Below are 72089 nucleotides of genomic sequence, written 5' to 3'. Positions count from 1 at the left end.
CGCAGAACAAGAAGAAAATTTGACAGTGCTACAATACAAAGTGTGGACCGCACAATAATTGTGCGGCTGCAGAAGTCAAGGCTCAGAGAGTTGGGAATTCAAGACAATCAAGATATGCGGATCACACTATAATTGAGCGGCCGCAGAAATCAAATGTCGGCCGCACCCAGAATTGTGTGGTCCGCAGAACTCAAGATGTGCGGTCGCACCCAAAATTGTGCGGTCTGCAGAACTCAAGAAGTGCAGCCGCAGTTCAGAATTGTGCGGCCGTAGAAACCACTCCTGTCAAGAGCTGCAGAACCTCCTAAAGGGTAATTTTGTCCGAAAATTCCAGCTTTGTATAAATAGACTATTTTCACGAAATTAGGTCAAGTTTTGAATATCTGAAAGTTAGTAGCCATTTTTCATTACTGTTTTAGGAAACTTTATCATAGCTTGTAAATTTTACATTGGATTTTCATCTATTTATCATTAAATATGAGTTTAATCATATTTTCTTGTTTATTTTCTTCATCACCCACTATGAGTAGCTAAATTTCTAGCTAGGATTGTGACCCAACCCTAGTGTAGGTACCTAATGGGTGTTTGATTTAGGGATTGTTTATGGTTGAGTGTGTAATATTTTGCCTAGTTCTTACTATAATTGTAGAATTAATGGTTGCAAATATTGATTCAAGCCTATTTGACTTAGTCTCTACCTGAGAAAGAGGGACTTGGTCTAGGAAAACTTGGCTAACAAGAAATTGGGATGAACTCAAGAAATTGATAGTCCCAATTAAAGGGTTGAATCTAGAAATAATAAAACTTGACTTGAGCATCTATCAACTATTTTGTGCATTACCCATTTGGACTTGAGAAAGCCAAATTGGGTAAAACCACTCTATTACCGAGAGGTATTGAATGGGTAATTGTGTGTTGATTGCTATAATACACCCCGACCAACAAAATCCGCTCTAAAGCCCACAACCCGTTAGGAAAACACATGGGTGGAAGTCACAGCCCTTGATCTTTTACATACTTGAAGTAGAATCAAAACACAGTTTGTGGAAGTGCATCTTAGACACTTTACATGCTTAATCCGAATCTATACCTAATCCCATCTACGCTCCATGTGGATTCGACCCCTACTCCTAGTTGGGTATTATTATTGCAATCGATCGCTTCACAGCCTCAAACTGAGGTGTGATTTGGGCGAGATCAATTTTTGGCATCGTTGTCGAGGAGCATAAAAACCAGATTTAGCTATATACTTGGTATTGTGTGTGACTTATCTTCCTTTCCTTCCATGTTACTAATACTTTTGGTGAAACAATTGTAGGTACAAAAAAATGGCTCTCAACAACAATGATCCTCTCGGAAACTTGCCATTGGGGGAGGATGTGGATGATGACCAAGTTGATGAGGTTCCTCTTACTCAAGTAAATAGACGAGGCCGACTGCCTCAATAGAGACTAAGTCTAGGAAAACTTGGCTAACAAGAAACTGGGATGAACTCAAGAAATTGATAGTCCCAATTAAAGGGTTGAATCTAGAGATAGTAAAACTTGACTTGAGCATCTATCAACTGTTTTGTGCATTACCCATTTAGACTTATGAAAGACAAATTGGGCAAAACCACTCTATTACCGAGAGGTATTGAGTGGGTAATTATGTGTTGATTGCTATAATACACTCCGACCAACAAAACTCGCTCTAAAGCCCACAACCTGTAAGGCAAACACCTAGGTAGAAGTCACAGCCCTAGATCTTTTACATACTTGAAAAACAACACCAAAAATATTATTCTTTAGCTTTACATTTGCAAATCAGAGCATAATTTAGAAGTAGAATCAAAATACAGTTTGTGGAAGTGCATCTTAGACACTTTCCGTGCTTAATCCGAATATATACCTAATCCCATCTACGCTTCATGTGGATTCGATCCCGACTCCTAGTTGGGTATTATTATTGCAATCGACCGCTTCACAACCCCAAACTTGTAACGACCCGGCTGGTCGTTTTGAGAGTAATAGCCCCGATCCCCTATTAACTACTTTCCCCATATCTATTTCTTCTATTGTGACTTACCGGGATGATTGGTTTTGAGTTTCGGAGTGCTTTGGGACACTTAGTCCCTAAACGAGAGCTTAAGCCTTAGAATTTGGACTGTAATCAGAACTGTGTGAAGACGACTCCAGAATGAAATTTCGTCAATTCCGTTAGTTCTGTTAGGTGATTTTGGATTTAGAGGCGTGTCCGGATTGTATTTTGGAGGTCCGTAGCTCATTTAGGCTTGAAATGGCGAAAGTCAGATTTTTGGAGTTTTGGGTCGGTAGTGGAATTTTTGATATCGGGGTCAGAATCTGATTCCGAAAGTTGGAATAGGTCCGTAATATCGAATATGACTTGCGTGAAAAATTTGGAGTCAATGGGACGTAGTTTGATAGGTTTCGGCATCGATTGTAGAATTTTAAAGTTTCAAGTTCTTTAAGTTTGAATTAGAAGGTGATTCGTGATTTTTAGCATTTTTCGATGTGATATGAGAGCTCGACTAAGTTCTTATGGTGTTTTAGGAATTGTTGGTATATTTAGTTGAGGTCCCGGGGGCCTCGGGTGAGTTTCGGATGCTTAACGGATCATCTTTAGACTATGGAAGATAGCAGATTTCTGGTGTTCTGTTGCAGGCATTTTCTTCATTGCGTTTGTGAGGGAGTCCTCGCATTCGCGAGGGAGTCCTCGCATTCGCGAAGGTGTGGAACCTCGAAGCTACGCGTTCGCGACATGGTCCTCGCGTTCGCGAAGAAGAACTTGAGGCAAGCGAGATTTCGTACTTCGCATTCGCGATGGAGATCCCGCATTCGCGAAGGGTCAAGCTGAGTGGTCTTCGCATTCGCGACATGTGCATCGCGTTCGCGATGGAGGATTTTTGGGCCGAAGTAAATTGTACTTCGCGAACGCGAGGGTGTGGCCGCGTTCGCGAAGAAGGACGCGTCTGGGCAGTATTAAAGTTTCCAAAAATGGGGGTTATGCCATTTTTATCAAAAACTTGAGTTGGGAACTCGGATTTTGGACGAGGGATTGAGGGATTATCATAGATATCGATTGGGTAATGATTCTTAACTCCTTTATGGTTATATTCCACTAATCTATGCTTGAATTCATCGTTTAATTTCGGATTTGGGGTGAAAATTTGAGAAAAGTTCTTAGGCCGAATTTTGGGGTTTTGATCGAGATTTTGGTATCGGTTTTGAGCAATTTTGGTACGAGTAAACTCGGGAGTGAATGGGTGTTCGTATTTTGCGACTGTTACTCAATTCTGAGACGTAGGCCCCACGAGCAATATTTGAGTTAATTTCGGATTTTTTGTTAAAATGTTAATTTCATTAATTAGATGAGTCTATTATGGTTGTATTTATGATATGTAATTGCTTTTGGCTAGATTTGGGCCATTCAGAGCCGAATATTCGTGGGAAAGGCATTGTGACCGATTGATTGAGCTTGGTTCGAGGTAAGTGGCTTGCCTAACTTTGTGTTGGGGAAATCCCCCTTAAGATTTTGAACTATTGTGATATGTGAGCGCCGTGTACGTGAGGTGACGAGTACGTACACGGGCTAGTTGTGTAAACCCAATTTTTCTTCCTGAGCAGCAACATGTTTTCCTATTACTTTAAGTTATTCCAATATGTGTAGCTATCATGCTTAGTCTAATACAACATGTCTACGTGTCTCAATTGTTTATGTGAATTATGTGCAGCATGCTTAATGAATTTTCTGCTTCTTCCCTGACTGGTACTTAGTCTAAATTGTAAACATTTCGTGACGTAGTTGTATTTCTATCATTCGCGCTGCATATTTACTTTGGGACTACGGAATGGTATTCCGGGAGATCCCCCTATACTGCATATTTACTTTGGGACTACGGAACGGTATTCCGGGAGATCCCTTTGTACTGCACATTTACTTTGGGACTACGGAACGGTATTTCGAGAGATCCCCCCGTCTTGCATATTTACTTTGGGACTATGGAATGGTATTCTGGGAGATCCCCCTGCACATTTACGTTTGGGACTACGAGACGGTATCTCGGGAGATCCCCTGTTGTGATTTCTGTGTACTGAGCTGTTACCTTCTATGATTTAATTGTTGTTAAATTTCAGCCTTTATTTTATTTCGGTATTACACTCTGTATTGTATTTATTATATATTTGCCAGTAGGTCCCTGACCTGACCTCGTCACTACTAAACCGAGGTTAGGCTTGGCACTTACTGGGTACCGATTGTGGTGTACTCATGCTACTCTCTGCACATATTTTTCATGTGCAGATCCAGGTGCACCTTATCAGTCGCACTATCAATGAGCCGGGACAGCTTTGGAGACTTCAAGGTATATCTGTCGCGTCCGCAGACCTAGGAGTCCCCTTCTACTCAGGTTCTAATGGTTGTACCAATGCAGTCGGTAGCTCCAGCTCAGCCCGAGGTTAGGGCAGCAACTTCTGAGGTGGAGCAGCTCAGACTTGAGAGGTACAAGAAGTACCACCCACCTACTTTCAGCGGATTGGCTACAGATGATCTCAGGGTTTTCTGGAGTAGTGTCATCGTATTCTCCGTACTATGGGCGTAGCGGAGATGAGCGGGGTTTCTTTTACTACATTCCAGCTTAGAGGAGCAGCCTATCAGTGGTGGCGTGCTTATGAGTTGAGTAGTCCGGCTAGGCAGCTTCACTTACATGGACTCAGTTCTTGGACATGTTTTTGAGAGAGTATGTCCCTCAGAGCCTCAGGGACTCATGGCACGCGGAGTTTGAGCAGCTGCGCCAGGGTGCTATAACTGTGTCAGAGTATGTAGTCCGCTTCAGTGATTTGGCCCGACATGCACCAGCCTTGGTTGCCACAGTTCGAGAGAGGGTTCGACGATTTATTGAGGGACTCTATCCCAGTATCAGGATTAGTATGGCCAGGGAGTTGGAGATGGATATTTCTTATCAGCAGGTTGTGAGTATCGCCAGGAGATTGGAGGGCATGCTTGCCCGGCATAGAGAGGAGAGGGAGGCCAAGAAGTCTCGAAAAACTGGTTCTTATTCTGGTGCTCGTGTCCTAGCAGCTCGCCATGGTAGGGGTTATGTGAGTCGCCCCGTTCATTTAGCTCTTCTAGCCGCCAGCGGTGTTCTAGCTCCTTCTAGACCCCAGGAACCTTATTATGCACCGCCAGTATCTAGTGTGCCTCCTGCACGGGGTGTTCCTAGCGGCCAGTCCAGTAGACCTCGCCCAAGCCAGTCACTGCAGTCACGCCCTCCCAGAGATTGTTTTGAGTATGGCGACACTCTCCACATGGTGAGGGATTAGGAGGGGTGCACTTCCACATACATTTCAGCCACATCGTGCTCTACTGGGTCCTCAAACTATGATTACTGCACAAACTGCTTGCTCACCTACTCAACCAGCTCGAGGTGGAGGTCGGGGAGGTAGAGGTCGCCCTAGAGAGGGAGGCCAGGCCAGATATTATGCACTTCCTGCTCGTACAGAGGCAGTTTCTTTTGATTCTATGATTACAGTTATTATCCCGGTCTGTCATAGAGATGCGTCAGTATTATTTGACCCAGGCTCTATATATTCTTATGTGTCCTCTTATTTTACCCCGTATTTGGGCGTATCTCGGGATTCTTTGAGTTTCCCTATTTATGTGTCTACTCCTGTGGGAGATTCTCTTGTTGTGGACCGCGTGTATCGGTCGTGTTTGATTACTCTTAGTGGTTTTGAGACCAGAGCCGATTTATTATTGCTCAACATGGTGGACTTTGATATTATTTTGGGCATAGACTGGTTGTCGCCCCATTATGTTATTCTTGATTGTCATGCTAAAACCGTGACGCTGGCTATACCAGGTTTACCGCAGTTAGAGTGGAGAGGTACCTTAGAGTATACTCCCACCGGAGTTATTTCATTTCTTAAAGCTCAACGAATGGTTGAGAAGGGGTGTGGCGTGTATCTAGCTTATGTGAGAGACGTCAGTATTGATACCCCTACAGTGGAGTCAGTTCCAGTAGTGAGGGACTTTCCAGATGTGTTTCCAACTGATCTTACGGGCATGCCGTCTGACAGAGATATTGATTTTGGCATTGATTTGTTGTCGGGCACTCAACCCATCTCTATTCCTCCATATCGTATGGCTCCTCCTGAATTGAAGGAGTTGAAAGAGCAGTTACAAGAATTGCTTGATAAAGGCTTCATTCGGCTCAGTGTGTCACCTTGGGGTGCTCTTGTCTTATTTTTGAAGAAGAAGGATGGTTCTATGCGGATGTGTATTGATTACCACCAGTTGAACAAAGTCACAGTGAAGAACAAGTACCCATTGCCTCGTATTGATGACTCATTTAATCCCGAAGACCGCTTTCAGGACCAGATATGGTCACTATGAGTTTCTTGTGATGTCTTTTGGGCTGACCAATGCCCCAACAACTTTTATGCACTTGATGCACAGTGTGTTCCGGCCTTATCTTGACTCATTCGTCATTATGTTTATTGACGACATTCTGGTATACTCCCGGATTCGGAAAGATCATGAGCAGCACCTGAGGACTGCACTTCAGACCTTGAGAGAAAAGAAGTTATATGCAAAAATTTCAAAGTGTGAGTTTTGGCTGGACTCAGTGGCATTCTTGGGTCATATAGTATCTAGTGATGGGATCCATGTGGATCCAAAAAAGATTGAACCAGTGCAGAGTTGGCCCAGACCATCCTCAGCTACATAGATCCGGAGTTTTCTTGGTTTGGCGGGGTATTACCGCCGATTTGTAGAGGGTTTCTCATCTATTGCAGCACTTATGACCAGGTTGACCCAGAAGGGTGCTCCGTTCAAGTGGACAGAGGAGTGTGAGGAGAGCTTTCAGAAGCTCAAGACAGCTTTGACTACAGTCCCAGTATTGGTAATGCCTTCAGGTTCAGGGTCTTATACAGTTTATTGTGATGCGTCGCGAGTTGGCCTAGGCGCAACGTTGATGCAGGACCGTAGGGTGATTGCCTACGCGTCCAGACAGCTGAAGGTGCATGAAAAGAAATATCATGTCCACGACCTTGATCTAGCAGCTATTGTTTATACCTTGAAGATTTGGAGGCATTATTTATACGGAGTTCCTTCTGAGATTTACACTGATCACTGGAGTTTGCAGCACTTGTTCAGGCAGAAGGACCTTAATTTGCATCAGCGGAGGTGGTTGGAGCTACTTAAAGACTATGATATCACTATATTGTACCACCCGGGGAAGGCCAATGTAGTGGCCGATGCCTTGAGTCGCCGGGCAGAGAGTTTGGGGAGTTTGGCATATCTTCCAGTAGCCGAGAGGCCCTTAGCCTTGGATGTTCAGACCTTAGCCAGCCAGTTCATGAGATTGGATATTTCAGATCCTAGCCGGGTATTAGCTTGTGTGGTTTTTCGGTCTTCTCTTTATGACCGTATCAGGGAGCGCCAGTATGATGATCCTCATCTTCTAGTTCTTCAGGACAGGGTTCAGCGAGGTGATGCCAGCGATGTGAATGTTGGTGATGATGGTATGATGAGGATGCAGGGCCGGATCTGTGTGCCCAATGTAGATGGGCTTCGGGAGTTGATTCTCGAGAAGGCCCACCGCTCGCGGTACTCCATTCATCCTGGTGCCACGAAGATGTACCAGGATTTCAGACAGCACTATTGGTGGAGAAGAATGAAAAAGGATATAGTTGGGTTTGTGGCCAAGTGTCTCAACTGTCAGCAAGTTAAATATGAGCATCAAAGACCGGGTGGATTAATTTAGAGGTTAGAGATTACAGAATGGAAGTAGGAGCGGATCACCAAGGACTTTGTAGTTGGACTTCCACGGACTTTGAGAAAGTTCGATGCTATTTGGGTGATCATGGATCGGCTGACCAAGTCAGCTCATTTTATTCCAGTACTGACCACATATTCTTCTGAGAGGTTGGCTGAGATTTATATCAGAGAGATTGTCCGCCTCTATGATATTCCAGTATCCATCATTTCAGACAGAGGTACACAGTTCACATCGCGGTTATGGAGAGCAGTACAGCAGGAGTTGGGTACTAGGGTGGAGCTGAGCACAACCTTTCACCCTTAAATAGACGGGCAGTCCGAGCGCACGATTCAGATTCTTGAGGATATGCTTTGTGCCTGTGGGATGGAGTTCGGAGGGTCATGGGACTAATACTTGCCACTTGCGGAGTTTGCTTACAACAATAGTTATCAGTCCAGCATTCAGATGGCAACGTATGAGGCTCTGTATGGTAGGCGGTGTCGGTCCCCAGTGGGTTGGTTCGAATCCAGCGAGGCTAGATTATTGGGCACAGACTTGGTTTAGGATGCCTTGGAAAAAGTGAAGGTGATTCAGGATAGATTTCGCACAGCCCAGTCCAGACAGAAGAGTTATGCGGACCGGAAGGTTCGCAATGTGGCATTCACGGTTGGAGAGCGAGTCTTGCTCCGGGTTTCGCCTATGAAGGGCGTCATGAGGTTTGGAAAGAAGGGCAAGCTGACCCCAAGGTTAATTGGTCCATTTGAGGTGTTGCATCGAGTTGGGGAGGTTGCTTATGAGCTTGCCTTGCCTCCTAGTCTAGCAGGAGTTCATCCGATATTCCATGTTTCTATGCTCCGAAAGTATCACGGTGGTATGTCCCATGTGTTGGATTTCAGCTCAGTTCAATTGGACAAGGATCTATCTTATGTTGAGGAGCCAGTAGTCATTTTGGACAGGCAGATCAGAAAGCTCAAGTCAAAGAATATATTGCTTCACTAAAGGTCTAGTGGAGAGGTCAGCCGGTCGAGGAGGTGACTTCGGAGACCGAGCAGGATATGCGCAGCCAGTACCCTCATCTTTTCAAAGTTTCAGGTATGTCTTTATACTCGTTCAAGGATGAACGATTATTTTAAGAGGGGGAGGATGTAACGACCCGGCCGGTCGTTTTGAGAGTAATAGCCCCGATCCCTTATTAACCGCTTTCCCCATATCCATTTCTGCTATTGTGACTTGCCGGGATGATTGGTTTTGAGTTTCAGAGTTCTTTGGGACACTTAGTCCCTAAATGAGAGCTTAAGCCTTAGAATTTGGACCATAGTTGGAACTGTATGAAGATGACTCTGGAATGGAATTCTGTTAGTTTCGTTAGCTCCGTTAGGTGATTTTGGGTTTAGGGGCGTGTCCGGATTGTGTTTTGGAGGTCCGTAGCTCATTTAGGCTTGAAATGGCGAAAGTCGAATTTTTGGAGTTTTGGGCCGGTAGTGGAATTTTTGATATCGGGGTCGAAATCCGATTCCGGAAGTTGGAATAGGTCTGTAATATCGAATATGACTTGCGTGCAAAATTTGGGGTCAATCGGACGTGGTTTGATAGGTTTCGGCATAAGTTGTAGAATTTTAAAGTTTCAAGTTCTTTAAGTTAGAATTGGAAGGTGATTCGTGATTTTTAGCATTTTTCGATGTGATTTGAGAGCTCGACTAAGTTCTAATGATGTTTTAGGACTTGTTGGTATGCTTGGTTGAGGTCCCGGGGGTCTCGGGTGAGTTTCGGATGCTTAACGGATCACTTTTGGACTTTGGAACATAGCAGATTTCTGGTGTTCTGTTGCAGGCATTTTCTTCATCGCATTCGCGAGGGAGTCCTCGTGTTCGCGTAAGGTATCTGGGAAGGGCAGCTGAATTACGCTTCACAATCGCGATGTCGCTCTCGCATTTGCGAAGGTGTGAAACCTCGAAGCTACGCGTTCGCGACATGGTCCTCGCGTTCACGAAGAAGAACTGGAGGCAGGCGAGATTTCATGCTTCGCGTTCGCAATGGAAATCCCGTATTTGCGATGGGTCAAGCTGAGTGGTCTTCACGTTCGCGACATGTGCATCGCGTTCGCGATGGAGGAATTTTGGGCCGAAGTAAATTGTACTTCACGAACGCGAGGGTGTGGCCGCGTTCGCGAAGAAGGATGCGTATGGGCAATATTAAAGTTTCCAAAAATGGGGGTTATGCCATTTTTATCAAAAACTTGAGTTGGGAGCTCGGATTTTGGACGAGGGATTGAGGGATTTTCAGAGATATCGATTGGGTAATGATTCTTAACTCCTTTATGGTTATATTCCACTAATCTATGCTTGAATTCATCGTTTAATTTCGGATTTGGGGTGAAAAATTGAGAAACGTTCTTAGGACAAATTTTGGGGTTTTGATCGAGATTTCGATATCGGATTTGAGCAATTTTGGTACGAGTAAACTCGGGAGTGAATGGGTGTTCGTATTTGGGAAAGCTTATCAGCCGCACTATCAGTGAGCTGGGACAGCTTTGGAGACTTCAAGGTATATCTGTCGTGTTCGCAGACCTCGGAGTCCCCTTCTACTCTTTCTCATGTCCACTATCTTCTGTATTTTTCCTTGTTAGACTCTGATATATAGAGACACTAGATATTTCTTTCTGTAGTTTGTGATTCACGATGTTTCGGGTTTTGGGATTTCTGTGCATTTTGTAAAGTTAGTTGTTTAATTCATGTTTTCATTTCATTATTCCGCAAATGTTAGGCTTACCTAGTCATAGAGACTAGGTGTCGTCATGACGTCATACGGAGGTGAAATTGGGTCGTGACAAAACTGAGGTGTGATTTGGGCGAGATCATTTTTTGGCGCCATTGCCAGGGAGCATAAACACGGATTTAGCTATATACTTGGTTTTGTGTGTGACTTGTCTTCCTTTCCTTCCGTGTTACGAATATATTTGGTGAAACAATTGTAGGAACAAAAACATTGGCTCTCAACAACAATGCTCCTCTCGGAAACTTGCCATTGGGGTAGGATGTGGGTGATGACAAAGTTGACGAGGTTCCTCTTGAACCTCAAGCAAATAGACGAGGCCGATCGCCTCATGACAATGTTCATGTCCCTCCCCCACCTCCACCAAGAGCGGCTCCACACCGGGTGTTGCCGAATGAAGGGTATGCAAGTGCCATAGTCCCACCCCGCATTACGGCGGGCAACTTTCAAATCACAAATGTTATGCTCACATTGCTAGAGCTATCGAGATTCTTCACCGGGGGTTCGAATCAAAATGCGTACAAACACTTGAAAGGATTTGTGGACACTTGCTGGGGGAGTAAACAGACAAACATCTCCGAGGATGCTTTAAGGTTGATGCTATTTACTTTTTCAGTACGGGGGAAAGCCTTGAATTGGTTAAAAAGATTTCCAAAACCATTCCAACCATACATGGGATGAATTGGCAGAGAAATTCATTGCCAAGTTCTTTTCTCCCGGGCATATGGCTACTCTTAGAGACGAGATTCTAGCACTCAAACAAGAACCCAATGAGCCTTTGCATGAGATATGGGAGAGGTACCGAACTATGGTGAAAGAGTGCCCGAACAATGACATGACGGAGGCTATGATTCAACAAACTTTCTATAGGGGGATCAATACTACCAATCAATGCGTGGTCAACCAACTTGCCAGTGGAAATTTCATGACAACACCATATGCCGAAGCTTGTGAGATCTTAGATGAAATGGCGGATACTTCATCGGCATGGAAAAGTAGAGCAAATGTTCCTCAAGGTGATCCAAATGTGATTCACCTACATAAAGAATTGCATGATCATGGGCAAGCAATTGCCGAGTTGACCACTACAATGAATCAATTAGCCAAAGCTTAACTTCAACAAGTTCAAGGTCCTAAACAAGTAAATGCAATGGAGGGTGTCAATATGATGGTAAACAAGAGAAGGCAAAAGGGTCAACAAGTGCAAAACCGTGTGGAACAATATGTGCAAGAAGATAGTGGGTTTGACCAAGATGAATCATACAATGAACAAGAGGAGGAAGTGCAATATGTGAACAACTTCCAAGGGCAAAGAAACAACTCTCAAGGCCCGAATCAACAACAATGGCGATCTCAAGGTAATCAAGGGAATTGGAACAATCAAAACAACCAAGGTAATTGGAATGGTCAAAACAATCAAGGGAATTGTAATAATCAAAACAACCAAAGCAATTAGGGTGGTAATAGTCAAGGATATTGGGGTGGCAACAACCAAGGGGGATGGAACAGTAATCAAGGGAATCGGGGGTCGGGTTTTCCAAGGCCCCCGATGTATCAACAACCAAGCAACCCACCTCTTTATCCTTCCCATGGTCCTAGCTCTTCCAACAATGATATTGGGCGAATTAAGAACATGTTTAAACAAATGATGGAGAAGAATGCCGACTCCGATGCTCAACTAGCCTCTCACAACACTTCAATTCTTAATTTGGAAGTTCAATTGGGCCAAATCTCACAATCTTTGAACACTCGTCCTAAGGGGGCACTACCAAGTGACACAGTGGTGAACCCGAAGGGTGGGAACAACACGGCACATACCATGGCCATGACTATAAGAAGTGGAAAAGGTGGGGATGCAACCACCTCAAGTCAGAGAAGAATTGGGGATGATGAACAAGTCATTCAAGAAGATGAGATTCCAAACAATGTGGTGTAAGCAAATGAAGAAGTGAGAATTGATATTGATGAAAATGTGGAGGAGATTCAAGAAGAAGTGAGCCCATCTAGGGAACACATTGTTGGCATACAGAAACCGGTAGTGCCAAAGGCTAAGGCACCAATGCCAAGGCCTCCTCCTCCATACTCTCAAAGGCTTGCCAAGCAAAATGGCGAGAACCAATTCAAAAAGTTTATTGACATGATGAAGAGCTTATCTATTAATGTTCCATTGGTTGAGGCTTTGAAGCAAATGCCCGGATATGCAAAGTTTATGAAGGATTTGGTGACAAAGAAGAGGTCGATGAATTGTGAGACTATAAAGATGACACATCAAGTAAGCGCAATTATGCACTCAATGGCTCCTAAATTGGAAGATCCCAGCGCTTTCACAATCCCTTGCACCATTGGAAGTGCCGACTTTTCCAAAGCTCTTTGTGATCTAGGGGCGAGTATCAACTTGATGCCCTACTCAGTTTTCAAAATGTTGGGGATTGGGCAACCAAGACCCACTTCTATAAGGCTACAAATGGCGGATCGTACTATGAAGAGACCATTGGGTATTATTGATGATATGTTGGTTCGAGTTGATAAGTTCATCCTCTCGGCAGACTTTGTGATTCTTGATTGTGAAGTGGACTATGAGGTGCCTATTATTTTGGGTAGACCTTTCCTTGCTACGGGGAAGGCACTTGTTGATGTGAAAGCCGGAGAGCTCACCTTCTGGGCGGGTGATGAAAAGGTGGTTTTCCATGTGTGCAAATCTATGAGGCAACCGAATAGCAATGAAGTTTGTTCGTTTGTGGACTTAGTGACTGAGGTGATTGTTGATGATACTTTGGAGGCCGTATTGCTTAATCATGATGATGATGAGAAGGATGGCTATGTAGAATGTGTGAATGCATTGCAAGGAATGGGCTCATACACTTATGAACCCCACAAATTGTCCTTAGATCTTGAAAACCGGAAGACTCCTCCAACAAAGCCCTCAATCGAGGAGCCTCCCACTTTGGAGTTAAAGCCATTGCCTCCACATCTCAGGTATGAATTCCTTGGCCCATGTTATACTTTACCGGTTATTCTTTCCTCTTGATTGCCTAATGTGCATGTAGATGCTACTTTGGCGGTGCTACAAAAGAGGAAGAAAGCTATCAGAACAAGATTATTTCAGAGGAGAATGCCAAATCCTCCGTTCGATAGCTCGTGGACCTCTCCGGTGCAATATGTCCCAAAGAAATGGGGCATGACTGTGGTCACCAATGACAAAAACGAATTGATTCCTACAAAAATGGTGACCGGGTGGAGAGTGTGTATGAACTATCACAAGCTCAACAAAGTCACAAGAAAATATCATTTCTCACTTCCATTCCTTGATCAAATGCTTGATAGGTTGGCCGGCCGTGCTTTCTATTATTTCCTTAATGGATATTCCGGGTACAATCAAATTCTTATTGCTCCGGAAGACCAAGAGAAAACTACTTTCACATGTCCCTATGGTACTTTCGCATTCTTACGGATGTCATTTGGGTTATGCAATGCACTGACGACTTTGCAACGGTGTATGATGGCTATCTTCACCGACATGGTGGAGGATTTTCTTGAGGTCTTCATGGATGATTTTTCTGTGGTTGGAAATTCCTTTGATGATTGCTTGGAAAACTTGGATAAGGTCTTGGCAAGATATAAGGAGACAAACTTGGTGTTCAATTGGGAGAAGTGTCACTTCATGGTCGAGGAAGGCTTTGTCCTTGGCCATAAAATTTCAAAGAATGGTATTGAGGTCGACAAGGCCAAAATAGAGGTGATTTCTAAACTCCCACCCCTATATCCGTGAAGGGAGTGAGGAGATTCTTGGGTCATGCGGGGTTCTATCACCGTTTCATCAAGGATTTTTCCAAAGTGGTGAACCCCGTGTGTAAGCTTTTGGAGAAGGACGCCAAATTCCATTTCAACGAGGATTACATGAAGGCATTCGAATTGCTCAAGTTCAAATTGACTACTACTCCTATTATCACCGCACCGGATTGGAGCTTACCTTTTGAGCTCATGTGTGAAGCAAGTGATGTGGCAGTCGGAGCATTTTTGGGGTAACGTATCAAAAAAATCTTCCATCCAGTCTACTATGCTTGTAAGACAATGAACGATGCCCAAGTCAATTACACGATGACCGAAAAAGAGCTCCTTGCTATTGTCTTTTCTATGGAGAAGTTTTGCCCGTACTTGATGGGTACAAAGGTGATTGTCCACACCGATTATACGGCGCTTCGGTACTTAATGAGCAAAAAGGATTCAAAGGTGAGGTTAATGCGGTGGGTGCTTTTATTGCAAGAGTTCGATCTCGAAATCCAAGATCGCAAAGGCAGTGAAAACCAAGTGGCAGACCACTTGTCTCGCTTGGAGAAGGAGGGGAGGCCATATAACGGGCTTGATATTAATGACTCCTTCCTCGACGAGAAACTTCTAGACATTTCAATGACCGAGATGCCATGGTTTTCCGACTTAGCAAATTATCTTGTGAGCGGTATTATACCGAATGAGTTCTCTTCAAACCAAAGGAAGAAGCTCAAAAGGGATTGCCTTGACTATTATTGGGATGAACCGCATCTCTTCCGGATTTGTACCGATGGTGTGATTCGACGAAGTGTGCCGGAGGAAGAACAAATAGAAATTCTTGAAGCTTGCCACTCTTCACCATATGGTGGTCACCATAGTGGAGCGACAACGACAACAAAAGTGTCGAGTTATGGATTCTATTGGCCTACCCTCTACAAGGACGCTAGTGATCTAGTCAAGCGTTATGATGAATGTCAAAGGGCCGATGGATTTCTAAGAAAAATGAGATGCCACTCACCACCATCTTGGAAATTGACATTTTTGATGTGTGTGGCATTGATTTCATGGGACCGTTCGTAAGCTCTTGTGGGAACACATACATTTTGGTAGTTGTGGACTATGTGTCAAAGTGGGTTGAGGCCGTTTCTCTACCCAACAATGAAGCTCGAAGTGTGGTGGCATTTTTGAAAAAGAATATCTTTACAAGAATTGGCACTCCAAGGGCCATTATAAGTGATGGGGGATCACACTTTTGCAACAAAGCTTTTGATACCTTACTCACAAAGTATGATGTCATTCACAAAGTCTCGACCCCCTATCATCCTCAAGCAAGTGGACAAGTGAAAGTCTCCAATCGGGAGATCAAGAGTATTTTGTCAAAGACTGTGAATGCCAACCGGACAGATTGGTCGAAGAAAGTTGATGATGCTCTATGGGCTAATAGGACGGCTTACAAAACACCGATTGGGATGTCTCCATACCGGTTAGTGTTCGGAAATGCTTGTTACCTTCCGGTGGAACTTGAGCACAAGGCTATGTGGGCACTGAAGAAGCTAAATCTTGAGTGGGATGTCGCTGCCAACTTAAGGGTGGCACAATTGAATGAGCTTGATAAATTTCAGTACCATGCATATATAACTTCTTCCTTATATAAGGAGAAGATGAAATACCTCCATGACAAATACATTCGGAACAAGGAGTTCAAAGAAGGTTATCTTGTGTTATTGTCGGTTACGGATGTTTCCCGGAAAGTTCAAGTCTAAGTGGAATGGTCCGTTTGAGGTTGTGAATGTGACACCCTTTGGTGCATTAGACTTGAAGAATAAAAATGATAGAGTCAATGCTCACCGGATGAAGCATTATCTTGGAAAAGTTGATGATGGCCATGTTGTGGCATTAATTCACTTCAAGTGATTGATGGTATTCTACGTCGTGCCGTGACGTTAAATCGGGCGCTTCTTGGAAGGCAACCCATGTTTCATTTTATTCTTCCTTTTCTTCTTTTTAGATATGTTTTGTTTTGTGATAACTGGTTTTGAAGTGAATTACAGGAATGAGTGTGCTTTGCAGTAACTGTGCTCGAAAAAATGGCTAAGTGTTGAAAAAGTGTGGACCGCACATTTATTGTGCGGACCGCTCAATCTTGCATGCCACATCAGAAAGGAGTCTGCGGCCGCACAACTGAAGACCCAGCAAATTCTCTAAAGTTTGCAATTGTAGAGAAATGGCCAATCTGCGGCCACACCCAATTTTGTGCGGACCGTAAATCTTCAGAGGGACCAGGTATAGAGTGCAAACACAAAATTGTGCGGCCGCACTCAGCTGCACATTTTCAACCTATAAATAGGCCTTCCTCTCACTATTCCAAACTTTACACACTTTGAACTCTTGGCACCTAAGCAAGCACAGTGCACAAAAATTGTTTCAAACATCACACTCATTTCATTGTCCTAGATTCTCCCATGCATCCTTCATAACTGGTATGTTCAATTCGTGTTTAAATTTTTCCAAATTTTCTTAGTTTTTGTTCTTAATTAATATAGTTATTTTTAGGCCTAAATGTCAAATGACTCATCATGTGTGCTTAAAATTGTGTAGGTAATTTCATATGTACTCATTGAGGGTGGGGTAAATCATGTATTATATCTAATTTGCCAATACCATGCCTAAATTGTGCAAAAAAAAATTGAAAAACCTAAGTTCAGTGCCGTCTAATTTTGAATTGTGCGGCCGCACATGAAATTGTGATGTCCGCAGATCCTTAGTTTCAGGGCAAGTCTGTGCATTCAATGTGCGGACCGCACTCAAAATTGTGCGGTCCGCAGAAAATGATCTACGGCCGCAGAAATATTTGTGCGACCGCAGATCCAAACTTCAGAGAACTGGTATTACTGGGCCTGGAATTGCGCGGCCACACTTTAAAATTATGCGGTTCGCAGAAGGCAATCTGCGGACGAACTTCAAAATTGTGCGGTCCGTACAAGGCAGTCTACGTCCGCACTCGGAATTTTACGGGCCGCACTTTCACATTTGTATATTGTTTTGTCTGCAACTTTTTACAGCCTGTTTCTACACTTTAACTGACTCATGTTGCTTTGTATTACAGTCAATGGTTCGATCAAGAGGTCGAGGTGATACTTCCAAAGGGAGGGGTGAACCTTACCGAGGCCGAAGCAGGGGTACCCTACCACTCTCTGTGCAAAAAGTGATTGGTAGAAGGCAACAATCGGCCGAGGTGGACAGCCAGAGCCCTCCGAATCAAGTTCATATGCCATGTCTAGGGAAGCATCGGAGGGTGACTCAGTGCAAAGGCAGCCTGTTGTGCCATCACAGCCACAGATGCCCCAGGACAGACACCGACTGAGAGACGAGCCTACCTCTACTGAGAGTAATTCTGAGGATCAGAAGGGAACAATAAAGCTACAGAGCCCTCATCTATTCATGCCCCCACCGCACCAGTAACAGTTGATGATGATGATGATGATATTTCGAATGATGATCGGGGGGGTGATACCAGAGTTGCAGGCCTGGAGAAGTCAAAGAAGAAGGAAGTTTGGGAAGATAGGTTTGTGATCCTGACTGCATTCAATAGGTTCCGAGAGTGGTGGTCGCAGAGATCGCTCACTATTGAGTGGCAGTTTATGTTGAAGGATCTGGATAGATACAACCCGAATGTGTTAAGACAATTTCGGGAAAGAAAAGAGTGGAAATGGTTCACGAAAAGCGTATTGGATGCCAAGGAACACTTAGTTCGGGAGTTCTACGCCAATGTGGCGCACATCAAGAAGGGGACTAAGGCGACTAAGGTGCGGAACTTGAAAGTATGATATGATCAAAGCACCCTGAACACTTATTTGGGGTTCGAGGATATGGAGCTGGAGCAGTATTTACAGAAGTTCACACTTGGTGACGCAAATCACCCTTGGCTAGCTGAGATACTGGCATCTCCAGGACCACCACCACCATGGATCACAACAGGGGTTCCTATTCTGCGGAATACCCTCAACTTTGAAGCAAAAAGGTGGAAAATATTTGTATGCAGTCGCATAGACCCAAGCCGGAATGAAAACAACCTTCCAATCCCCTGGGCAGTCTTATTTGCATCTATCATGGTCGGGTACCCAATTAATGTGTGTGCCATCATGTCGGCCAACATGTCTCTTATTGTCAGACATGGTGAAAGCTCATATCCGTATCCGTACACTATCACCTAGTACCTTAATACGAAGGTAAGGGCTAAGCAGCCCTTCTCCTGGTACTCTCTGAAGGACCCAAGTAACCCGAAAAATAAGGTAAGTCGACTATTACCGTAGACCAGTCTAATGAGCCATCGGTGGTAGTTGCAGATTCTGCTGCTATGCCTTCTACAGTTTCCATGCCTTCCACAGCAACCAGTCCTTCCACCGAGACAGCTGACATGCCACCACCTCCATCTTCTTGACCATCAGCTTCAGTATCAGTGCCTTCCTCCTTCACATATCCACTCACTGCGCTGCGAGTCTCCCATATATTGGCAAGTCTCAACAACTGGATGCAGACAGCTACTGCAAAGTTGTCTGACATATCCAGTACTGTTGTAGCTCAGTCTTCTACCCCAGAAGCACCACAGGTTCCTCCGTCAGTGGAGAAAATATTAAAGAAGATCTTGGACAATCAGAAGACCATCATCAATACATTGGTAGCACATGAGGGAGCTATTAAGGAGTTGGGTAAATAGGTGAAGAAGATGAGGAAATCACATGCCTTAAGGAAATCAGTAGACAAGTTGAGAAAAGAGGTGACCAAGATAGAAACAACCGGTGATCTTCCATTTGACTTATTAATGGAGACAGATCCATCAGTACCAGCAGCACCATCAGCACTAGTGGCACCAGCTGGCCAGTCTGACGAGCCAGACCTTGCTGCCCATACTGCTGAGGAGGTGCTTCATATCTTCACCAACCCCGTTACTCCCCGAGCAGAGGATGATGAGATCCAGTTGGAGGAGCCTGATGGTGGTGATGTTGCCATGCACACTGAGACCACATAGGGAGTTCTCTTTACTCTCTTCCCTCCCTTATTTTGATTTTTGTTAAGGATTGAGGACCATGCTTATTCTTATTCAGTGGGGTGGTCTATTTTGATTTGATATGACATTGGCTTGTAATAAATATAATACTCTACTTTTTATCTTTATTTTCTTTTTCATTATGTATATATTTCTCCCTCTCTATTGATGTATATATTCTCTTTCCCATTATCGGTTTGTATATTCATTTTTGCTTTCAGTAGTTACTTCATAGCTTCTTTATTTTGTTTCTTAGTAGTTTAGCTTCTTATTTACTTTAATAGCTTCTTGTTGATTTGGTAGCTTCTTTTTATGTTTAAGTGATAAATAAGTCTTTGGTTTTCTTAATGCCACGGTTCTTTCCAAAGGTGGTTTTTGTGTGAACCGGGTGGCTCTTCCCAACGATGGATGGCGTGACAACCTTATTAAGGGATTGAGTCTGTTTTTGATGATTAGGTAAAAATAGTAGTAATAATGAATAAAAGGGTCAAGCATGCTTCACTTGGTACCAACACACTTAGCTACACGCTTATGGTTAAAAATAAGTTCTTGGAAAGAAATGGCTCTAGTTAGTGACCTTGTGACTCTTGTTTTGACTTAGGCAATCATCAAGTGGTTTAGTTGAACCATTAGCGATTTTCAATCTTGAATACGGTTGTTGTGGCCCTCTCCTCTATTTTAACAATCCAGTTGTGTGAGAGGTAAGATGTTTTGTTACAAGTCCAGGTACCTGTGCGAATGGTCTAGAACTTGCCCTGAAGGTGTTTCTAGGCGAAATTCTAAGTTTTGCTTGGCTTGAGAAGTGATTGTAGGCTCTCATTGGCCCGTTTTGAAATTTTCCATGACACACCAATGATTTTATACCTAGTAAACCCTTTTGAGCCTAAAGTCTTTCTCATTTGATAACCATGTTACAAGCCTTTACCCATTTTGTAGTGACCCTCTCTTGGCACCCGAGCTTTCCTTAACACTCATGAGAAGCAAATTGGCGAAACATAAGTTTGGGGGAGAGACGAGGAGTTTGAAAGTGGTATCAAGGTACAAAAAGAGAAAATAAATGAAGAAAAATAAAGAACAAAAGAAAAACACAAAAAGAAAGTGAATAAATTGAAGAGTTGAAGGGATTCAAAGAAAAGCAAAAGTGCAAAGCATGAAAAAAACAAAGAAGGAGAAAATGAATATCATAACCAAGAAAGAGTGATGTCAAGTCTCTCTAGTCCCCCTAAGGAAACAAAAAGAAAAAAAAGAAAGAAAATGACTCAAAGAGTCGCAAGGCATGAGCCAAAAAGAGAAAATGGAATGCTTAAAGAAAGATGAACCCGTTATATTCCAACATTTCCTACCTTAGTCCAAAAGTCTTCATTACATGCTGAAAAAGCCCTACGTGATTTAGTGGTGATTACATTAGTGGTGATTTACATGAGGGGCGGGCATATGGTACTTAGAGTCGTACTTGTGACATTCTTTTAACAGTGATGAGCGAACTTTTCACAAATCATTGAATTGAGTGCTACATTCTTAAGTGAGATGAGCTAACGGAGAGTATATGAGGAGGATTTTGGGATCCATAGTGACCTACATGAAAGTGCGAACTTCCTTGATGAGTAAAGTCAACTCTTGATGCTCAAGTGTCATATTAGAACTATTTGTGTTTTCACCTTCAAAACATTGCCTTGTTGATGATTCATGAGTGTGTGGGTAATTGTTGGTCCCAATTGATGTATGTTTGATTCACCTTAGCTTAGCTGGAATAGCTCTTTTCTTGTGGAGGTGGAAATTACCTTATTTGCTTGAGAACAAGCAAAAGCTTAAGTTTGGGGGAGTTGATAAGTGGGGATTTTGACTACTATTTTGCGCCTTTTGACTTTCGTTTTAGTTCAAAAATGCTTAAAGGTATTCTCGAAAATTAATGAAATATGCTTACTTGCAGGAGTATTGAAAAGTGAGCCAAAGTGATGAAATTCAACTCAAGAAGGAGTGAGTTTGTGAACAAGGACAAAAATCAAGCAAAAAAGGCTGAAGTGCGGACCGCAGAACAAGAAGAAAATTTGACAGTGCTGCAATGCAAAGTGCGGACCGCACAATAATTGTGCGGCCGTAGAAGTTAAGGTTCAGATAGTTGAGAATTCAAGACAATCAAGCGCACCACACTATAACTGTGCGGTCGCAGAAATCAAATGTGCGGTCGCACCCAAAATTGTGCGGTCGCTTCTAGAATTTTGCGGACCGTAGAACTCAAGAAGTGCGGCCGCAGTTCAGAATTTTGTGGCCGCAGAAACCACTCCTGTCAAGAGCTGCATCAAAGTGCGGACCGCACATAGAATTGTGCGGCCACAGAACCTCCTAAAGGGCAATTTTATCCGAAAATTCCAGCTTTGTATAAATAGACTACTTTCACGAAATTAGGTCAAGTTTTGAATATCTGAAAGTTGGTAGCCATTTTTCTTTACTGTTTTCTGAAACTTTATCATAGCTTGTTAATTTTACATTGGATTTTCATCTATTTATCATTAAATATGAGTTTAATCATCTTTTCTTCTTTATTTTCTTCATCACCCACTATGAGTAGCTAAATTTCTAGCTAGGGTTGTGACCCAACCCTAGTGTGGGTACTTAATGGGTGTTTGATTTAGGTATTGTTTATGGTTGGGTGTGTAATATTTAGCCCAGTTCTTGCTATAATATTAGAATTAATGGTTGCAAATATTGATTCCAGCCTATTTGACTTAGTCTCTATTTGAGAAAGAGAGACTTAGTCGAGGGAAACTTGGCTAACAAAAAATTGGGATGAACTCAAGATATTGATAGTCTCATCTAAAGGGTTGAATCTAGAGATAGTAAAACCCGACTTGAGCATCTATCAACTGTTTTGTGAATTACCCATTTGGACTTGAGAAAGCCAAATTGGAAAAAACCACTCTATTACCGAGAGGTATTGAGTGGGTAATTGTGTGTTGATTTCTATAATACACCACGACCAACAAAACCCGCTCTAAAACCCACAACCCATTAGGCAAACACCTAGGTGGAAGCCACATTTCTAGATCTTTTATATACTTGAAAATCAACACCAAAAATACTATTCTCTAGCTTTACATTTGCAAACCATAACATAATTTAGAAGTAGAATCAAAACACAGTTTGTGGAAGTGAATCTAAGACACTTTATGTGGTTAATCTGAATATATACCTAATCCTATCTACGCTCCATGTGGATTTGATCCCGACTCCTAAATGAGTATTATTATTGCAATCGACCGCTTCACAACCCCAAACTGAGGTGTGATATGGGCGAGATCAGCCAGCCAACCCGAGAGTTCGGGTTTGTGAAGGATATTCCGTAGGGGAAATATGGTCACAACAGCTATTAGCTTTTGAGGCGACTACGAGAGCTAAGGCCAATTTTTCCAAATGTGGGTAGCGAGTTTCTACTCCCATTAAAATTTTACTAGCGTAATAAATGGGAGATTAAGTACCTTCGTTCTATCGGACCAAAACTTCACTTATCACTACTTCCGAGACTTTTTAAATCTCACAAAGCTTGCTAGAAATCTAGGGGTCCATTCGAAGTTGTTTTTCTTTTTGAGCAATGCGAAGAAACAGTGGCATTTCTATAATGACCGAGAAATGAATCTGCACAAAATGGCTAATCTCCCCGTGAGTCTTTGGACTTCTTTCACGCTTGATAGTTGATCCAGAATGTCTTTGATGGCCTTGATCTTATCAGGGTTTTCCTCGATCCTTTGTGATACCAGAAAATCTTAGGAACTTACCGGAGCTGACCCCGAGCACTTCTCGGGGTTAAGCTTCATGTTGTGCTTCCTTAGGATGTCAAAAGTTTCTTGCAGATGCTTAAGGTGATTACCTGCATTCAAAGACTTAATGAGCATATCGTCTACATAAACTTCCATAGTTTTCCTTATTTATTTTTCAAACATCTTGTTTACGAGTCGTTGATAAGTGGTTCCAGCGTTCTTCAACCCGAAGGGCATCACATTATAGCAATATGTACCAAAATTTGTAATAAATGAAGTCTTTTCCTGATCCTCAGGGTTTGACGTGTGACGACTCTTTTAAATAAGGCATTAAAAAAGAAGAGTTGTCACCTAATAATTTTTAAGGTGCGTTAGGGTACCTATTTGCAAATAACTCTGTTTGATTAGTCCGTGTCACCAATGATCGGGTAAGGGCTCAAATTACCTTAAAGTGAATGTGTTAGGCACTCTTTGAGGTCCTCAATTGTGGGTCCCGACCAAATTTTAAACTATGCGGCTTATGTAATTAAGTTGGGTGATCAAATAAGCAAAGATACAGAAGTTGGAGATGCTTATTATGACACATAAGAATCGGTACAGATCTTTAATGATTATGAGTGTACAATGACGTTGGTCTACATTAAGTGACTAGGTGTAAATATCAAACATATAAAGAAAGGGAGGGGGGTCCTAAGTATTTTTGCCTAAAAGATCACCCCGTGCAACATAAATAATACTTCGCAACTCACTTGAGGTAAGGGTTGATCATATTATTCAGCGGGCACAAACTATCATCTCCTCCTGCTACCCAATTACTATGTTGAAGTTGTTACTCAAAGGCGCTCTAATTCAGTACTAAATCGTATAATGTGTGTGCACTATCTGTCCCATACCTACAGTCCAGAAGGCCTTGGACCTACTATTTGGGTGGTTCTACACTTCACCTAGGTTGCTCAAAATGATAGAAATAATCGTACATTCAAAACAAATAGGAATGTACATAAAGACAATTAAAGGCCCAAGTTAGTTCCCACACATAGGCAATAAATGCACGCGGCAGAATAAGCAATACATATTTTAGGGAATTAAGACGCATTAAAGTCGTTAAGTCCTATAGGCATGATCTCTATATGATTCTAGTATTATACAGGCAGTGCTTGCGGTTTCTGGACTAACGAATCTGCAGATGACGGGTTTTATAAACTTGTAGACATGGTCTCTAAATTATTTACGCAATGAGGCAGTAAAGCAGTTTGAAGGCTTAGAGTTAACAACGTTTGATTTATAGACATGCTTTTTTACGAGGGATAATATCCCATAGGTGGGATTTGACAATTGATATTAATTTTATAATACTTTATTCCTATAGGCATATCATCTAGGCGGGGCAGTGTAATGAAAATAACAGAAGTAGTCGATTAATTAATTAGTTAAGACCCTATAGTCATGATATCTAGATGAGTGTTAACAAAGGCATGTATTATTCCATCCTATAGGCATGTTGTCTAACAACTAAACAAGTAGTTATTGGTGTTTGGTTCCTGTAGACATGTTGTCTAATAGTGCACAGCAATAGACATGGAAACAAGTACAACACTTACTTAAACTAACATGCCTTGCATAGTGTACATGTATTAGATAAGTTAACTGAAGTGTGTGATTTCCTATATGCATGGCTTCTATGTGTATATAGAATTAAAGCATATCGAACAAGGTAGCAATCACAGCAGATAGATCTTATAGGCATGCTCTCTACCCATTTATGCGAGCATTAGAAGATACCTGTTTCCCTACAATTTCATTAACACCCTAGTTGTTTGTTTATAAATTATTACAAGCCTACATTAAAATAATTTCAAGCTCAAAAGAATGATCACAAGACCAACTAAAATCACCACAGGCCCAACGTAAATACATAATACCCAGCGGCGGATTTTAGGCCTTCAACTAAGCTTGGATCCTTAGGTGATGAACAGACCCACACTCTAGGTGGTTATTACTGAATATCCAACTTGCCCAACAGCTAGGCCCAAACCATAAGACCATTTCCTTGCTTTCCCATGGAATACTTAAATAGCCATAACGACAAGCTAAGTACTAGGTCAGCTAAACAAACTTTAAGACTTAGGGACTTTATCCCTTAACACTATAGCTGATAGAGAGTAGAGGTTTCCAGACCAAGACACACAAATGAGGCTACACAAAATCCCTTACAGGCACATATGGTGTAGATAGAAACAAGCTCTCAACAACAGGTTTAAACATCACAGGACAACAAAAGCATAAATTCAAGGTAGGCATGATTCCAAACTAATCTCAATAGGACTCTAGATGTATGATTCTTGACATGGAGTCCAAGAGTCATAATCGGAACAAACAAATGGGAAAGAGTCTCACAAGTAAAACTTTGACAAGAGAGCCTAATGATCACAACTAACTTGTAGAACTTAACATGTGAAATGGTCAGGCAAATAACAGGAAGGTTCTAAATCCAACATGTAAGCATCCATGACAAATGAGAATAAGCTAATCTTCAGATTAGTAAGGCAAATATACTTCACATGAAGAGGGCTAAGACTTATTCTAGTTGACATAGGGAGAATAGACTAGACATATATTAGAATTCACCCTAGGAGTCTTAAGCAGTCAGTGAGCACACACCATTAGAGCAAAGAAACAAGTCTTCTTGGGAATGGTGACAATATTGGCATAGGGAATCCATATAATCACAAGGTGATTTCAGGGAGGTAACAGGTTGTACATGAAAGTCTTAGCAAACACACATTCAAATAAATTCTGGGCATGCATTAATTCCCTAAGAGGATCTAAGTCATGGATTCATAATAAACAACAGACCTTAAGTAATCAGTTATACTTAAACATAAAGATGAGAGATCAATTAGGTTGGACACTTATAATGGACATGTATTAAGGCTAATAGTGGCAAAAGAACATATTAGGCTAAGCATTTAGACAACATTGTCACATGATTTGCAGAGAAACAACAAGTTATGTATAAGGATTCAACATGAAGAGAGTAATTCTGAGCAAGGACATAGTTTCCTAAGGGTTTTAGTACAAGAAATCAAAACATGTGCAATAAGCATCAATCAGGTTTTAATTACGAATTAGGCAGACATCATGAATCAACATAGCAAGCCACATATGAGTTAAAATAAAGACCTGAAAAGAATTGAAGCTAGTGGAACTACATAGTAGTACTAAACAAGCAAAATTATATACGAAGTGGCATAATATCGAAATTAACTCAGGGAAATCCAAGTAGCACTAGTGCACATAACATAAATACAAACAGAAAGAAATAGAATTGCGAGAGTATAAGGTACTAACCAGTTGCAAATAAAGCGAATAAAGAATGAGAAACTCAAAACCTCAGGAATAGCAACAATTGGAGAAGAATAATGAAACCTCAAACCTCCAGTGCTTCAGAGTTCACAAGAGCATCGAAGTAGGCTCCGAGCAATGTTTGCACTGGACGAGGCTAATGAACAGATTCTGGTGGCCTTGGCTTTCAGCCAGCCAAAATCAAAGTCTTAGAATAGTATAGAATGAGTGAGAGTGAGAGAATAGTGGTAGTAATAATAGTTAATTCATAAAAAAATCCCTCCTTTAGGGAAGACGGGAAAATGATTTATATAGTATTGAATCAGGCAAGTAAACAAGGAAAGAAATCAAGTAAACATGAATAAAAAGAGTAAAAATATCACATGTGATCAGTAAGTAACCGTAAAGAAAAGAAATCAAACTCTAACCCCTAGTTAGGGTTTAATACTCTAAAATGGTCCAACTGGTATGAAGAATCAAGCCCTTTTTCATGTACATGGACGGAATATTATCCACATCTCCAAGATTAAGGTTGACTCCAGTCCGATATAGATATGGTATTTGCCAAAATTGGGCAAATACCTAAGTAATATCATAAACATGTGACTAGTAGCGGAGAAACATAGATATAGTAAGCAATTATGATGGAATCCCATTATCAACGGGATTAAGAGAGGGAATTAAGAGAGAGGCGGCTAGGGTTCTTCAGAAGAGAGAAGAAGAGTTGAGAGGGAATTAACGAAGATGAGGCTAGGGTTTGGGGCGTATGTAATTAAAAAGGTGGGATTATCGTGGACTGTTGATCTTGAGAGATCAACGGTCTGGATTAAAGAATAGGCGGGGCGGGTCGTTTGAAGTGGGTCATGACCGGGTCATTCACTGGGGTCATTTGGATTGGGCTTTGGGGTTATTGGGCTGGCTTGGCGTGTGGTCTGATAGATTGAGTCCGAAATTATCTCCAAATTGGGCTACAAATTAAATACACAAAAAATAGTTTATAAGAGGTAATTAACAAATAATAAAAATATTATTTATGTAGTAAGATGCCTTTAAAATAACAGTTTAACATTATACAAATATAAAATTCTATTTGCCATAAATAATACAATAAAATGTAATTATGCGCAACATGTAGACTATTACTGCAAAATTATGTAAAATAGTTTTAAAATACAAATATAAATATATAAAATAAAGTAAAATATTATAAAACATATATGTGGATGCAAATAACAAATTTAGATGATTAAGTAATCACAAAATAATTTAAAGGGGGAATTACTACATATTCAAGTAATTAAAATGCAAGAAAATCCATTTTAAAGCTTCGAAATTATGAAAAGTCATGAAAAATACTTATATGAACCCTGTAAATTAGGTAATAATGAAAAATAAAGTATATGTGATACTTATAAAAATATGAGGGCAAAATTAGGTATCAACACATCTTAATTTGGTTGTACCCGGAATAAGCATCAAGGAAACTCATTAACTCGTGCCCGCCCGTAGCATCAATCATTTGGTTGATGTTTAGCAGTGGGAATGAGTCTTTCGGGCATGCCTTATTCAAATCTTTATAACCTACACACATGCGAAATTTATTGTTCTTCTTAGGAACTACTACTACATTAGCTAGCCAGTCTGGATACTTTACCTCTCGAATTGAACCGATATTGAGTAAGCGGGTTACCTCTTCTTTGACGAATTTGTTCTTGGCTTCCGCAATAGGGCGTTTCTTTTGTCTTACCATAGGGATGTTGGGATCCAAGCTTAGCTTGTGTACGGCCACCTCCGTTGGGATATCTGTCATGTCCGCATGCGACCAAGCAAAATAATCGGCATTAAATTTAAGAAATTCAATAAAGCCGGACCTGAGCTCGGGGTAAAGTCTTGTCCCCACGTGGAATTTCTTTTCTAAGAACTCTTCAAACAATGCAACTTGCTCGAGCTCTTCCGCTGTGGATTTTGTTGCATCTGTCTCTTCTGGTACCTAGAAATACCTTGGTACTTGATAAGATCCCGACACCTCTAACTCTGGGCTAACTTCATTCGATTCGGGAGCGGGCGCTGGTTCCTATAGTTGCTATGCCGCGTGTTCCTTCCCTTTGCTACTGGAAATCGAAATTGCAGTCATCTCCCTTATTGTCGGTTGATAGCCCGTTATCTGTTTGATTCCCTCGGGCATTAGAAATTTTAGCAGTTGATGATACGTTGACAGTACAACTCTCATCTCGTGCAACCATGGTCTTCCCGGAATAATATTATATCCCGTGTCACCATCTACCACTTCAAAAAGAGTCATTTTCATCACCCTCTCGGCGTTCGTGGGAAACAAGATGTCTCCCTGGGTTGTCACACTCGCAAAGTTGAATCTGGCGAGGAGTTTTGTGGTCGGAATGATGCTTCCGATGAGTTTAGCTTGCTCCTATACTCTCTATTGTATAATGTATCCGTCAGTGTCTTCCTCCGTGAAAGTGATGTCGTCTTCAACAACTTCCCGGAGTCTCTTGTTATGGGTTATTCATACCTTCGTCTTTTTTGCCGCCGAGAAGGTGACCCCGTTAATTTCATTCCCCCCGAAGATCATATTGATCATTTGTCGATGAGGATATTCTCCTGCCTTCGATGGTTCCGTGTTATCCCGGTTGCGACCGTAGTTGTTCTTGTCCCGATCACTTAAGAATTCTCTAAGATGCCCATTCTTTAACAGTGTTGCCACTTCTTCCCGGAGATATCGGTTGTCCACAGTCCGATGGCTATTCATCCCATGGTATTCACACCACAAGTTGGGATCCATATGGCTGTGATCAGATCTCATCGTCTTCGGGAACCGTGCTTCTTTGACGTTTCTTGATCACGTCCATAACACACCTCAATAAGAGATATGACACGGTCGTATGCAATAATAATTACCCAAATATGAGACGGGGTCGAATCCACTGAGAGTTATGATGGGAGTTAGGAGTATATATTTGAACCAAGCAAATGAGTTATCTAAGATTGCACTTCCACAACAAGGTTTTGTTTCCTATTTCTACTGTTACTTTAATGAATGCAAGATAAAGAAAATAAATTCTAGATAAATGTTTTGAGGGTTTTTTTTCAATTGGATTAAAGGCCTAGGGTTGTGACCATAACCTAGGTGTTTGCATAATGGGATAAAGATGTTAATTCTTGTTTTGTTGATTGGGGTGTCTTATAGCTCTCAGTTCTACGTTACCCACTCAATACCTCTTGGTCAGAGAGTGATTTTTCCCAATTTGCCTTTCTCTAGTCCAAATAGGTATCAACCAAAATATTTGATAAGATAAAGTCGGGTTATTACTATCTCTAGGTTGAACCCTTTAATTAGGTTAATCAATCTCTTAATTAACCCAATTCCTTATTAGCTAAGTTATCCTAAACTAGATCTCTCTTTCTCAAGTAGAGACTATGTCAAATAGGCATGAATCAATGTTTGCAACCATTAATTCTAAAATTTAGGCATGAACTAAGCTAAATAATCAACACCCAAACATAAACAAGAACTAAATTAGATACCCATAAGGTTTACACACTAGGGTTGGGTCACAACCCAAGTAAAAGTCTAGCTGCTCATAATAGAAATTGCATTAAAATAGAGAAGAAAAGCTAATTAAACTCATAATGGAAGATTAAAATAATGAAATATAATGTAAAACTTCCTAAAGTAGTAAAGAAAAACGGCTACAGCAGCTTTAGATGTTTAAACCTGACCTAATTTTCTGAAACTCGTCTATTTATACAGGGCCAAAAATCTCGGACAAAAATGTCCCTCGGGGGGTTTTGCGACCGCACAATTCCATGTGCGGTCTGCAGATTTCTTCAACTGGTAGGAAGTGGAGTTTTGCGGCCGCACATTTCTGAACTGCGGCCGCGAGGCAATCTTCTGTGGCCACATAATTCTTGTGCGGTCCGCAATTCACAAAGGCTCATGGACTTGGTATTTTTGCATACTCTCTGATCTTTGACTCTTAGCCCAGTTTTTGAGTCGAATTTCATCTCGGGAGACCAAACTTCCAACATTCCTAATATTTTGCACAATTTCATTAGTTTCAGGAACATAATTCAATACTAGAACAAAAGATAAAAGGTGCTAATAAGCAGTCAAAATCCCCACTTATCATTTCTCATGGCTGATACCAACTCTACTACACTGACGTTGAATTTTACAGCTTGGGGTAGGAAGGATCCCGCGCACCTGACGCTTCTATGTCCTGCAATGACCTATTGTTCCGACTACGATCAACACCTCTGTCGATGGAGAACCTGTCCGCTGATCGAAAGCCTCTGTTGCGGCCTTCGATCCGTTCGTAGGGCAAAAATCGGCCCCTCAAAGATCATTTGTCTGTGTCGAGATCGTCTTTTGATTTTTCTCTGTTCTTATTCCGTCCTTTTGTCGACGATGGGAAGCCAACTTGATTATCTTCGATCCTTATCTTTGATTCGTACTGGTTGTGGACATCAGCACAAGTCGTTGATTGAAACTCAAGCAGGCATTCCTTCAATTTCCCTTGGTGAATGCTTCAGCTCATCCGGAACAGTCGGGAGCAACATTCTTTCCTTTTGGAATCAGATAACGAATGGTCGCAACAACTCAGATTCTCCTTGTGCAATTCTGAATATGTAGGCCTTTCGGGCCTGCACTTTTCTGGCCCAGCGTGAGCCTTAATAAAAGAGTCTGCGAGCATCTTAAAGGAATCTATGGAATACTCGGGTAACAATGAATACCACGTCAAGGCTCCCTTCGTGAGAGTCTCTTCAAATTTCTTCAGCAAAACAGATTCAATTTCGTGAGGAGCTAAATCATTCCCCTTCACCGCCGTTGTATAGGTGGTAATATGCTCTTGAGGGTCTGAAGTCCCGTCACACTTTGGCATATCAGGCATTTTAAATCGCTTCTGGATTAATTCTGGTGCCACACTTGGCTTGTATGGCCATTGAGTAAACTTCTATGAGTCCGAACCTTTTAGCACCGGTGGTGCGCCCGAAATTTGGTCCATACGGGAATTCACTCCCCTCATAAATCGTAAGAGTTCATTCTTGAAGGGATCGTTTTCGTTATTGGATTCGGATCCGCTCCCCCAGCCCCATTGAAGCCAACTTCTCCCCTTGGGGTGTTGTTGTCGACCCTCTGCGTTGTTTGGTTTGTGGGAGTGCCGGGAGGAACCAAACCTCGTCTATTCGCGTTATTCGAAGCCGCCGACAACGCCTGCTTAAACTCCATCATAACCTTATCTTGTCGCGTGAGGTGGCCTAGAATGATCGCTTGTTGTTCTTGTAGGACCCTTACCGCATCAACAACATGTTCCTCTTCGGTATCATCGGGGGTTGCTTTCCGAACATGTTGTGAGTATCGCCTGTCGTGGATCGGCGTGGCATTGTTTCCCTCATTGTGGGTGTCACTAATTGGATCCTCGAGTTGAGGCTGGTCTCCTTAGACCTTAGGATTGTGTGCGTTGTTAACACCATTTTCTGTCATTTCTTATGATTTTTTGCTAAGATGAATAACCAAAACACGTCAGTAAAATAGATAAGGATCAACTTAATTACACGGTTGTCTAGGCCCTACAGTGGGCGCCAAACTATTTTTTCGTAAAACGGTACAGTTGAATTTATACGTGGTTTCTAGACAAGTGAATTAATTCGATCCTGAAATAATAAAATAATTTAGAAAATACATAATACTTAGCCTTGAAATGAAGATAAAATCACGAAAAATAATGATTCTGGAGCAGAGCTTCCGGGTACAACAGTGATGAAAACGAAGAACATGAAAGTAAAATTGTATAAAGTTTTTTATTAATTATAGCGTAAGGTTGCCAAGAAAGTTGTGTGCTTTACAATGATAACTGAGCTTACTATTTATAGTTGCACCTAGGGAGTAAGGTCTTAGGATCATGCCCTTCTTTAATGTAAATTATGAGGGCCATTGAAGAGGGTGTAACGGTGAGCATAAATTCTCTGTAACGGGCAGCGCACTAAATGTTGTGGAATATTCTCCATTAAATGCTACCAGGCGAAGAGTATATATTATATTTTTATGAGCGTTATTCTTTCCGGTGACAGACGGGACAAGTGCATTTTGTTTTAGCTATCCCCCATTTTAGGTTCCACGTGTCCCTCTTTTGGACGGTAACGTAGAATAGCATATTTTACCCTATACAACTATATGTCTAAATTTGTGTTTAATTTGGATGAAAAACTGGTTATGATTCCTTCAGGAGAAGATGCTGATCATTTTGAACTTTAGAGTTTTCGCTTCCAACTTAGATTAGGAGTCGTTAGATATTAAAAAAAAAATCATACGTTAGATCGTAACTTGCTGTTGAAAAATATTGTGAAGCTTGTGCAGCTTCTTTTTTTAATCAACATCGCTTTCTTCTCTCTCTATTCTCTTTTAATTTAGGAAAATATATATTTTTAGCCGCTCTCAAAAATATTAGCCGATAAAATGTATAATTTTTTTATATGTGTATTATATACATATAGTATATATATTTTATATATTTTTTGGCTAGCAAATTCAATTAATTTCGACCATATTGAGAAACTTTCATATTTTGTAATGCCCTATAAATTAAGATGATGGGCCGCAAGCCCAGTCCTCTCTTCTAACAAATGGAAGTTACAGATCCCAAAATTATTCCTAGTACTCATGGGCTACAGTAATCATAATATCATATTCCCATTATAAGTGGCTTCCTACTGAAAAACTCGTGGCTTGGCTGTTTATCTTGCAATTTATCTAGCTCAGGGTTTATTTAGGTGTTAAAGGATATATATATATATATATATATATATATATAACTCCCGCCAGTGTAAGAACCTTCGCTCTTAATTCTTTGTTTAGTTTCTAAATTCTAAATATTGCCCTGTGAATATATTCTCGTTTATTTCTAGAAACTTTTTGTTTATAATTAGCTAAACTGGAATAAATAGAAAAAGAAGAAAAACGACTATAAAGAACACTTGTTGAATAGGTATGGGACAAAATTTGATTATTGAGTCAAAACTTAGTAGTAAGACCGAAATATTTATTTCTTTACGTGCTAGAGGTACAAAACTAAAATTCTCAATTGATCCTTTCCGAAGAAAAAAGAAGTACTAATAATAATTAAATGAAAAAGATAAGGGGGAACACCACCGTCTCCTAATAAAAGCAAGTCCAGCTCCTCCAGAAAAGACATTGATTTGTCCTCTCAAATTTCATAATCTTTTTAGAATTATATATAATCAGCGCCGAATTAGTTGCCTGAAGTTGACTATTGACAAAAAAAAGAAGTGAAAGCATAAGGTTTAGGTGAAGAAAACAGAATAAACATTTCCTCCCGTGAATCATATCTGAGAAGACATTGATTTGTCCTCTCAATTTGCGTCATGACTTCATATCATAATCTTTTTTTTGAATTATTGGAATGCATATCTTTTAGAATCAATTTCTGGGCCATTTTCCCCTTTGAGCGGGCTCTGACATTTTAATGTGAAAGGATGGTTAGTGATATAACTACTAATTATAGATATTTCTCATATACTATTAATTTAATTATGAGTACAAATATTTGTAATAATTTTTAAATCTGTAGATTATGATGTCCCACTGGAGCTTGAACCAGTTAGTTTTAGAAACCAAGACACGTCGAATATGCACTTGTTTTAGTATTAATTCCCATAAAAGTTGATCCCAAGATTTAAAAATCTATAATTTCGGAATTTCGGATACGTATTTGATGAAGCGATTGTTAAAAAGAGGATCTAACACCTTGAGAAATGCTTAACAGAAAAGAAAGAAATTATTATCTGTTTTTATATTAAAGTTGAAGTCTAAGTTTTGCAATCTCTCTTGTATTATATATCTATTGCAACGTTTAGAATTTTAGATATTACTGTAATTATCAAAAGTCCTACATATTTTTGCCCTTCTACTTTCTTTTTTCCTGCACTTAGGGATCTTTACACAAATAGCCGGTCATATTAATTGTTTACTTTTTCTAGTCATATACATAGATTATACATTGATTATACACAATTATGCACATACAATACATAAATTATGCATATATTATACATTCACTGGCTATTTTTAATTTAAGTGATAGGGTGGACGGCTATTTGAGTTAATTCTTCTGTATAATATATTGACTGGCTCCTATCTTAAGAGGGAAAAAATAATTATTTGCTCTCATGACCTCGAAACTTTGAATGTATACGTTGTTTTTGGATACAAAACCTATATATACCAAATCCCCAATTTGTTCTTTAGCCAAGTCTTACCTGAAATAAACCTTGTTTGGTATCCGCGGGCATTAATCAGACATGTACCTAATAAGTTTTAAAGTTGAAACTAAAATGGAAATACAACAGGCAAATGATTGATTAATCATTACACCAACCATGCACAAACGCCTAGCCCTGAGCTTCGGTCTACACAGTGGATGTAGAGGGAAAGATATGGGTTTATCTTACCCAATAAATCTGACTTAGATCCTATATATACATGTTAAAAGAATTTACTACTAAATGAGAGGTACAAACAATTTTAATTTAAAATTCAGTAAATCAAATAAATTGTGCTAAAATTTCGAACTCAATATTATAAATTTCAAATCCTGAATTTACTAGTGCTAGACTAGGTACGTGTCTAACATGAGTTGTAATTTGTCGCTAGCTAGCTACTACCTGTTGGGATTAAAAGATTGGTGAATGAAAAATTGAGGAAAGAAAGTGGAGGGAAAATGAGCTCCCTTTTGCTTTGGAAAGAGCAAGTGTCGCTCATTGGTGGTGGAAAAAAAAGTGAATGAGAAATCACTTATCTTGGTATTAAATGGGTGGGAAAGAAAGTAAGCCTCGCGCCGTCGTCGTCGCTCAGCTCGGGCTTCGGCTATAAATATGCCTAGATCCTAGTGGGCTCGATTTATTTCGAAATTAATTTCAAATATAATTTCGACGATTCTGTTTTCTGGTTCAGAAAGTTTACTGTTTCATTATTCATTATAGTAATACAAATTGAATAACAATCTTAAGGAAATTATTTTTTATATTATAATCTGTATTCTGTTTTTGGAGATTAAAACCTGTGTGGTTTTCTACACCTTCTGAATTTTTCTATTCTGATTTGAAGATATAAAAACTTCACCGGAGTATTAAAATTCAGAAATGATTTGAAGAACATAAAAACTTCGTCGTTTTCTGTGAAACAGTATATAAAAATTTTGGTTTTTATTTATTAATCGTATTGTTTATCATTAATTATAGTACTGTTTACTATCCTATTTTTTGCCATTAATTGAACTCTTATGTTGTTCACAGTGAGAAATAGCAATTGATAATAGAAATCCTTCTGCGACTGTTGCGGCAACGACGATAGCCTTGTCAAGCCGAAGTGTTGTACCACCGGCCGAGAAACCGGAAAATTTTCTGTAGCCAACTTCAAAGGATGGTAGCAAATGGTGTTTTTCTGGCTTACCACGTTGGTATGCAGAAGTTCACCAGTGAAGACCCTCCAGTGCCTGCCGCCGACATGCCGGACAATGAGAAGTTTATGATTGTTGAGACGTGGAAACAGGTAGACTTTCTTTGCAAAGGCTACATCCTAAGTGCTTTGGAGGATGACTTGTACAATGTCTACAGTGCTATGAAAACTTCGAAAGAATTATGGGATGCACTTGAGAAGAAGTACAAGATTGAAGATACATACTTGAAAACGTTTGTGGTTGCCAAGTTTCTAGACTATAAAATGATAGATAACAAAACTGTTAGAACCCAAGTTGAAGAGTTTTAACTTATTTTTCACGACCTTATTGCTGAAGGTATGGTAGTGAATGAAATATTTCAAGTGGCTGCAATGATTGAAAAAATGCCTCATTCGTTGAGAGATTTCAAAAACTATCTTAAGCACAAGCACAAAGAAATGAAGTTGGAAGATCTCGTGATTTGTCTCAAGATTGAGGAAGACAACAAAACAGTCGAGAAGAAGTCTCATGGAAATTCAACGATTATGGGAGCTAATATCTTGAAGAGACTGCTCTAAAAAGTAAGAAGAGGAAGAGGTCTTATGGACAGACTAAGGAGCAGAACAAGAAGAAATTCAAGGGCAACTACTACAATTGTGAAAAAACTTGTCAGAAAGCCCCTGATTGTCGTCTCCCGAAAAAGATAAGAAAAAGGGACATGCCAACATAGTGGAGAAGAATGATGACATCGATGATCTGTGTGCAATTCTTTCGGAATGCAACCTAGTTGGAAATCCGAATGAGTGGTGGATTGACTCTGGAGCCACTCGACATGTTTGTGCTGTCAAAGAAACATTTACGACTTACTATACTGCTAGTCCCGAAGAAGATCTTTTCATGGGAAATACTGCAACAACCAAGATTGAGGGTTATGTGAAGATATTCATGAAGATGACTTCCAGCAAGGTGTTAACGCTCAACAACATTCTTCATGTTCCTACTATTAGGAAGAATTTAGTTTCAACTTCTTTACTTGTTAAGAATGGATTCAAATGTGTATTTGTATCTGACAAAGTTGTTGTAAGCAATAATGAAATGTATGTTGGAAAGGGCTACCTCACAGAGGGCCTTTTCAAACTCAATATAATGGTTATTGACAATATTAATAAAATATCAACTTCTTCTTATTTATTGGAGTCAAATGATTTATGGCATATTCGTTTAGGACATATCAATTACAAAACCTTGCGAAAATTAATTAAATTAGAAGTATTGCCTAAATTCGAGTGTAATAAATCAAAATGTCAAATATGTGTTGAATCTAAGTTTTTAAAACATCCTTATAAGTGTGTTGAAAGGAATTCAAATCCTTTAGACTTAATTCATACTGACATTTGTGATATGAAGTCGACACCACCTCGAGGTGGAAAAAAGTATTTTATAACTTTTATTTGCGATTGTACTCGATATTGTTATGTTTATTTGCTTAATAGTAAGGATGAAGCAATTGAAGCATTTAAGCAATACAAGAATAAAGTGGAGAATCAATTGAATAAAAAGATCAAAATGATTAGAAGCGATAGGGGTGGAAAATATAAATCTCCGTTTGTAGAAATATGTTCGAAATATAGAATTATCCATTAAACTACTGCCCCCTACACACTTCAATCCAATGGAATTACGGAAAGAAAAAACCGGACATTAAAAGAAATGATGAATTTCTTATTAATAAGTTCCGAATTACCGCAGAGTTTGTGGGGGGAGGGGGGAGATATCCTTACAGCTAACCGAATACTCAACAGAGTACCCCACAGCAAAACGCAATCTATTCCATATGAAATATGGAAAGGAATAAAACCCAACTTGAAATATTTTAAAGTGTGGGGGTGTCTAGCAAAGGTACAAGTACCTTTACCCAAGAGGGTAAAAATCGGACCAAAAACTGTGGACTGTATTTTTATTGGATATGCTACAAACAAAAAAGCATGTCGGTTTTTGGTTCATAAATCTGATAATCCCGAAATTCATGTTAATACGGTAGTTGAATCAAATAATACTGAATTATTTAAAAGCATCTATCCGTATAAAACTAAATGCAAGTCATTAAGTGAAAGACCTAAACTACCACGGGAAGAACCAAAGGAAAATACTCCAAGTGAAGAAGATCCAAGGCGTAACAAACGTCAAAGAACATATACTTCCTTTGGACCAGATTTTGTGACATTCTTGCTTGAAAATGAGCCTCAAACTTTCAAAGCAGCTATGTCATCTTCTGATTTAATATTTTGGAAAGAGGCAGTCAATAGTGAGATTCAATCAATTTTGGATAGCCATACATGGGAATTGGTTGATCTTCCTCCAGGAAATAAGCCTTTAGGTTTGAAATAGATCTTTAAACGGAAAATAAAAGTTGATGGCACCAGAGGCGGACCCAGGATTTAAGCATAACGGGGGCACCATTATCTTTAGTATCCCAATCACCTGCGATAAAGTTCGGGTGCAACTCTTTGAAATGACTATGATAATTTATCATCAAAATAAAAACATCAATATTATCAAATACCATTAACTTGATACTAATATAACAAAAGCACATTGTCCACTCATAGTTGAACTCGACGCGCTTTCATATTTTGAAAACGGTCAATAATAGTATCATTGCTTATATTTACAAATACTTCCTTCTCAAAGTAACAAACTAAACAATCATTTAAAAATGCATCACTAATACTACTACGCAATTCATCTTTGATGTACTTCATGGATGAGAATGCTCTTTCTACCGTTGCAGTTGCGACAGGTAAAATTAAAGTCAACTTCACAAGTAAATAAACAAGTGAATAAGTCTCCACAAGATTTGCCTCAACCAATGCTTTTGCCAAATCACCAATTCCTTTCAAATCAGAGAACCTAGGGTCACCATGTTCCATGTGCCATATGAAAGTGTCAAGTTGGCGACTAAGATCTCGAAGCTTCAATTTACCAAACTCATCAGGTGTGAAATATCCTTGGACTCATCAACTAATATCCCAAAATAATCTCCATCTAGGTCATCAATTATAGCTTTCACGGTCTCTTGTGCACAAGCACTCGCAATATCCTTTTGAATTTTTGGCGAAGTCATCATATCATTTTTTGGAGCATGTTTTAATATAACTCTATCTACATCTGGAAGCCTATTTCCAAGCCATTCCAAAAGCCCTATAAAAAAGCCTTTGTTTTTTGAAGATTCACTTTCATCGTGACCTCGAAAAGACAACCCAAAGTCTAAGAGAAACCTTGCAACATCGATTGAGGCATTTAAACGAATTCGATATTCACTCTTTTGTTTCTCAGATTGCTTTTCAAAAGCAGCTTGAATTGATTGAGATTGATTTGACAAGTCTAGCATTTTGTTGAAACACTTATGGTGGAGGCTATTTACTTCACCAACATGTAGACCAAGTCTTTCGGGTCCTTTATTCCAAGCCTTAAAGCCGATTTTTGTGAAAGAGTCACTTGTGCTACTATGAACGTAATCATTTTTGAATAAATAACAACATAAACAAAATGCGGCATCTTTCTTCACACTATACTCTAACCATCTAGAATGTGAATCTTTAAACCAACCTGGACTAAATTGGCGCATTTTTTTCCAAATAAAGTTTTAGAAAATTTGTGATAAACTGGTTGGCAAGGCCCTCTTTGGATGTAGTGTCTTCTCACTTCATCCCGTATTCTGGAGCTATATCTATGAATGGGTATTCTCTCTCCGGGGTCAGGATTAAGTGATTTCATATCAAACTCCTCTACAAGATGGGAAGAATTGTCTCTAAAACTAGAACTTGGTTGAGAAGAATTAAACCTCGTCAAAAATATGTCCATCTCAATTCACATCAACAAAACTTCCTACAAAGCAACAATGCCAAGCAAAACAATATTTTAATAGGGAAATCACACTCATTCTATCACGAACAAAAGCAAATATAATATTTCTAATAAGGGAATCACACCACTATATTTTATTATAAGTCATAACTCATAACTGTATTATTATTATTATTATCTTAAAGATAGAAGGAACACTTACCAATTTGTGAAAGGTATCCTTGAAATTTAAATACAGCTTGGTTTCAAATCATCCACTTCACTGAAACAATATTTCAAATAGCATTAGCAAAATATCTTCAAATACCTATGAAATTAATTTATTAAGATAAAAGAATTAACACACCAACTAAAGATTTAACATCATGTAAATGTGCACCAATCACCATAATTGTTGTCTGCTCAAACAATGAATTCAAAAACTAAAAGAACAGTAATGAATTCAAAAACTAAAAGAAGTATCCTTGAAATTCGAATACAAGTTTCTTGCAAAACTTGCAAGCATTATCTACTATATTAAAGAACTCCAGAAAATTAAGCTAATAAAAAGAGAAATTTACAGGACTACATGAGCACTTTACTCATCAATTATTTGTTCAACTTAAATGCTTGCTACTATTTGAATTTGCATTTGATGGTGTTAGTGAAAAGGGATATTTTGAATGGGGAAGAAAGTAAATCTGTTCATAAGTCATAACTCATAAACAATCTAGGTTAAAATCACAAAAATTAAAAAAATAATATTTGTAAAAAAAAGAAAAACTTACTCAACTAATCAAAGATTTGAAGAAGAGTGGGATTCGAACTTCAAAGGGATGCAAAGAAGTGAAGAACTGAAAAGAAGGTTGAAGTTGAAGGGAGGCAGAGAAGTTGAGAAGGTTTGTTTCTTGGAGAAAAAAGAGGGTTTGTTTTCGGATCTTTGAGGGGGTTAAAAAAATATTAAGCTATTTAAGTCTTAAGTTAAAAAGTAAAAATTAAATAATATGGAATGTAGGACCCCAGATTCGAACCTGGGTCCAGAGGCAAAAGAAGGCTGCTAAGCACTTCCACAAACCATCTCTTCTGTCCGGCCTTTGTGACTTAGGGGGGCGCTTTAAATATTTAAAGGGGTCCTCCCTGTATTAACAGATATATATATAATATATATACAATATTTTTGTCGAGGCCAACGGGTTCCGTTGACCCCCCCACTCCCAAACGTAGGTCCGCCCCTGGATGGCACTATTGATAAATATAAGGCAAGACTTGTTGTCAAAGGTTATAGACAAAAGGAAGTCCTTGATTACTTTGACACTTACTCGCTAGTAACGAGGATAATATCTATTAGGGTGTTAGTGGCATTGGCGGCCGTGTATGGTCTTGAAATCCATCAAATGGATGTTAAAACAACTTTCTTAAATGGAGAATTGGATGAAGAGATTTACATGGAACAACTTGAGGGTTTAGTGGTTTCGGGTAAAGAAAAGAAAATGTGCAAATTGGTTAAGTCACTTTATGGACTTAAACAAGCACCCAAACAATGGCATGCCAAATTTGACCAAACAATGTTAGCAAGTGGGTTTAAAATCAACGAGTGTGACAAATGTCTTTACATTAAAAACACTCCTGGTTATGAAGTCATTGTTTGTTTATATGTTGATAACATGTTGATAATGAGGAAAAATATTGCAGATATAAATGCTACAAAACGCATGTTCGCTAGCAAATTCGACATGAAAAACTTAGGAGTTGCTGATGTGATCTTAGGAATTAGAATTCACAAGACTCCACAAGGTCTAGCATTATCACATTCTCACTGCATTGAAAAAGTACTTGACAAGTTCAAGTATTTGGATTTCAAGATTGCCAACACTCCAATTGACATGAATTATGCACTTCAAAAGAATAAAAGTGAAAGTGATTCACAACTGGACTATGCCAGAGTATTTGGAAGTTTGATGTATATCATGAATTGTACGCGACCAGATATATCATGTGCTATTAGCAAACTGAGTTGGTTTACAAGTAATCCCAATCAAATACATTGAATGGCAATGAAACGAGTTTTGGGGTATTTGAAACATACCCAAAATTATGCTTTGCATTATAACAAGTATTGATCGAGGGATATAGTGAGGCAAACTGGATCACCGGATCATCTGAAGTTAAATCCACGAGTGGATATGTTTTCACAATTGGGGGTGGAGCAGTGTCTTTAAAATCATCCAAATAAACGTGCATCGCCTAATCTACATTGGAATCTGAATTCATAGCTTTAGACAAGGCCGATGAAGAAGCTGAATGACTCCGGAATTTCTTGGAAGATATTCCATTTCGGCCCAAATCTTTGGCACCTATATGTATACATTGTGATAGTCAAACGGCACAGGCAGGGCAGGGAGCGTTATGTATAACGGAAAATCTTGTCATATTTGACGGAGACACAATACCGTTAGACAACTACTCTCTAGTGGTGTTATCACGATTGACTACGTAAAGTCAAGAGATAACGTGTCAGATCGACATACAAAAGGCCTATCTAGAGAGGCAGTTAAAAGATCATCGAAGAGAATGGGATTAAGGCCTACGACAAGTCATCATGGCTGTAACGAACCGACCGATTATTTTATTTTCTAAAACCATGTTCCCCTAAATAAAACTTTACGTACGTGCTTTTACTGTTTCATGACTTGTGGGGATGGTTAGTTCGGGATTTGGAAAGGTTCGGGTTAAAATCGGAACACTTAGTTCCTTAAGGTTATTTTAAAAGGCCAAGTTTGACTTCGGTCAATATTTTTAGTAAACGATCTCGGAATCGGGATTTAGAGATTCCAATAGGTTTGTATGAGGATTTCGGACTTGGGCATATGTTCGGATCGGATTTTGGATGACCCAGGAGCATTTCGGCTCCTAATAGTGAAAGTTGGTTCTTGAAGGTTTTAAAAAAAAATTAAATTTGGTTTGGAGCGGATTTTGGTGTTATCGAGGTCCAAATGGAATTTTGAGACTGGGAATAGTTCTGTAATGTTATTTAAGACTTGCACGCAAAATTTGGTATTATTCCGAGTAGATTAAGTACGTTTCGGCGCATTGAAAGTAAACTAAAGAACTTGAAGTTCTTAAGTTTGATTCAATTGATTTTGGGGTGCGATTCTTAGTTCTGTTGTTGATTTTCGCATTTCGAGAGTTCGACCAAGTCTGTATCATGTTTTCAGACTTGTTGGTGCCTTTGGATGGGGTCCTGAAGGGCTCAGGTGAGTTTCGGACCCCTCGGAGCTAAGTGTGAAAAACCAGAAAGTTCCAGTTCTGGTTTCCTTCTTCGCGAACGCGGAAGGACTCTCGCGTTCGCGTAGAACGAATTAGGGGCTGGGGAATTTTGTGCTACGCGTTCGCGATTGCTTGTCTATGTTCATAAAGGTCTGGGACCTGTGACCTTCACGTTCGCGTGAGGCGACTCGCGTTCGCGTTCGCGATGAGTTGTCTTAGGGGCTTGAACCGTTTGCTTTCACATTCGCGATAAAGGCGGGCAACTGGGCAGTAAGTTTAAAATCGGGACTTAGGCATTTTTGGGGCCATTTATTTCACTCTTGGGCGATTAGAGATCATTTAAGGAGGGGATTTCAACCTAGCCTTGTGAGGTAAGTGATTTCTACTTAATGTGAGTTTAATACATAGACTATGGGTAGATATTTACATAAAAATATGGTAGAAATCATGGGTTTAGATGAAAAACCTAGGGTTTGATAAATAAAAAAATAGGATTTTACCACGAAAATGGTTATAGAACTTAGTAAAAATCATATGTTTATGTTCCTAAGGCTATGGATAACAACTTTCTTCAAAGATTTCCGAAATCCGGGCGTGTGGGCCCGAGGGTAAATTTTGGGAATCTTGCAATTTGTGTTAGGTAATCACTTTAATAGTGGAGATACTAATTTTGAGCATAGATTGATCGATTGATGTAATGTTTGACTAGTTCCAAGTCGTTTGGCATCAAATTTGGAGGTTTTAGCGCATTCTTTAATTTGGAAGTAGGTTTCGAGACAAGGTAAGTCTCTTTTCTAAACTTGTAAGAGGGAACATACCACATAAGTGAACTTAATTAATATGTGTTATTATTTGTGGGGGGCTACGTACGCACGAAGTGACGAGAGTCCGTACGTAGCTACTATTCTTGTTTATGTCCGGGTAGTTTTAGGTTTACACCATGCTTGTGGAGACCGTTATTTGGTTATCTTTGTTAATTGTACCACATTGAACTAGGTTGAGGATTTTTAAGGATTTGAAGGCTTCAAGTTAAATTGTCTTTATTTTTTAAAAAAGGAAAAAGAATCAAGAAAGGGTTATGATTTATTGATAAATTTATATTTGACCGCGTCACATGTATGATTCGCGAGCGGGGTAATAGATGCATCTATGGTTCACACCGTTCGACCCTCGGCAGTGCACAGTTTATATTTATGTTGGATCGGGCCGAACGTCCTCGGTGGTATTCGTGTGTGATAGTAAAACTGGAAGTTCCTTTCATAATTGGTATTAATTCGTTGTTTGTGTGATCCTATGTTTTAAAGGAAGGAAGTGATTTAAGTTCTTAAATATGGTGAAGACTTATTCAATTATTTCTTGTTCTGAGTCTTATTGATGTATATCATGCTTAATTAGAATCTCATATTGTCATGTTATTGGCCCTAGTAAGTGTCGGAGTCAACCCCTCGTCACTACTTCTTCGGGGTTAGACTAGATACTTACTGGGTACATATTATTTATGTACTCTCGCTACACTTCTGTATTTAATTGTACAGGACCTGAGGCAGGTGCATCTGGTTACCAGTCTGGCACGTAGATTTGATCCCTTTCTCGAGATGTCACGGTGAGCTGCCTTCCGAGCCGTTCTGCAGCAGCTGGAGTCTCTCTTATGCTTTATTTTTTTCTGTCTATTTCCTTTTAGACAGTTGGCTAGTATTCTTTTGTATATTCTACTAGATTGCCCACATACTTGTGACACCAGGTCTTGGCATACACATTAGTAGACTTATGATTTTGTTATTATTTACATGATTACGGTTTGTACTCGTTGCTTCCGTTTAATTTTGTCACATTGATAAATTTCTAAGTATTTTTAACAAATGTAGAAATGTTACCCACTTAAGTATGTTTACCCGAACAGGAAATCACTAGTTGATGAGTGTTGGCTTGCCTAACAATGGTGTTGGATGCCATCACGACCTATAATGGAATTGGGTCATGACAATGGCGGTAACTCTACCTAGCAGACTGGAGATCTCAAGATCTAGGTTTAAAGAGATCAAATAAAGTTACGAATGACGGTTCAACATTGTCAAATAACTCAACCTATTCTCGTGATGAAGACAATGTTGAGAAATCAGAGTAAAGCATTAAGGCTTTTTGATGAGTCAATAAAGCTTAAAACTTTTTAATGATTTGCTAAGTCTAGAAGGAAATGACCTAATGTGTCTATAGGATTACACGTTTAGAAATCACCTATGTGAGTGTGAAGTTTAAGCCGCTTCAAGGGGAATGAAAGTAAAGACCCATTCTCTAAACACTCATGAAACCAGGCGGTGTTCATGGCTAAAACGAACACAACCGTGAGAACCATAGATGATTAAGGGTTGATTGTGTGACTTATGTTGTCTAGGTATACAAAAAAGCTCGGCGGTTCAAAGATATCAAATCTACCGATTGACCGAGTATATCTGATATAAGTTCACTACGGAAAGTTCAAAGGGAAACCTACTTATCCAGATGCAATTAATCCTTGCATGTAAATCACACACTCGTCTGTGCATTCCTTTGTCTTATAGCCATTTCCCATTCATGTGGGGGATTATTGGGATTAAAAGATTGGTGAATGGGAAATGGAGGGAAGAAAGTGGAGGGAAAATGAGCTCCCTTTTGCTTTGGAAAGAGCAAGTGTCCCTCATTGGTGGTGGAAAGAAAAGTAAATGTGCTTATATTGAGAAAGAATTTCTCTTGGTGTTAAATGGGTTGGAAAAAAGTAAGTCTCGTATTGCCGTCGTCGTCACTCGCTCGGCTTCGGCTTCGGATTTGGTCAAAGATTGATTGATTAATTATTTTGGACAAAATTTCTTTCAATTATTTAATTAATTAATTAACGAAAATTCAACCCGGAATAACCCAGGACTCGCGACGCGACCCGGTACGTTTCTTTCCCAAATTATTTTAAATCATTTTTCCCAAAATATTTCAAACGAGAAATGTTCCCACTTGTTCCAACAGCCATGGTTGTTTCTGAAAGGTGGCAAACCTTTTCAGAAATAGTGCCAGAAAATGGCTATAAATATGCCTTGATCCCATAATCTTTCCTTACGAAAATTTTATGTTCTTTTTCTTCTTCTTCTTCTGCACAAAATTTTTCAGTGTGTTTTACAACCATTGAATGGTTCGAAGTTCATCAGAGTTTTTGGTACCAATACACTGGTAAGTTAAATCGTTCTATCCTGGGAGGATAATATTTCAGCACCTCGAGTACTTGAGGGAGATTTTCTTAAGGACATACTGTGTATTCAGTGGGCTCGATTTATTCGGAAATTAGTTTCAAATATTATTTCAATATTATGTTGTTGCTAACATTCTATTTCTATTTTCTAGTTTAAAAAGTTTATTGTTTCATTATTTATTATAGCAATACAGATCCAATAACACTGCCTAAGGGCTAAGCTTCACTTAGGTCCAACGCCGAAAAACTGGAATGGTAAAGCTTGTCGGTATTCAATTATTCTAAAGGAAAGACAAATTCATGAGTATGTACATAGGTCTGCTATAATAATCTCACTGAACTAATTTGGCTTTTAGCCAGCATTTTAATACTAATAATCAACACACAGCTTACTATAAATATATTATCTATATAAAAACTTGTCCAAAGATGGGAGTATGTAGTTTAAGTCTTTTGTCTTCTATTTTGCCAGAGCTTTGTCTTCAATATTCAAGTGTATTAACTTGGACTAGAATTAAGTCGTGTACATGCTTTGGATTTGGAAAGGAAGGTGTGGGCCCATGGGCTTACCACCCACCCTGCAGGAGGTTGCACCATCAATATATTGTACTATGGTTATATGACAAAAACAAAGGATATTGGAAGATATGATAGAGAATGTAACCAAATGATTAAAATTGTCTGAATATAATTTGTGAGGACCCATATATTATTATAATTTCCAAGGTGACCGTGACGGACTAATTATAATTCCACTGAACTACTTTTGTCATTTCACTTTAATCTAATACTACTTAATGACGTTAATTAATTCTGGTAGCTGGAAACTATATGAGAAATAATATCATACAAAGAAGTCCCAGTTAATTGACTTATACAGAGACAGCAAATGATGAAAAGGTAGATATCATCATAATTCAGAACCAAAAGTTAGTACTACAATTATTTATTGAGTTTGAAATATGTTGGATGGATCAAATTATCGCATATAGTACATTGCACAGTAGTAAATGCATAATAATCAGTATCCTTTGTACCACTTATTACTTTCAATCATTCCCTCAATCTCAGGGAAATATACTTATGAAGAAAATTGGTCTCGTCTTCTTAAATTGTAGGAAAAAGAGCATCAATGTAAGTAGAACAGACAACAAATATAAAACAATTGAAAAAAGTTCTCATTGAAATTACACCTTTCTGGTATGCAACATTATAAAGTTAGTATTATTGAAATTCCTTGTTGAATTAATATATCCAGTGCCATATGTAGTATTTGATTAACAGGTTCAACAGAACTTAATATTTATTATACGAAATATATGCGTGTATGTAAAAAATACCAAAAAATTTAAGTTTTACTAAATAGAACATAAAGTTAAACTTGTCAAATTTAAATTTTAAAACCAAGATAAAAGGTAAAACACTCATTTGGTGGAAGTATAGATGTCTGATGCTTATGAATAGACAGATTTTTTTGATTGGTTTCTATGACCACTTCTTGAAACAAGAACCTTAATTTTTTTCAATTTACGCCCTTTATCTCAAGTTAATTTTATGTGTTAGTTGCTCGTAAAATGTAAAGGATGGAAATTGGTTTAGTTCCTACGAAACCAAAAGTATTATACTTTTATCTTGGGAATGAACACCCAAAGATAGAAATAAAGAAACACAGAACAATAAGATAAACCAGATATTGCCAGCTCTTTTAGAGGATGACACATTTTAAATCTAGTTATTTAAAAGTTTATAGGTAAATCCAGTTTTGACTTCCGATGCACATTTGATGCATGTGTAACTACAAGGTATGGCATGTGATTTCTAATTAAAATAATATTTGAAAGAAATTTTATTTATATCTTTTGGAAATACTAATCAAAACAGAGAAAGAATTTAATAAAAACAAAGACAGATTAAACAATGTAAGCTTGATCTTAGTATTGTGTGGTAGCACAATGGTAAATTCTATTTCAAGAAGAAAGGACAATGCAATTTGTGTCCAGCTAAAATTCTCCAAACTTAATGTAATGAAGTTAAGAGAACATTCTAATCTAATCAGACATGCTAAATTTAAAGTAAAACGTGTTTTTGAAAAGAAAACAAAATAACTACTCTTTTTAATAAAACCATAAAATTATGGACCAACTGAAAAAATAATTCTTTGAAAATAAAAAACATAAAAAAAAAACAAAAAAAAAACGAAGAAGCAGAACAAGCCCCCTTTACAATTAACGACACACCATAGCGCAAATTGATTACATTATGGATTGGTCCCTCTCCTTCCACCGTGGACTCGATGGGACCACTTATCTGATGCCACGTAATAAGCAGCTTGACACGTGGGAAGATGTGAAAGGAATAAATGTACTTCCCCTTCAATGGTTGCTCCATGTGATTATCTTCTTGGGAATTTTTGTGCCAATATATATTTTTCCGGGTCATCTAAAATATAATTATATGTGCCTTTTATAAACATGGATAGGTAATAAAGAATAAAGTCTAATTACTATACACTGATAGTGCAAAAACTAATGTAATGGTTTAACTTATTATAGCAATTTATTGGAAACTCCATTTCGACATAAAATTGCACTATTTATATAAGGTTAAGTCTTTGTTTATGTATATATATATATATATATATATATATATATATATATATATATATATATATATATATATATATATATATATATATATATATGAAGGGTAGTTGGAGTCATGATTTGAAATTTAAGAGTTCTGAACTTGCCGTCGAATTCATAGTACGTTTTAGTTACTGGATTAACAACTAAATATTTATACAGATGAAGAGTATTTCCTAATATATACGTAAATATTTATATATATTTTTAAATACAAATATAAAGTCCAAGCAAAAGAGGAGTTTTTGACTATTCGGGGTGAAGTCGTTGGAGTTGAAAAGCCGTTAATGGCGCCATGTATGACAAAGTCACAGCGAAGCACAAACTGGAAAACTCATAAATTAGAAATTAGAAATTAGAAATAATAATAAATTTAAAAACGATCAAAAAGAATTGGGCGGTTGAAAGGAAAGGGGAAAATGGTTGGCAGATGATAAGTCATCTTCATTCTTCAACATTCCAACCTCTATTGCCTTAACATTTATTTATTTCCGTTTTCATTTACATTTTTCTGCCTTCTCAATTATCTTAACTCCCATCTCAAGTTTCTCAAAATCACCAACTTTCATTAACCCTATAGATTTATATCACAACACAATTACGTTAGTATATAACATCCTTATAATTTGTTGTCTCTCTAGTTTCTCTCTGCATTTGTCTCTGAACCCAAACTAAGGTACGCGGTTTTTTTCCTGTTTCATTGCCTTGAATATGCCTTTTTATTTTCAAATCATTTTTTTTTATATTCAATTCCAACTTCTATTCCATGCTTACGCCTTTATTTTATATAAATAAATGTTATTCCGTATTATATTCGAATTAAAAGCCATCTTCAATGGTGTATTTTTGCTTCATTCTCTCTTTTGTTTGATTTTTTTTTTTCATTGTGTGATCAAATATAATCTCTTTCTCTGTTCCTGTTGTATCCTCTTGTGTTTTCATGAATGAGTGATCAGGAAAAATTTCACAATTTCATGGTGAGTATTAAGGATTGTAGATATGATCTCGAGAATTCCCAAGTGCATTGAACATTCTTACGTTTGAAACAGGGAAAGGAGTAATTAATTAACAAGTAGGAGCAGAGTTATTTAATTTTATAATAAATTAAACTCCCTATTTAAATACTGTTTCATTGAGGAAATGAAGTACCCACTTTGAAGTATTATTTAATTCTTGGTTTGCTGTTTAAACTTTAGAGTCAAGGTTTCTTCATGATTCATTCCTCACACTAACTTAAGATTGTATAGGATGTTCTATTAAAAAAAAAAAAAATCATACTTCCCTTCTGTTTTTGTCTGTAGAAGGAACAGCTGTTACTATGATTATCTAAGTTATTCTGTTACTTAACAAAATTCAACTTCCCTTCTGTTTTTTGTCTGTAGAAGGAACAGGTGTTTCTAATGCCGGAATTTGTCATGGATGGATCAATTCTAGATGACAATCATAAAGAACCAAATGGTCATTTTATACATCACAGAGAATTTTTTTATCAGGGTTCTCCTAGAAGTCCGTTGAGTACGCACAGTCGCGAAACTGATTCAATTGATTTGGATATGAATGGGGCTGTTGACACTTCAATTGAGCAACTATACAATAATGTGTATGAAATGCAAAGCTCTGATTATTCACCTTCGAGACGAAGCTTTCTATCTTATGGTGAGGAATCAAGAATTGACTCTGAGTTAAGGTATCTTGCAGGGGTAGATTTTGGTGAATTGGAGAATAAGAAAGAGGTTTCTGAGGAAGACAAAGGACAAAATGATGAGAAATTTGGAAAGATTAATAAAATATTTCCTGCAAGTCCTAAGCCTGTTTGGTCTGCTAAGGGAAAGAAGTTTTCTCCATTGCAAAATGATTCTCAAATATCTAGCAAGCCACCAAGATCAAGGAGCAAGTCTTTTAATGAAAAGCCTTCTCCTAAAAAGTTGGCAAATTCGAAAAAGCTGAATGTAGCATCGCCTTTAGCAGGAGCGAACTTTCAGAATGGAACTGAGGATCCGTCCAAGGCAGGATACTTAGGACCATATCTACTTAAACAAGCAAGGGACATGATTTCAACCGGGGACAATCTTCAAAAAGCTCTTGAACTAGCCCTTCGAGCTATGAAATCATTTGAGAGTTCTTCAAAGGGAAAGAGCAGTTTAGAGTTTGTTATGTGTTTGCACGTTGTAGCAGCTTTAAACTGTCGATTAGGGAAGTACAGTGAGGCAATTCCGCTTTTGGAGCGATCAATTGAAGTTCCCGACTTGGATGTGGGACAAAATCATGCACTTGCAAAATTTGCAGGGTGCATGCAATTAGGTGATACATATGCAATGCTCGGACAGATAGAGAATTCGATACTGTGTTATACTGCTGGCCTGGAAATTCAAAGACAAGTTCTCGGAGAGAAAGACACAAGATTTGGTGAGACTTGTAGGTATGTAGCTGAAGCCCATGTTCAAGCTATGCAATTTAATGAGGCTGAAAAACTGTGTCAAATGGCTCTTGATATTCATAAGGAGAATAATTCTTCTGCCTCTCCTGAAGAAGCTGCTGACCGGAGACTATTGGGACTTATCTACGATTCGAAGGGAGATTACGAGTCTGCTCTTGAGCATTATGTTTTAGCAAGCATGGCAATGGCAGCCAATGGACAGGAAGCTGATGTAGCTTCACTCGACTGCAACATTGGCGATGCATATTTATCTATGGCACGATATGATGAGGCTATTTGTGCTTACCAAAAAGCTCTTACTATGTTCAAGTCTACCAAAGGAGAGAACCATCCCTTAATTGCTTCTGTCTATGTACGTTTGGCTGATTTGTACAATAAGATAGGAAAATTCAGGGAATCCAAATCATACTGTGAAAATGCACTTCGAATTTATACTAAGGCCGTCCCTGGAAGCTCTCCAGAAGAGATTGCAAGCGGCCTTGTTGATGTATCTGTGATCTATGAATCAATGAACGAACCTGATCAGGCGCTCAAGTTACTTCAGAAGGCGATAAAAGTATATGGAAATGCACCAGGACAACAGAGCATTATCGCGGGAATTGAAGCTCAGATTGGGGTCTTGTACTATATTCTGGGGAAATATATGGATTCTTATGATTCCCTGAAAAATGCAGTATCAAAATTCAGGGATATTGGGGAGAAGAAGTCTGCAATTTTCGGTATTGCTTTAAACCAAATGGGACTTGCCTGTGTACAACTTTATGCAATTAACGAGGCTGCGGACTTATTTGAAGAAGCAAGGATAATCTTAGAGACTGAATGTGGACCGTATCATGCAGATACATTGGGGATCTATAGCAATCTTGCTGGCACTTATGATGCAATGGGCAGGTAATTTGATATTTTTTTCTTACAACATCATAATTGTGCCTCAAATCCGAGCAAGCTAGGGTCAATTATATGAATCATCACTGATCATGTTGTTCCATCTAAGTTTATCTCAGTCCAATATTATAGTGTTTGTATTTTTTCTTCGTCGGAAAATATAACTTGTCATTAATTTTTTGCAGGACGGATGATGCAATTGAGATATTAGAATTTGTGGTTGGAATGAGGGAGGAGAAATTGGGGACAGCAAATCCTGATGTGGATGATGAGAAAAGGAGACTAACTGAGTTATTAAAAGAATCAGGAAAAGTGAGGAGCAGAAAATCCAAATCCCTGGAAACACTTCTTGGTACCATGTCTCATATTTTACTTAAGAATCAAGAGATCAATGTACTAGAAAGATGAAATAACAGGTCTTTGTGGTCACCTTGGGCATTCTTTTTGTATATTTGGGTAAGACAAATTAGGAAAATAAAATTGCCTTAGCTGGGCAAAGAGGGAATAGAGATCCTCAACTTGTGGTATACGATTTGGAGTAGAAATTATGTAAAGTTTTCACTTTTCGTTGTCAGATTTGATAAAGTTTCTTTATCAATTTGTTCTTCTGTGTATCTTGAATGTTAATATAAATGGTAGACTAGTTTTCAATTTCTTTGTTAGGAGTCGTTTCTTTATCAATTTCTTCTGTGTGTATCTTGAATGTTAATAGAATAATGGTAGACTATAGTTTTCAATTTTCCTTGTCAAAGTTAGTTTCTTTATCAAGTTGTTCTTTGTGTATCTTGAATGCTAATAGAGTAATGGTAGACTTTCGCAATCCTTCTGTTGTTACATCAAGCTGTTTATTAGTTTTAAGAAACTTGCAAGGCAAACCAGTTTATGCTTTAAGTAACTAAATGACTTTCTAGCAAGTCATTTTCATCTAATTTAGGACGGTGAATTTTACCAGATTGATGTAGTTCAGTCATCAAGACTAATGTGGACCACCATTTTACCTACTAAATACAATTAGCCTTGACGTAACTGGTAAAGTTGATGTCATGTGACCAGGAGTTCACGGGTTCAAGCCGTGGAAATAACCTCTTGCAATACAATAGACCCTTGTGGTCCGGCCCTTCCCCGGACCCCGCGCATAGTGGGAGCTTAGTGCACCGGGCTGCCCAAGAAATCCAGAGTTTATACATTTTGGATTGGGGGCGATAGTCAGAAAAATAGCTTTTTTATATACACCATTCAATATTGTGGGACATTTGATACACAACAATAATATTGGCATGTTCATCAAGAAATGCATATCCACCTATAATCTTATCCCACTCAAGCCACTACGATTCCTCAGGCTTCGGTTCCAAAAGTACAGGGATCTTCTCCTTTTGATCCCCACGTAGCACTTCCACAATCACCTGTGCATGACAACAGCCATAAGCAAAAAGCTTTTTACTATTCCCAGAAAAGTAGTTTCACATTTCACATACCTTCAAATCATTTTACGAAAACTCATAAACAGAAATGCTAATGGATATAAGCTGACTGTGAATGATATCACTGTCATGGTCCGAAATAGTATCATTCAAAGTTGGAAAACAAAAAAAAATAGAAAAAAGAAAAGCAGAACAATCGCTTAACAAAGTTCTATGCAGGCAAAGGTGCCTTTCTGAATATACCCTAACTACTTTCATCTTAAAGTCGAAGTTTTGAGAACTGGAGATACGCCCTACAGTCAATATGAATTCTGAGCCAATGATAAAGATGCACAGTTTCATAATAGAAGTATGGAATTACCTTTTCTCCCACTTTGCACTGGTCAAGAATTCTGTACAAGTCGGTGCCATTAGAGACCTTCTTTCCATTTATAGATGTAATTATATCACCTAAAACTAGTCTTCCATAGGCATCACGTTTAGTAGGTAGAAGACCCTGCAATTGCAAGATTTAACCAGTTCATATTCAGTTACTTATCATGTTAGTCACAAATTTAAGCAACTCGCTTGTTAAAAGATCCACATGAAGCAAACTTGCTCTAGTGAAGTAACAGGAGGAAACTGATGAAGATTGTACTACATAAAAGGAAGGAGAGACTGCTAAGGGATGGTAAGGGGAAAAATACTGATAATAACATACCGCTTTGCCCGCTGGACCATTTGGAGGAGCATCCAAGACAAGTACTCCACTGACTCCCAGTTGCTCAACAGACTGATCAGGTGCGAATTTTATGCCCAAAATTGGCCTTGTGACTTTCCCAAACTTTACCAATTGATCAACAATCCCACTAACCTGAATTGGTAAGAATCATAATCAATAATTTTTCAGAAAAGAAAATAATAGCACCTGCTAGGCTGCTAGTAGAAGCAAAGATTGTTTTCTGCACTGCAGGAAGTACCAAGTCATTTTGTTTTATTTGGGGAAGTATGCAGAAGTGCAATACTTGTCCTAAAAGCTTCATTTAACATGACAAAAAATAAATTTTTTGTATGACAAGCAGCAACTTACAGTATCAACTGGAATTGAAAATCCAACACCAGATGATGCACCAGAAGGAGAGTATATAGCAGTATTTATTCCAATAAGATTTCCTGAACTGTCTAGAAGTGGTCCTCCGCTGTTACCGGGATTAATTGCTGCGTCTGTCTGAATAACATCCTGGATTGGACGGCCAGTAGCTGCAGAATTAATTTCTCTCCTCAGGCCACTAGAAAAAACAAATATAAGTTAATTAGTCATATAAAAGAAAAAGTATGATACACAACATAAAGGTAATCCATCTCCAATACTTTCTTTTTCATGTATTTCCTTATAGCCGGAGATATTGTTAATAAAGATATTTGGTTCTTGGCCTTTTATGGATGCAAGGGTACTAGGCAGTGACGACCAGCTAACCTCTCCTTTAACAATCTCCTTCATCTCCACATTTCATTAAAAAAAAACTCAGTGGACCTCATGGAAACAAAAAAAATTGAGAAGTATTCTTAGAATGAATACACTTCACGCATTTTATTTTCCATTGTGGATCACAAAGAAGAGAGAAGTAATAGAGATCAAGAAAATTACTAACATCAAAAAGCTAGTTTTTCAGTTAAATTAAATGGAGAAGATAAATCAAAATTCTCTACTTGATTTTATATGATTTCTTCCGTTTTACGTCCTTCCCCTCATTAGTCATGATGGAACAAGCCTTTTTACCAAGACTATGAGTGGCCCAAGTTCATTTATTTTATTTCCTCTCTCCGACAAAACCTGATTAGCATCATTGGAATATCTGAATATTAGGAACTTGTGCACCATAAAAAGAAATGCCTAAATACCTGATGACTCCAGTGGTGAGTGTATGATCAAGTCCAAACTGCAATGATATTACATCAAAGAAGAGTCATCATGTGATTCCAGAAGAAATTTGAGACAAAGTAAATAACTAAATATATTGTTTTTATAATACTATGTGCATAAGGAGGTTGTAAGTACGAGAAACATACACCCTTTGCAACTAGAGAGTTGCAACAAGTAAGTCAAGATTTATGCTAGGACCCTTAATGAGTACTTTTAGCTAGAGTATAGGCACTAAAAGGCATAGGAAGTTATTACGGACACATCAATTTTAAAAAACAACAGAAAGTAACAAAATTAAAAGATAAAGTTCAAAGAATGATTTGTCCCTCTCTTCAGAAATATGCATACCAAGGAATATCCTGAGCACACTATTAGATATGAGAATGAACCAACGGTTGAATGAAAGATTTCTCCTCTATTCAAAAGCTCTTAGGGTTATATTTCTCTATCCTATCCACATAAATGCTCGTGGAAACTAATTAAGAGACTAGTCTTTACTTGGCAAACCAATGCTAAGTCACCGCCAGTTCTTGGCGGAAATAGGATCAGTAGACTACAGTGGAAAAGGTCATTACGCTCTAAACTTAGGGAAAAAGGAACAGTTCAAAATATTAGCAAGCTGATAAATGTGTGGAAGAAGAGATGATTCTTAAGCTAGAGAAAAAGGAGGGCTATTGAGCAAACATTTGACACAGTAACTGAAGTAAGTTATACTGTCTAGTAGTTGGCTTTCTTTTTTTTGCACAAATTTTATTTCCTCGAAAGCAGAGATCAGAGACTGATTGTAGACTGGCTCAGAGTAGGTTTAGAAAAGGGACAACAATCCAAATGAAAGAGGCATCGTTATGAGAGTAGAATTCTCTAGCAGGTTTATATTTCTGACATACCGGATTTCCAATAGCAAATACTTTCTGACCAACAAGCAAGTCTGCAGACACGCCAATTGGTATAGGTCTCATCTTGTCTTTCGGCGCATCAATTTTCAGCACAGCAACATCTTTATCTTGGTCAAATCCAACAACTTTTGCATCATAAGTAGTCTGATCAGCAAGAGTCACTCTGAGCAAGACTAAATTATGTCAGTTCCAAAAAATAGATCATGAAGAAAGGAAACATGTAGCCGCAAAAATGAGTAATCAACATTGTAGCTGTAAAGAAATTAAAAAACTAAGAGACACACCAAATCCAACCAAATTCATATCATGAAAAAAAAAAGATGCAATTTTCCTGATTCTCCATGCAGTAAATTGTCAATATAAATGCATATTTTATTGTCCCTCTTTATACAGCACTGTAGGCAATTTTGCATACACCATTACCCGTAAATGAAAGTAGTTACAGAAACAACTGCATTTATATAAAGTGTAGAGTATAAAATATTTTTCCCTTGGGTGCGGGGGAAGGAAATGTTTTGCAGCATAAAAAACACATATGCAAAGTTGTAAAATTATGTTAGTATAAGGTCAATCAGATAGTATATTGGAACTTGGCACTGAAACCCTTCGTGCAGACGCAGAAATGAACTCAAAAGTTATTAAAAAAGAAAGGCACAAGGGGATGTATTTCCACTTTAACCAACCTGAGATCAGAGGCACCTCGAATCACATGATAATTGGTGACAATATGACCGTCCTTATCCCAGACGAATCCTGATCCGGACCCTTGAGGCACCTCAAATACATCTAGTGTGAACATGTCTTGCCTATAATATCATAGTTGGTCTCCACAATTAATCAAATCCGAAAAATAAAGCTGAAAGTCAACTACTACAGGAATACATGTAACGGACTATCACATATAATATTATTAGTTCAAGGTTTAATAATTCATTTCTAAGTTAGTCTTACGGTACGACTAAGTTATGGAAAAAGTTGAATTGTTAATTGAATCAGAATTTAGTTTAAATTGCAGTGAAGGTGTTAAATATTTATTACACTGTCAGTATATTCTACTTAAATCCTTAGAGAATTCATCAGTATTTCCTCTTAGTAGTTTAGAATGTAGCTAATTTTACAATATTATCATATAGAGAAGTAGACAGAAAATGTAAATTAATGATTCAGTGTAAAGACAGCACATCTTGATCTTACTCTAATTGCACAATCCCAGTGAGCCTATCCATAGAGCTATTTTACAATTTTCTCACATCTAAATAAGTTACTCATGCTCTTAAACCAATGTTCAATTTATATATAACATAAAGCAAAAAGGATCATCCTCACAGCTAGTTCACCTGGAAGCGAGATTTGTAATGTAGACAACAGAAGGCGTATTCTCCCGGAAGAGGCGAACAGTAGCAAGTTCATCGGTCTGCAATTTCCGCGGTGATGTGACTACAAAAGCCGAGGCAGGGTCAACATCGGTCAGAAATAGAGAGAAAGACAAGGCAACGGAGGTACAAGCCACAAAAATAGTTTCCAGAAGTTTCTTTCCGGAGTTGGACTGGTCATCGGAAGGGTCACAATTAGAGTAGCACCGTTGAGTAGCGATAATACCACCGGCGAAACCAGGGATTTTCCGGCAAAGTAGAGATTTAGGAAGTGAAAATCGAGGAGTTAGAGCTGAGCCGGAAAATTTCCGACTTCGGGAGAAGAAAGAAGAAGAAGCTAAGGAGTGCGAAGATGCAGCCATTGCTAAGAAGACAACTGCTCAGTGCTGACTTGCCCGATTTAATTGGTTATTCGGTTCGGGCACTATCTAATATGTGATCTACGTTCAAAACGTGACTTTTGCTCACGTGTATGCTCTACCACAGGGGTAACGCTGCACCTTAGTGGGCTCCTTTGAGCAGAGTCGTATTATGAGTTTGATTAAGCCCATGAAACGTTCTACACTAGTCCGTAGTCCAGATGGCACAATCTTAGACATCGTGAGCAACCGTAAGTTAAAAAGAAAAATTAACCTAAATAGTCGTCCACCCAATGATTGATGTATAATATATAAATAATCTAGGTATAATATTTATATACTAGTGTAGAAGTCAAAATAGCATAGTATTTGCAAAGTCATTGAAAAATAACCACTAAATTTTATGCGAAGATTGGATAAAATTATCCTAAGTGAAATTCGGAAAGTTCCAACATAATATGCTAGATCGTGGAACTTCCAGTATGTTATGTTGGAACTCTAGTACATTATGCTGGAATTTCATATGTAAAATTCGAACTCCAACATATTATGCTACAATATTTCCGAATTTTTAAGGATATTTTTGTTTGAATTTTATATGAAAAATAGCTAAAATTTAATTAGTTTTGAAATTATGACTAATTTTCAATTAGCAATTATAAATCAGTCTATTTCTGATTTTTTTTTCCAAGTACATCGGCTAGAAAAAATAAATGACGAATATGCTAGGCACCTAGCACATGTCACATTTTTTAGTCAAAGGTCAAGTGTATATCTATTTCAGTTAAACTTTATGAAATATCAGGGAAAGCTATATGAAAGTAAAATATGGCATTGCAAAATTTTGCGCAAGGATCCCAATTAAAAGTTGGATATTCGTGAAATTTCCGAAAGTGCTTGGATTACCCATTATATGTTACATTTTGAGTAAAGTTGCTCGATATAGTAGGCACACATTAAGAACAATAATCTAACTTATTATTTCTGGTGGAAATTAAGCTCAGTCGATCGAACAATACGACCAAACATACTTAAAACCAAACCCGTCGACTAAGTTGATTAAATGGCCATCCCTAAAGGAGGCTTTGGCTTTGTTCCCAGTTCCTATACAAGGCATACCAAAAGCTTTTCGGCTAACATTATTTCTAGTATTTTTTTTATTTTTGTACGTATTCTTTAAAAACAAAATGTAACAGTGGAGCATGGTAAAGCAAGATATAGAAGGTTAATATGGTAATATTATGAAAGTGTGTAACATCTTGTATAAAACATGAATGCGATAGGCACTGCAAGATATTTTTTATTTTCTTCGTATCATCAACAGGTATCGCCTAGATCTCTTGCATCTTGTATATATAACTAGTAAAGTTTTTTTAGTTATTTATATTATTGATCCCAATAAGGAGAAAGGGAAAAGGTACCATGTATTCTGTACGTTAAATATCTCAAGTATCAAACTAAAAAAAAACCTAAATTATTTGTAAATTATATTGAAAATTTTAGCTACTAATGTATGAATTCATCTTTGATTGTGTAGCTTAAAGAGGGTGAATGGGAAATGGAGAGAAAATGAAATATTTGAGTTTCCCTCCTTGGCAAAGGGATATTGTCCCATATTAGAGGAAGAAAAAGTTTTTGATGGATATATATACAATTGCTCTTCTTCTAGCTCTTAAAGAGTTAAGAAGAAAGCAAGCCTTGCGCCGTCGTCGTTGCTCGTTCGGCTTCGGCTTTCCAGTGTGTTTTGCGACCATTGAGTGGTTCGAAGTTCACCTGAGTTTTTGGTACCAATACGCTGGTGAGTTAAATCGTTCTATCCTGGGATCGAAGTTCACCGGAGTTTTTGGTACCAATACGCTGGTGAGTTAAATCATTCTATCCTGGGAGGATAATATTCCAACATCTCGGGTACTTGAGGGGAATAATTTCCTTAAGGACACACTGTACATTCAGTGGGCTCGATTTATTCCAATATTGTTTTTTAGAAATTTATTTTGTGCAACTGGTTCTACTAACTTTCTGTTTCTTTTTCTATTTCAAAAAGTTTAATAATTTTTTATTGTTTATTACAGTAATACAAAGTGGTTAACATCTACTAGACCAAAGAGAAACTCCTTTCTTTGTGCTGTGTAATAACACTTTTGTTTGCATTGTTAATCAACTTTTTCACTTTTATTTGATAGGAGAGTCTATGTAAAGGAGAGAAACAAGATAAGAGGGATGTCACTTTCTTCCTAAACCTGTTCCACCAAAAAATTTGGTAGTGATGCAATCAACAGATCTTCCTAAACCAGTTTCACCGCCAGCCCCACCTGACCCACCGCCCCAAATAGCCAATCAAAATTTAACATCTAACCCTCTGAACCCTTCAGCCACAATAGCTCCACCATCAACGACTTTCAATCCCTAAACTTCAACCCTTCCGATAGCAATCCAAACAAACCCCACATATCAATCATCCCCCTCTCATCCTAGCAAAAATACGATCTCTACTCTCCAACCCCAAGATGTGCTTCATCTTGAAAGCTCAATTCAAAATTTTCAAAATTTAGCCAACAATTCACAGCACCAGCAAGAAGCACCCAAGGTTCAAAAGAATTTGATTGTACCACCACCACTGATGCAGTCTCAAAACCATCCTTCACAGCCTGTGTCTCAACTGTCCAATAATTCAAAGGGTAAACAATTAGTTGAAATTAATCATGGCACTCATATGGGTAAGCCTACTGCTTGCTTCTCTGCTGAAGATTATTTTATTAATCTAGTTGAGGATTGCAAGTTCACAATAGTAGAAAAGTTTATCAGAGGAAAACCTAGCATGGAAGGAGTTAGAAAATTGTTTATCAGTCATATTCCCCTTAAATATGCTGTCAAAATAGCCTATTATGATCCTAGCCAAGTATACATTGACTTTACCAATGAATCTGATTTCTACCATATCTGCTTTAAACCCTTCATTAGCCTCGGTCCATATATTATGAAAATTATTAAATGGACTCCTGACTTTGTCCCTGAATGTGAAACCTCAATTGCTCTGGTCTGGATCCTAATTCATCAACTTCCATGGCATCTTTTTAGACGGGATATTATTTCAAGAATGGTTAGTTCTGTTGGCATTGCTATGGCACCAGACATGGCCACTTATTCTAAGTCTAGAGGAAATATGGCCAAGCTTAAAGTTGAAATTGATCTCTTAAAACCCAAACAAGATCAAATTTGGGTGGGGTTCAAGAGATTAGGCACTAACGAGGAGGATGGATATTGGTTAGACATAGAATATGAAGGTGATCCCTCATACTGCCAATATTGTTCTATGCAAGGTAATGATATATCTTCCTGCAGAAATAAGAAAAGGGATGAAGAAGCCCAGGATCAAGCTATGAAAAGAAATGAGGAGGTTCAGGTCTTGGGTACATCTACTAAAGAAGTAAGCAATGATCAATGGACAGTACAGAGAAACAATAAGAAGAAGAATCAACAATCAAAGGGCAAGAATATTTTGAGTGGATCATCGCAACAAACTCAATGTGAAGGCAACTTCACAGAGCACACCTTGCAATTGCAGAAAGAAGAGCATCCAATCTAACAGTCAAAGGATCAGGGGAACACTCAGAAACAAGTGATGAATAAAGCAAAATATTCTGACTATATTGCATAAAACCAACAAGTACTAAAGCAGCATAACATATCAAAGAAAAGAGTTCATTGGCAAGCACAACCGAGTAACCATACAACATATCTTCCCCAAATCTCTAAGCAATCATTGTCACAAATAAACACGACTAACCAACCTGTTCCAAGCTTAAAACAAAACACTCTCCTAACCACAAGCTCCCAATCACAACCTACTACACCCAAGCCTAACTACTCAGCAGAAATTCACCAAATCCCTCATCCCAAAAACGAACAATCCTCCTAGGTTAAATCCAATACTATATCCATTTCTAACCCTCCTAAGCAACAAACTCCAACATCCATAATCGAGACCATCCCAAGACCAATCCAAAACAGTCTAACCCAGCAAATAAACCTTACTTCAGTGCAATCAGTAAAATCACAATCTCATCATATCCCTTATGTACCACATGACCCTCCACCTGATGATCCCCTACCAACAAATATTGCTTCTACTGAAGGCAATAATGATGTAGAGCTCGAAAATAAATATGATGTAGATTCAGAGTTTGAAGCCTATGGGAAAGAATTAGAAACAACTGAAAATAATCCAATCATAAATGACACTGAAGATGACAATGAAAGTGTTGTAGATCAATCGGAGTCCAGTGACGAAAATACGAATGCAAAATCCACCAACAGTGATGATGTGGATGGCGTATTGATTGAAGCTTGCTCTACTCAACTACCTCTATTAGATGAAATTGCTCAAGCCTTTGGGGAAATCTCTGATAAGCACCATCTCTCGCCCGGAGGTTTTGAATCAAAAATGGGTGGTCTATCATATAAGGGCAGTAGAGGAAACAAGAGAGGCAAAGGTATTCCTGCTATGAGATACTCACAGGACAAAGAAGATCAATCATTATCCTTATAATGATTAAGTCTCTTATTTGGAATATTAGGGGCATCACGCCACAAGGTGCCTTTGACAGACTCAAGCAACTCAAAAGATCACACAATCTATTGTTCATTGCCATCATGGAACCTTTCTGTAACAGTTCCAAACTTGAGAAGTTTAGGAGAGGACTGTGATTTGACTTTGCATTTGCCAACTGCAGTAATAAAATTTAGTTTTTTGGTGATAATGTTGTTAATTGTACAGTTTATTGATGACATGCCTCAATATATTAATTGTTCAAATAATAACAACGGGGTAACATTATTCATCACTTTGGTATATGCCAACTGTAAGGCTCATCTCAGGGAATCGTTGTGGGATGATATCCTATCTTTTTCTGATGATATGACTTCACCATGGATGGTCGCTGGCGACTTTAATTCTATCGTGGAGCCTGAGGAGAAAAAGGGGTAGAGGGGGGGGGTTAGAATTCATAGTATGTCTAAAAGACTTTCTTTCATTAATTGTATAGTAGGCAGTGGTTTGATGGACCTTGGCTACTCTGGTAACCCCTTCACCTGGTGTAATAGGTGGGCACCTAGTAAGAGGATATGGCAAGATTGAATAGGGAATTAGTAAACTCTGAATGGTTGCAAAGCTTTTCTGATACTTCAGTTGTTCATTTGGTCAGAACTGGCTCTGATCATGCCCCACTACTTATTTCTACAGCCAACACTCAATGGGAGCCTAAGAAATATTTCAAATTCTTAGATTTTTGGACTGAACAAGATGACTTCTTAAAAGTCGTTGAACAAGCTTGGCAGATACAGGTTGAAGGAGGTCCTATGTGGAAATTTCATCTCAAACTTAAGAATGTTTGTAAGAGTCTCTCTTCCTAGTCTAGAAACACTATTGGAAATATTTTTGACAAAATCAAGGAACTACAAAATAGACTTGCAGAGCTTGAGGATAGATGTTTGAATGACAACTCAGAGTGTAATAGGATGGAGTACAACAATGTGAATGCTCAGCTTATCAGTCACATTAAAAATGAAGAATTCTTTGGAGGCAAAAAGCTGGATTGAAGTGGTATTCAGAGGGGGATAATAACACAAGGTTCTTTCATTCTGTTATCAACTCCAGAAGGAAAAAGCTAAAGTTAACAAGAATTAAAAAACAGGATGGCACATGGATTGAAAATAAGGATGACATAGTTACTAAAGCTGTTGCCTTTTTTGAACAACAATTTACACAAGAGACTACATGTAGAGATTTTTCTATGCTCAGGAAGTTTCCCAGAGTGATAGGTGAAGATGATAACCTAGCATTGGAGGCCATTCCAACTATGAATGAAGTGAAATATGTGGTCTTCTCTATGAGTAGTAGTAGTTCACCTGGTCCGGATAGCTTATCTGGGAAAGTTTTTCAACACTGCTGGGATATTATTGCTGAGGATCTTTATGATGTTATACTGGATTTCGTTTTTGGTAGTGAACTCCCAAGATCTTTCACTCACACATGCCTAGTCCTTATCCCTAAAATTGATAACCCCCAACAATACACTGATTTTAGGCCCATTAGCTTAAGCAATTTCACTTCCAAGATCATATCCAAGCTGATGAATACTAGACTATCCCCTTTGATGAATAAGATCATCTCCCCTAACCAAACGGGCTTCATAAAAGGGAGATCGATCTCTGACAATGCAATGCTCACACAGGAATTGGTTTACAATTTAAAAAGGCCAAATATCAACGGGAATGTAGTGTTCAAATTGGACATGGCCAAAGCTTTTGATAGGGTTGCTTGGGACTACCTTTGCCAGACTTTGAGACAATTGGGATTCTCTGAATTTTGGATTGACATGGTTGCCAGGTTGGTCTCTAACAACTGGTATTCCATTAATATCAATGGATTTAGGCATGGATTTTTCAAATTCTCAAGAGGTCTCAAATAAGGTGACCCACTATCTCCCTCACTATTTGTTATTGGAGCTGAGCTATTATCTAATGAATCTATTGAAGAATGAGAATTTCATCCCCTTTTCCGTGGACCATGGCAGTCCTTTGATCACTCATCTTACGTATGCCGCTGACACTATACTCTTTTTCTCTAGGGACCTCCTATCCATTTTCATGATGATAATGAAGCTAGAAAATTATGAGCAAGTCTCGGGCCAAATGGTGAATAAAAGGAAATCTTCTTTTCTGGTATCTCCCTCTACTCCTATTTCTATCATAGAGGATATCAAATGCATAACTGGTTTTTCTCATTCCCCTTTCCCTTTTACTTATCTGGGGTGCCCTATTTACTTTGGAAGAATTTTTTTTTGTTATTTTAGAAATATGGTGGCCAAAATAGCAAATAGAACTCAGGGGTGGAAAGGAAAACTTCTTTCTGTTGGGGGTCGAGCGGTCCTTATCAGGTATGTACTGCATTCACTATCATTGCATATCATATCTGTTATGCATCCACCAAAAACTACCCTTGGACATATTGAAAAATCTCTTGCTAATTATTTTTGGGCATCTTTAGAAAGCAAGAGAACTTATCACTGGTTTTCATGGAAGAATTTCTGTTACCCTAAGGCAGAGGGAGGGGTAGGATTTAGGTCATTGCATGACATGTGCATTTCATTTGCTGCTAAAACTTGGTGGAATTTCAGAACTCATAAGTCCCTTCTCACTCTCTTTTTGGAAGCCAAGTATGGTAAAAGAAGTCATCCAGTTTCTAAAAAGAAGAACTATTCTCAATCTCACTCTTGGAGAAGGCTAATGAGTATCAGAAAAGATTATGAAAAGTATATCTTATGAAAAGTGGGGAAGGGCAACATCTCTTTTTGGTGGAACAACTAGACAAACAAAGGTGCATTAGCCAAAGTAATTGGACAAGGCAACAAATCTAAGAAGATTAGAGTGTCCGATTTTATCTCAAGCAATCGATGGAATCTGGAAAAGCTCCATGATGCTCTTCCTCCTAATTTGGTATCTCATATCGAGTCTATCCGTATTACTTCGGGAGAGAAGGATCAATCTATTTGGCTTGCGAATCACAATGGATCCTTTTCAAGCAAATCGGCCTGGAAGGCTCTTAGGAAATCTAAAGGTTCCTCACTCACCCTCTCTAAGATTTGGTATAGTAAGTTACCATTCAAAGTCTCTTTCCATACATTGCGGTTATTGAATGGTAAATTAGCCACTGATGATTCTTTGGTTAAATTTGGTGTGCATGGCCCTTCAAAATGCTATTGTTGTCCTAATGGTACCTCTGAGTCTATTAAGCATCTATTTTGTGCAAGTGTGGTTGCTGGAAAAGTTTGAAAATATTTTCAAGATACATGTGGTTTGAGAATGCAATCTACAGGTGGCATAAGAGCCAAATTTATTAGATGGTGGATTGTTCAACCTCAAAATAAAGTTCATAAGTTGATATTGCAATGTCTTCCATATGTTATATGTTGGGAAATTTGAAATTATTGACGTAATTTTAAATATGAGGGAGTTAGAAATACTACTAGCAGTATCATTGCAAAAATTACATACCTGATGCGACTGCTTCTTTCGGCTCAATTCCCTTCTTTATCCTTCACCTTTCCCTTTCCAAGAATTACCCAAATGGTTGATAGGATTAAGCCCAAGCTGAGCATTATTCCAGTGATATGGAATAATTCTGCTTTCGGTGAGTTCAAATTAAATGTAAATGGGTGCAGCAAAGGAAATCCTGGGAGCGCAGGGGGTGGTGGGATTTTAAGAGATCACCTTGGACATATGGTCATGGCTTTCACTATGTATCTTGGGTGTTGCTCCAATAATTCAGTTGAGGTGCAGGCTATTAAAACTGGAATGAGGTGGTGTTTAGACACGACTTTAACAGATTAACTATTGAATCAGATTCTTTACTTGTTCTTCAAATGATAAAGGAAGAAATCTCCACGGCATGGCAAATCAGAGAAGAAGTCAAAGAGATTCAAGCAATGGACACAGAATGACAGTTTCAATTCACTCACACCTTCAGGGAAGGTAACATTCTAGCTGATCTTCTAACAAATTTAGCAGAAAGAGATAGAAATAATCAGTTCTTCATTGGGGCTATGAACATGCCAAGGCAGATTACATCCTCGGTGAAAAATGATGAGCTAAGAAGACCAAGTTTTAGAATTAAGGTGAGGAAGAACACCTTCATCTTTGATCCAGGTTGAATGTGATATTTGTGCTAAGTTTCATACTCATCGTTTATTTGCCCAAATGTTTTTTTTTTAAAAAAAAGGAGAGTCTATGTAAATGAAAGGGGTCGTTTGATTTGAAGACAAGTTATATTGGGATTAATTATATTGAAATTAGTTGTGCTGGGATTAATTATTCTGGTATTATTCTTATTGACTGTTTGGTATGTTGTATTAACCATGTGATTGTCAATTTTACTATTTATCCTAGGATAACTTATCCTTGGATTACTATTCCACCCTCAGGCAGGTATAAGTTATCCCGCTACTATTTTTAACCCTGTGATAACTTATCCCAGAATTAGTAACCAAACAAGGGATAAGGCGGTACTAATTTTTATCCAGGATTAATTTTACTGTAACCATCATATTATCTACCTTTTAAATTTTACAAGAAAATACACGTGACTTCACACCATAACAAAAGGTGGTGTTAAACATGAAAGTATTTGTCTGAAATATCCTTTTATCTCTCTTTATTAGTGATTTACTTCTTTAGTACTTCACTAGTCTGAGCAGCGTTGAGATTGAATTTGAAAAAAAAATGCATTTTGTTTTGCTAAAAATCAGATATTTTAAAGTAAATTCAGTTTACTAAAGCGATTAATATTTGAAATTGGATGGACTTAAAAATTATTGAAGTGGAAAGGAGTTGGCGTAGATTTATTATGGCCAAATTTTGGGTTTACATGAGCAAGAATTGGTTCTAATAACAGATTAAATTTGGGAAGCCTCTCGTTGCTGGATGATCTCCTTATCTCTAAGCACGTCTCTACATGAGCTTCCAGTGCAGTATACTGCCCACATCTTTTACCTACCAAAGCCCACCACAAACATAACAACATATTTATAGATGGTACAACTTTTGAAACCAAAAGTACTACTACTATTTCACAATAAAAGGAAGAATGACTCCCATTTTATTTATTCAGAAATATAAGAACCGGTGCTCTTTAATATTGGTTGATACATACAACAACATACAGTTCGATTTGGGAAATTACATAAAAGCAAAAGTGTTAGGGAAAAAACCACTTAAAACGGTGGTTAAGTTCATACGGAAAGAGAAGGAGAAAGACCGAACTCAAGTCCCCACAGCTCAAATCCTCCATTCACGAAATCATAGTGACCTCCCTTCAATGCTAGTGTTTTCTTCACCAAACCTTCTCTCACAAATGGATAGGTCAGCAAATTTCCAAGTGACACATTCACAGCTTCCTGCAAATTTTTTAAAATTTCATTTTCATAGTCAGTTATAAACTGGCTAACAAATATTCGAAAAGTAAAAACAAGCGCAACCCGGTACACAAATCATCTAGCGTTCACGCAGGGTTTGGGGAAGGGTCGCACCCGAAGGGTGTAATGTAGACAGTAGAGGCAGAGTCAGAATTTGAAGTTTATGGGTTCGAAAATCTAATTTGTTTAAGTTACTGGATTTTAAATTAATAAATTATACATATTCGATGAATTTCTTAAAACAAATACATAGTTTGGACAAAATCTACTAAGTTCGGCCAAATCCGTAGATCGTATTCTAACTCCGCTCCTGATAGACGGTGTACCCTAATGGCTGCTTTCGTGACTCTACACACAACCTACTCCAAAAGTATCCCAAATTAATTAAAGTTACCTTCTCACAAGCTGTGCATTGATCTGCAAAACATTTATCCACGTGTTCACCCTGCACCTTCGCCTTGGCAGGTAAACCAATTTTCACCCAATCCTCAATGAAGGCACTGCGTTATTAGATTAATTTAAAGGCACTGCGTTATTAGATTAATTTAATTCGTGTATCATATATATCAGTGACATAACAAAAAATGTTTATACATATATATATAATTGTAGAAAAAGATTAAAGGTACGTACGTTGATTCAGAACCATCTGCAGGTAAAGACATGAGACCTTTGATACCTCCACATGCGCTATGGCCAATGACAACAATGTTCTCTACCTTAAGGTGAAGAACAGCGTATTCGATAGCTGCTCCGACTCCGGAGTATCTGGTCTGTTTAATTGATCATAACACAAGAGTATTCAATCCCGAATTCAAAATCTCAATTCCAACTAGTTTGGATTGAAACGTGATTGATTAATTGATCAATTGATGAGATAAAAAAAAAATTAATAGTTAGAGATGTAAATAATTGACCTTGTCATAAGCAGGGACCATGTTGGCGATGTTTCGGACCACGAAAGCCTCACCAGGTTGGAAGTTCAGGACATGTGATGGGCACACTCGAGAGTCAGAGCAGGCAAAGACCATGAACTGTTTACAAAATTATGGAAATAGCATCATCAGCTACAAAAGATGGGGGAGGAATCATTTATTTATTGACAATAAATTGATAAGTAGCAGGAATTTGTACCTTGGGGCTCTGGCCTTTTGATAGTTCCCCATATAAGGCTGGGTTCTTCCTGATAGTACATAAAGAAGAAGAGAAAATGAATTATCAGGCACTAATGTTCCAAAATTATTTCGTTCCTGAAGTAGTAGTTGCAGATGTGCTAAGTTAAAACGGTCCAAAATACTCTTTAACATAGTGAAAATATCCATTTTGGATCAAGTTTGTACGGTTTTTTCCAAAAGGTTTCACACTATTAAGAGATCTCTACGCTTTATATGTAAGTACCCAATGTGGAGTTTTGTTCAAACACACTCAACACATTATGCAGCAGTTTTAATTTGAAGAAAGTGAATTTGCTTACTCGTATTTCTCAGTTTTGAAGTGAATAAAGCCAGCTTTCATGTGCTCAACAGGGTCGAATGGTTTGCTGCCATCTGATGATTGCAATTCAGCTGTAATCTGGTCAACTCTTGCTGCAGCAATTGGTCCAAGTTCTCCTTTTTCGCTGTAATTGCATAATTTCAAATATTCAAGGACCTTTTTTTTGTTTATTAAAGCGACATTTATGATTCTTGTGTTTTTCTAAATACAAAAAAAGGGAAAGAGGATGTTATGCCACTACTGATGAGGTTTGAATACATTACGCTCACATATCAGATTCCCTGTTTTGATTTTCTTTTTTAACCCCCTCCCAAACTATGACGATCTATAGTGTTTTCACAATTTCTCTCCAGGGTGACTCGAGCCATGACCTAACGGTCGTGGGTGAAGGTTTTTTACCAACTGAGCAAGCCTCACTAGTCGATACTCTGATTTGATGATTGATTAATTGATGCAGATTTGGATCACATGACATAATGAGAAGTTAACATGCACACCATCAGTTTTGCCTGATTATATCTTGATCACATTTTGCAAATATTTAATTTGATATAGATATACATATATATGCACACACGTATTATAAGATTATAAAGGATAAATTACAAACCTGAGGAGTTTCTCGAGTGCAGCAATGGCCTGCTCATAGGATTCCTTTGCCATTTCTTCTCTCTGCAAGTCCCCATTTCCATCAGAATTTGGAAAATACAAAACCACTTTTATCTTTTTACTAATGTCTGGAAGGTATAACAAGTGAACATCAAAACAGAGGGGTAAGGCAACCTAAATTACTCTGTTTAATAATAAAAAATTAGTAAGTGATGTAGATATCAGAAATGGCAACGGAGTGGTACTTTACGCTTGTTAAAATGCACTCACAGCGAATCCCAAACAGCAAACCGAGCTTGGTGAAGATGTGAAATAGTAACAGGATAAATCAAGAAGATGGGTTTTCTTCGATTAGATTTTAAAATCGAAAAAACCCAACATATGTCAAACAAGAAAGACAAAAAAAAAAACGCTATAGAGCAACTAAGACGACAAGAAATACGTTACAAATGGACATCGTCCTACAAATTCTGTGGTAGTTATTACTCGTAGGATAGGCCAACTTACGAGGTTACCCACTGAATTACTGAATTTGTCTAATAATTAGCCAAAAGAAATTTAGAAATCTTTTATAATAAAAAGAGAGAGTAAAAGCATTGTCCACATAATCCACAAAATAACCCTACTTATCATTTTTGCGAGAACCTCTATGTGATTGCCACCTCTTCTTTTTTTGGGGTTCATTTTCAAGATTGTTATAGTGCCATGGACTGCACGTAAATATAACAATGGAGGTGTATACTTGATCAAAATGACAGCACTTCACCTAACTTCAGGAGATTCATGGCAAAAAATAACTACTCCTACGACTTATAATTTAATGTAATGCGAATCACGTGAACTAACGTGCATGGAGATTTATGGTCATTACAAAGAGATAAACTACTTGCTAGCTAAAATGAAACAACGTATTGGTTGAATTTAGTTGGAAAAAAAAAGAATCCAATCAGAAAAAAAGGAATACCAAGATAGAGTAATTAAATGACTTGTCGTAACATGTTAAAATACACTGATGGTGTAAAAAAAATCTTTATAATGTCAGTGTATATAATTTAAATCCGTACCAAAATAGGGTTGATGATGGGAGTAGGGGCGGCGAAGACGGGCTCGTTTCTGATGAGACTGGGAACAGAAGTAGAAGAAGAAGAGTTGCTAAGCCTTGCAAAAGCAACAGGACGAGTTGGTTTCTTAAGGGAAGCTTGAGCAGGGGAGATAGTAAGGCAACTGTTAATGGAAGCAGTTGACATTTGGCTCAAGAACTTCCTTTTAGCTTTTGCTTGCTTTTATTACTCCTCACTCACTAGTATATATTATATAGTTGTGGAATGGGTCTTGATCATGGGTCGGGTCTCTTACATATAACAGTATTATAACAGAGTTGAAAGTGATTGCTAAGCAAATGAGAGCTTCAATCCATTGTAGATGAGGTTTGTACGTTGGAGATTGAATGTTGCAGTACTTTTGCCTGGAACTAAAAGCATATGGCTAAGAAGCCAAGAACCTAAGATTTTTTTTTATTTGAATTAAAGGAGAGAATAATTAAATACGAGTGATCGTTATGGTTGAATATGGGGCATGTTGTTTTTTCTTGTGGGGCAGTTATTTAATCCTCAATATCAAGTTCCACCTATATTTGCATTCTTTTTTAGGTTGTCGTATGGTTTGTTGTGTCATTTTCATGGTTTGGACTATACATGCAATGGCTATTCGCCTCGCCAAATTAAACCTAATGATCTTCTATTAATCGCCATAATCTCAATTAGCTTGTTTGTGGGCTATGTTGAAACCATGGAATCATAGTCTTTTGTTCGTGTTATTGCACATTTGCAGTTTCACTTCCGGAGTGATCAGAA

General features: G+C 38.4%; 5 protein-coding genes across 5 annotated transcripts; 1 reads left to right on the top strand and 4 right to left on the bottom strand.

Annotated features, from left to right (window-relative positions):
• Positions 1 to 38519: 38519 nt before the first annotated feature.
• LOC142171979 (uncharacterized) lies at positions 38520 to 38846 on the bottom strand. The gene has a single exon (XM_075235718.1). The coding sequence runs from the start codon at positions 38844 to 38846 to the stop codon at positions 38520 to 38522; it is 327 nt and encodes a 108-aa protein (XP_075091819.1).
• Positions 38847 to 38890: 44 nt separating this feature from the next.
• Positions 38891 to 39544, bottom strand: LOC142171978 (uncharacterized). Its single transcript, XM_075235717.1, has one exon. The coding sequence runs from the start codon at positions 39542 to 39544 to the stop codon at positions 38891 to 38893; it is 654 nt and encodes a 217-aa protein (XP_075091818.1).
• A 9748-nt stretch (positions 39545 to 49292) lies between these two features.
• Positions 49293 to 52858, top strand: LOC107822688 (protein KINESIN LIGHT CHAIN-RELATED 2). The gene is made up of 3 exons (XM_016649247.2): positions 49293 to 49561; positions 50268 to 52213; positions 52393 to 52858. Exons 2-3 carry the CDS (start codon positions 50286 to 50288, stop codon positions 52613 to 52615), a joined length of 2151 nt encoding a protein of 716 aa, XP_016504733.1. The 5' UTR covers positions 49293 to 49561; positions 50268 to 50285; the 3' UTR covers positions 52616 to 52858.
• Positions 52859 to 53410: 552 nt separating this feature from the next.
• Positions 53411 to 58245, bottom strand: LOC107822689 (protease Do-like 1, chloroplastic). Its single transcript, XM_016649248.2, has 8 exons — positions 57768 to 58245; positions 57114 to 57236; positions 56422 to 56593; positions 55513 to 55550; positions 54701 to 54899; positions 54332 to 54484; positions 53993 to 54127; positions 53411 to 53613 (listed from the first exon to the last, which is right to left on the bottom strand). Exons 1-8 carry the CDS (start codon positions 58163 to 58165, stop codon positions 53536 to 53538), a joined length of 1296 nt encoding a protein of 431 aa, XP_016504734.1. The 5' UTR covers positions 58166 to 58245; the 3' UTR covers positions 53411 to 53535.
• Positions 58246 to 67786: 9541 nt separating this feature from the next.
• Positions 67787 to 71537, bottom strand: LOC107822687 (carbonic anhydrase, chloroplastic-like; the record flags this gene model as incomplete). Its single annotated transcript, NM_001326102.1, is given in 8 exon segments — positions 67787 to 68115; positions 68528 to 68633; positions 68767 to 68906; positions 69051 to 69167; positions 69268 to 69316; positions 69608 to 69751; positions 70238 to 70299; positions 71301 to 71537. Coding segments are annotated over 8 exon segments (966 nt in total). The 3' UTR covers positions 67787 to 67950.
• Positions 71538 to 72089: the final 552 nt, after the last annotated feature.

Source organism: Nicotiana tabacum, chromosome 17 (assembly GCF_000715075.1).
Source record: "Nicotiana tabacum cultivar K326 chromosome 17, ASM71507v2, whole genome shotgun sequence".
In the NCBI taxonomy this organism is placed as follows: domain Eukaryota; kingdom Viridiplantae; phylum Streptophyta; class Magnoliopsida; order Solanales; family Solanaceae; genus Nicotiana; species Nicotiana tabacum.
This window is presented reverse-complemented; position numbering and strand designations above follow the sequence as displayed.

Excerpts from the sequence above, each read along its gene's own strand:
- LOC142171979 (XM_075235718.1), bottom strand. The coding sequence starts at position 38,846 with ATGGAACATGGTGACCCTAGGTTCTCTGATTTGAAAGGAATTGGTGAT.
- LOC142171978 (XM_075235717.1), bottom strand. The coding sequence starts at position 39,544 with ATGCGCCAATTTAGTCCAGGTTGGTTTAAAGATTCACATTCTAGATGG.
- LOC107822688 (XM_016649247.2), top strand. The coding sequence starts at position 50,286 with ATGCCGGAATTTGTCATGGATGGATCAATTCTAGATGACAATCATAAA. Across the intron at positions 52,214-52,392 it reads ACTTATGATGCAATGGGCAG|GACGGATGATGCAATTGAGA; the intron begins GTAATTTGATAT and ends AATTTTTTGCAG.
- LOC107822689 (XM_016649248.2), bottom strand. The coding sequence starts at position 58,165 with ATGGCTGCATCTTCGCACTCCTTAGCTTCTTCTTCTTTCTTCTCCCGA. Across the intron at positions 56,594-57,113 it reads CGAGGTGCCTCTGATCTCAG|AGTGACTCTTGCTGATCAGA; the intron begins GTTGGTTAAAGT and ends AGTCTTGCTCAG. Across the intron at positions 54,128-54,331 it reads ATGGTCCAGCGGGCAAAGCG|GGTCTTCTACCTACTAAACG; the intron begins GTATGTTATTAT and ends TTGCAATTGCAG.